Source organism: Stenella coeruleoalba, assembly GCF_951394435.1.
Source record: "Stenella coeruleoalba genome assembly, chromosome: 3".
In the NCBI taxonomy this organism is placed as follows: Eukaryota; Metazoa; Chordata; class Mammalia; order Artiodactyla; family Delphinidae; genus Stenella; species Stenella coeruleoalba.
This window is the reverse complement of record NC_137148.1, coordinates 36,325,180-36,397,268: the sequence shown is the minus strand read 5'-3', so window position 1 is coordinate 36,397,268 and position 72,089 is coordinate 36,325,180. Positions and strand designations below refer to the sequence as shown.

General features: G+C 35.2%; 1 long non-coding RNA gene across 1 annotated transcript; it reads right to left on the bottom strand.

Moving 5' to 3' along the window:
• Positions 1–24,453: 24,453 nt before the first annotated feature.
• Positions 24,454–38,908, bottom strand: LOC307184788. The gene is made up of 3 exons (XR_013827825.1): positions 38,831–38,908; positions 25,189–25,255; positions 24,454–24,494 (listed from the first exon to the last, which is right to left on the bottom strand). It is a non-coding gene; the product is annotated as an uncharacterized lncRNA (long non-coding RNA).
• Between the last annotated feature and the right edge of the window lie 33,181 nt (positions 38,909–72,089).

Genomic DNA, 72,089 nt, shown 5'->3' with positions numbered 1-72,089 from the left:
CCTCCTAGCCCTGCCTCATGGCACATGTGCCTATTAATTTAGACCTCTGTGTGCTTGTCAGACTCCTAACTCTGGCATAGCTTCCTCTGGTCACTGCTACTACTTAAACCATGGTGGCTGCAATGACAGGGAGCCAGATAGGAGATCCCTCATAAATCCTTCCCTTCTCCCAAGCTAGAAGCACAGACAAGAGATCAAAGTGCAGAGCAGATTGGTGGTAGATGGACAGCCTTCTGAAAAGAGTATTCCAACTAGAGGAGCACAGGACATTTGAATTGGTCCATACACCCAAATAGATTCAGTGAGTAAGATTTCTGGCAACCTGAGAGAGAGAGAGAGAGAGAGAGAGAGAGAGAGAAAGGGAGGGAGGGAGAGGGGGAGGGGGGAGAGAGAGGGAGGAAGACAGAGAAGAGAGAGGGAGGGAGAGTAGGCTAGTTCTGTGTATACATCTGTATGAGTATTTGTAGGGTAGTTTCCTTTTTTATCTTTTTTTTCTCATTGAAGTCTACATACAAATATTCCACAATGTACTTAGTGCTTTACTGAAGTTATAATTTCTCTCTTTAAAAAAATTAAAACAAGTCAAACTTTGGACAATTAAAATTGGTTGATAGAATTTCTGGAGTAAGGTAATTTTAATTATGCCACAGAACAATCCATTTTTTAAATCATTCTGTGGTAGTTCACATTTTATAACAGCTCCTCCATCCCTATACCTCTTTGTGTATTTAAAAAATTAGTTACTAAGCAAATTTTTATTAAGCACTTACTATGACTTTGTCAGGTCTTAGAAATAGAGCACAGAGCTATATGTAAAGAGGTGGATAGACCTAGAGTCTGTCATACAGAGTGAAGTAAGTCAGAAAGAGAAAGACAAATACCGTATGCTAACACATATATATGGAATTTGAGGGGAAAAAAATGTCATGAAGAACCTAAGGGTAAGACAGGAATAAAGACACAGACCTACTGGAAAACGGACTTGAGGATATGGGGAGGGGGAAGGGTGAGCTGTGACAAAGTGAGAGAGAGGCATGGACATATATACACTACCAAACGTAAGGTAGATAGCTAGTGGGAAGCAGCCGCATAGCACAGGGAGATCAGCTCGGTGCTTTGTGACCGCCTGGAGGGGTGGGATAGAGAGGGTGGGAGGGAGGGAGATGCAAGAGGGAAGAGATACGGGAACATATGTATACGTATAACTGATTCACTTTGTTATAAACCAGAAACTAACAGACCATTGTAAAGCAATTATACCCCAATGAAGATGTTAAAAAAAAAAAAATAGAGCACAGAAGAAAACAGGTGTCATCCCTGCCCTCACGTACTTAAACTTTTAGATGAAGCAATATGTCTTTCAAGAACACAGCATTACAGAGTTCTCTCTATTCACAAAATGGTATCCTGATATCTGAACAAGAAAAAAATGAAAACTGTTCAGCAAAGCCTATACTGTTATTAACTATATTCTAAAATTCCTTCTGGTATGGGTTGAATTATGTTCCACCAAAATTTGTATGCAACAGTCCTAAACCTCAGTACCTCAAAATGTGAGGTTATTGGGAAGTAGGGTCTTTACTGAGGTAATTAAGTTAAAATGAGGTTATTAAAGTGACTGTAAGCCAATGTGACAGGTGTCATATATTGGGGGATGCTTCTAAACGCCAAGGAATGTCAACGATTACCAGAAAACCACCAGAAACTAGGAAAGAAGCATGAAACATATTCTCTGACAGCCCTCAAAAGGAACCAACTCTGCTGACACCTTGATCTAAGATTTCCCGCCCACAGAACTAATAAAATTTCTCTTTTTAAGCCACCAAGTTTGTGGTACTTTGCTATAGCAAATTACTACATCTTCTGAAACCAAATATTTCTAGTCCTTCTTTAAAATTTGACAAATCATACATAGAAGGAATATGGTGGTAGACAAAATTCTAAGTGGGAGAAATTTTAATTAACAATTTTTAATGCTTTTACAAAAATAGAGACAACTGCTCAACTGAACCTCAATCTAATTATGCTAAGAATGTATATTCCCAAATTAAAGGGATTTATTTTTTATTCTAATGTAAAATAAAATGCAAGGAACACCCTACTGGGACATTTGGAACTGTAGTTCACAAATGTAATTATCATTTCATAATACACAAAAAAATTACAACAGAGAGGAGAGAAAATAGCATTCAATTCTGGTTAGGGCAGGGTCTTTAAACATACACCTAAACTCTAAGTATGCATGTCCAAAATCAAAAAAAGTAAGGAAAAACACTGTTCTTACTTAGTGTAAAAATTTAGCCATATTGTATTTCAGAAGGGTTTTGAGAAATCAGAATTTCTCTCTGTAACTTTGTCAAAAATGTCCAACAAAGTGACAGAAGTTAAATGACTCGAAAACATTTGTTTAAGTTGATAGAAGAACCACAATCTAAATTCTGTTGTAATCCATCATCTTCTATAATGCACTAGTGGAAAAATACCTAAAGACAAAATAAACAAGTTGAAAGTTGTTTTGAATCAAATGTTCCAAAAATATCCTTGAACCATCATTCTTGAATGGCTCCTCTTTCCCCAAAATCTTGTCATCCTTTGTATTTGGAAACTTTCCCATATTTTCCCATATTTATATTTATTTAGGGTGATTTAATGAAATAGAAAAATTACATAGACACAGGCTTTATGACTAAATATTTAAAGTAATCTGTCCTTTAAGATAGTTGTAGCTGAATTAGAATGCATCCTGTTAGTTTTATTTCTCCTATGACATAGTAAATAGCCATAATTTTCGCTCATCTATCCACTATTAGACAAAAATTTATTTTCCTATTTATATCTTCATATATTCTTCTAAATATTAGCAATTACATAGCATCAAGTAGTTTAGATGATTTTTCAATACTCATCTACACAATTTGGGGGTTTTTGTTGTTTTTTTGTTGTTCTTTTGTGGGGTTTTTTTTGTTTTTTTTAACGTCTTTATTGGAGTATAATTGCTTTACAAAGGTGTGTTAGCTTCTGCTGTATAACAAAGTGAATCAGCTATATGTATACATATATCCCCATATCTCCTCCCTCTTGCATCTCCCTCCCACCCCACAATTTGTTAATAGAAAAGTAGAATTCTAGACCCATGACCAAGGCAAAAAAAAGATTAATTTTTTATATATTTTAAATATAGCTCTGAACTGAATGTTCAAAATTCAGTTGTTGAAGCCCTAATCCCTAATGTGATGGTATTTGGGGGTGGGGACTTCAGGAAGTGATTCGGTCATGAGGATGGAGCCTTCATGAAGAGGATTAGTGCCCTTGTAAGAAGGGACACAAGTGAAAACAAATCTGTCATGTAAGGACACATGACAGATGGTTGTCTGCAAATACATGACAGATGGTTGTCTGCAAAACAGTCAGAGCTCTCACCAGACACCGAATCTGCCTGTATGGATCTTGGACTTCCCAGCCACTAGAACTATGAGACAATAAATGTTTGTTGTTTAAGCCACCCAATCTATGGTATTTTTGTTCTAATAGCCCAAATTGCCTAAGCAAATATTGTTTTTAAAAATATATAACCTGATAAGAGTACAATTTACAACATGAATTCCAACCTAATACAGTTGTCCCTCGGTATCCACAGGTTATTAGTTCCAGGATGGCCCTTATATACCAAAATCTGAGGATGCTCAAGTCGCTTATATGACAGGGCGTAGTATTTGCATATAAGCTACACATTTCCTTCCATACATGCTTCAAATCATCTCCAGATTACTTATAATATCTACTACAATGTAAATGCTATGTAAATAGTTGTTGGTGTGTAGCAATCAAGTTTTACTTTTTGGAATTTTCTAGAAATTTTTTTAAACATTTTCGATTCTCAGTTGGTGAATCTGCAGATGCAGAACCCAGAGATATGGAGCGCCAACTGTATTCATTTTCTGTTTAACATTAGAGCAGAGGTCACTACAGGGTGACAGAAGAGGTGCGAGTCTAAGATGAGGCAGTTTCTGTACAAGATTCAGTTGCTGTTTAATAACATAAGATCTGGCAAGCTAGGAATTCAAGTAGGAACCAGGAAGCCAGTGACTTCAACATAGCCAATAGAAGCCAGTAGATTAACAAGGAGAAGTAGCCGGAAATAGTAAAAATCAAAGCTGGCTATTCTCACAAGTCTAGAACACAAGCTTTTTCCATGAAACAGAGGTTCTTTGTTAGGTGATCCCTTTTACACTTCTTACATACAAAAAGTGTAGCCTCAGAAGCTAAACTTGGAGAAAGCATTTGCAGCTGGTCAAAGAATGACTGAAGGGAAAATAAAGGCCTGATTAGGTCTTGATCATTGAAATGGTAGAACAAAGGTATCTTAAAAGCAAGAGATGGTACAAAGAGAAATAAAAAGAAATAACATGGTCATGGTCTAGTTTCATCCATAATGGAGTAGCTATTATTGGACTTAACTTCTTGCTATAAACAAGTATAAAATCTAGACAAAACATATATAACAACTGTTTGCAGGCACTGGACAGCAGCCACTGCAGGGCTATGGTCCTTGAGAGAAAAGAGGCAAACAAAATAAACGTCACATAAACCCCAGATTTCTTCGTCGGGGCATTTTCCAAACCACAGCTGAGGGAAACAGAGCCTAAGTAAAGACAACAGTCTTGTTGGACAGAAGAAACAGAGTTCAGGGCAGCCAAGAAAACTGGAATGGAGTGGCTGAGTTCTGGAGAGAAAAAACTAAAGAGAAGGAGCCCTAATAATGTGTGTAGAATTTCCCCTCTTGCCCTTAGTTACCCTCTAAGATGCACTTATGGAAGGAAAAGCTTTGGAAACCCAAGCAAGATAGTCACTGGGATGCTGGCAATCAGAGCAAAGATTTCCAAGGCCATGGAGTTCAGGTACAAGAGTTAGAGACTGGAGCATTCAACTGAGATTCCAGATACGCCACTTTCTAGGATGTGGAGTAAAAATCTCCCCCTAGGTACAAGGGCCATGAGCAAAACTGAAACAGGCTTGCCCTTGCAAAGCTGAAAACTACCTTGGCAAAATAAAGGTGATCCAAAAGCAATTTTACTCCCTGCTACAACAAAATGTAGCATTTTTTAGAACATAATTCTGAGCATCTTGAACATACACACAATGTTAGTTATACAATCAAAAATTACTAAATGTTAAGAATTTTTAAAGTCTAATAATTGACAGATAAAATAGAATCAGAAAGTAGTTAACAGATGAAGAATGTAAAATAACTATGATTAATGTATTTGAGAGATGGACAAAACGGATAAGAGAAAACAGATGAAGAATGTAAAATAACTATGATTAATGTATTTGAGAGATGGACAAAACGGATAAGAGAATACAGATTTTTAATAGTGGATTTAAATCTATAAAAAAGTAAAATGGACATTCTGGAATTACAAAATATATTATCTGAACTTAAGAAAGCATTATATAGTCTTAACACCAAACTAGAAACAACAGAAAACTATATTAGTGAATTTGAAGACAAATCAATAGAAAAATATCTCAATGAAAGTGCAAAAAGAAAACCACACAAAAAGAAATTCAAGACTTAGGATGGAACCAAATTAAACTTCAACTAATGTCTGTTCTAGACAAATATGTTTTGGAAAATAATAAAAATAAGCCTTGAAAAGGTAAAAGGGATTCCAACCAACCCAGTAACATCCCACAACAAAGCCTGAAAATATCAGAGAAATACAAAGAAATCCAGCACCTAACATAAAATTCACGGGACATGTATTGTTCTTAGGTTCTTGTGTTCTGCATAAAGCATACTATTTGAAGGTAGGCTGTGATAAGTTAAAGTCACATACTGCAAATTCTTGAGTAAGCACCCAGAGTGAACCCTAACAAACCGAGAATGAACCCTACTGTAAAACTATGAACTCTGGATGATAATTATCCAGAGTATTAGTGTAACTAATCAGTATTAGTGGAGCTTCGTGAATTATAAGAATCTACCACTCTGGTAAGGGATGTTGATAATGGGGAGACTATGCATGTGTGGGTGCAGGAGATAAAGGAGTAATCTCTGTACCTTCAGCTCAATTTTTCTGTGAACCTAAAACTACTATAAAATATAAAGTCTGTTAAACACACAAGTGTACATGTGCACACATGGAAATGCACACACAAAGATGGCACAAATAAAAAGCAACTAGCAAGACAGCAGATTTAAACACAATCCTATCTATGGTAACCAAATTCTAAAAGTAAGCCCCTAAGAATCCATACCCTAATCCCTAGATTCCCTATGAATATGTCCATAGGTCACAGATTTCTTTTGTGACTATTCTATTCCATTACTGTAGTCAGAACTCTAACATTCTAGACGATATGTAAATGAATGGGCATGGCTGTGTTCCAATAAAACTTTACTTAACAAAATTAGACAGTAGGTTGGATTTGACCTGTAGGCTAGTTTGCCAACGCCTAACACAGAAAATCCTAAGGAACCTACAGAAAAGATTCTAAAGTTAATACGTGAATTTAGCAAGGTCACAGTATAAAAAGGTCAATCTACCAAAAGCCAATTGTATTTTTACGTATTAGCAGCAAACAACTGAAATTTTAAAATTATTGCCAATAGCATTAAAAATATGACATATTTAGGGATGCATTTTAACAAAGTATTTAATGTACAAAATCTGTACATTAAAAACCACAAAACGTTGCCAAGATAAACTAAAGAAGGCCTAAATAAACAGATGTATTGTGGTTTGGAAGACTGAATATCACTAATTATTTCAGTTCTTTCCTATTTGACCTATACCCTGTATATGCTGTGTTTTTTCCTATACAAACATACCTATGATGAAGTTTAAATTTATAGATTAAGCAAAGCAAGAGATTAATGATAATATAATAGAACAATTATAACAAATCACTGTAAGAAAAGTTATGTGAATGTAATCTGCCTCTCTCTCAAAATATATTATTGTGTTAGCCAACACACGGAAGCAACCTAAGTGTCCATCAACAGATGAAAGGAAAAATATGTGGTATATATATACCATGGAATATTACTCAGCCATAAAAAGAATGAAATATTGCCATTTGCAGCAACATGGGTGAACCTAGAAATTATCATACTAAGTGAAGTAAGTCCACCAGAAAGACGACTATAATATGATATCAGTTACATGTGGAATCTAGAAAATACAAATGAACTTATTTACAAAACAGAAACAGACTCATAGACAAAGAAAACAAACTTATAGTTACCAAAGGGGAAAGTGGGGGAGGAATGAATTAGGAGTATGGGATTAACAGATACACACCACTATATATAAAATAAACAACAAAGATTTACACTATAGCATAGGGAACTATATTCAATATCTTATAAAAACCTATAACAAAGAAGAATCAGGAAAAAATATTTATATGTGTATAACTGAATCACTTTGCTGATACCTGAAACTAATACAATATTGTAGATCAACTACACTTCAACACAAAATAAAAATATCTTATTTTAAAGCTGTAATGCCTTTTGCATCTGAACAAAAGCACTTATCACCCACTATAGCCATAACTTTTGCAGTTTGAGGTGAGACAGCAAAACTAGCACGAATTTCTTTTTTCCTTTTACACACCTTCAGGGATTGAAGATTCATTCTTACCATAGATCTTAGCAACATCGGCATACAATTTTTCTTCTTATGAAGTAGAGAACTTTCACCTTTTCACTTAAATAAAGCACTCTATGGCTTCTCTTTGGTGTATCTGAATTGCCAGCATCACTACTCTTGTGCTTTGGGGCCATTATTATATAAATTAAGGGTTCCTTGAACCCAAGCACTGCATGAGATACTGTGACAGAGGCCATCTCAGTTAATCAAAGAGACGATGTCTGTCCCAAGCAGGATGGAGGCAGGAAGGTGCAAGATTTCATCATGCCACTAACAATGGCGCACAATGTAAAACTTCTGAATTATTTCTGTAGTTTTCAATTCAATAGTTTTACAGACTGTGGCTGACCACAGGTAACTGAAACCAAAGAAAGCAAAACCATGGATAAGGAGGAACTACTATCTAAGAATTAATTTAATTACGTGTAAGACAGTTGGCTTAAACACGGCACACGGTAAGCATTCAATTGATAGTAGTTACATTACTTTTCCTGGAGGAGATTCCAGAAAACTTTTCAGGTGCAGACAGATTCTATATATAAAATTACTTTGATTTTAATGTTGGAATTAATGTTACAGTGTTAAAGTCAAAAGGATCTAGTATATTGATCTGATGGAAACTCAGTCACTTTAAATAAAGGGCATGGATAAACAAGTAATTCCTTAATGTTTCACCTGGAAATAATTCCTCAGTAACTATTCCAAGAACAGGAATAAGTAGTCCAAGATGAGGTTCTACATATAACCAAGAACATGTTATTTGATTTCATCACTGACCCCACTGGAAAAATTATTTTTCTCTCAAATGGGATTAGGCAGATTGTGGAGAAAGAGATACTTATTGGCTGATAGAGACTATCAGTACATGTAAGGATTTTTAAATGAATAACAGAGTCATAAAAATACATGGAAAATATTTTTTAAATTCCAAGAAACAGATCATTTTAACTCTACTACCATGCTTACAGTAATAACACTGAAATTAAAGAATTTCCTTTCCCACATTCTCCAGACTATTTTGTAACTTTGGTCCAAAAGCAAAGTTCAGTATTGGGGAAATATTTTTATAACAAACAAATTGAGTAAATTTTTTGGAACAGATGAAATGGACTTTAAAAGAAATTTTAAATAGAAAATCTGGAAAAAATAGAGAAAAGACCCCTTTGTATCTAAAATCATGGCTTCACCTTTCTAAAGAACAGAAAATTTCACATGTATATAATACTTAAACTAAGAAAATCAAAAAGATCTAGATGCAAAGGATATGATTTGAAAAATTTCTTCCTTAAAAGAACACTCATATTCACTTATGTTCAAGCCACCTTCTATTAAGGAAATTAGACAGCGATGAAAAAAAGGAAATACTGGGTTAAAGAATCTACTTTGTCTTCAGGTTGGTAAGAAAAAACATAGGACATAAATCTAAAATGGAAAGTTGTTAATCATTTTTATTCATTGATACAACCAATACATATTGATTATCTTTTGTGACATGAGGAGAAAAATAATTCCTGTCCTTAAGGAATTAGCAGTTCAAAAGGATACATGGACATTTACATGATGAACTATGATACATGGTGAAATGAAGTAAATGCCATGCTAGTAATACAAAGCCCTGCAGATGTTCAGAAAAGAGCAAATTAGGAGAACTGGGAAGGAAGCTGGGGACACTTACTGACTTTATTGATGTTACACATAGGGGATAGTGTTGGGACTGGAGCTTGAAGTATAGATGGGATACTGGTCAGTACAGATGACTGCAAAGGCATCCTAAGGAAAGGGAAAAGTTTATACAAATGTAGGGCAGTGTGGGGTTGTTCAGGATTCATTAAAGGAAACAATAGTTCAAGTTGCATGGGGATATAGAATCAATGAGGAGAAATCCTTTGGAAATAGAGCTGCAAAATTCAGGTCAAATGAGGAATTGTCCTGAAATAAGGCTACAGAGTTCACATTTCATTACATACAGGGAGGTAGTAAAGGTTTTTAAAGTAAGAACTGTATTGTTTTTTTTTTAATGCGGCACGAAGGTATGATTATGGGAATGACTGAAGGCTGGAGCATGGAGCTCTGAAGAGTCCAAATGAAATGTAATAAGTACTCAACCTCAGGTGGTACCCACAGGATAAGAAAGGAGTTGACACAAGTAGTCATAACTTGGGAGCATTCCTAACCTAAGTTTAAGGGGATAATAAAGAATTAAAAGCCTGAGTTTATTTTAACAAATTTTATTAAGAACTTTCTAAAATTTAGGTGTAAAAAGTTACTCCTAACATGAATCTAGCCTCTGAAGAGCCCCTGGTGACAATAATTATTATTATGCAAGGTGGTAAGTCCATTGATAGCAAGTAATGCTTGAGTATTAGAGAAATAAAGAAAAGCAGGGCTTCCCTTGTGGCGCAGTGGTTGAGAGTCCGCCTGCCGATGCAGAGGACACGGGTTTGTGCCCTGGTCCGGGAAGATCCCACATGCCGCGGAGCGGCTGGGCCCGTGATCCATGGCCACTGAGCCTACACGTCCGGAGCCTGTGCTCCGCAACGGGAGAGGCCCGCGTACAGCAAAAAAAAGAAAGAAAGAAAGAAAGAAAAGCAGCAAGAGCAGGTATGGGTGATAGTCAGATATTTCCCTGAAGGGAATAACAATTAAGCCAAGTTGTGTAAAGATTTAATAGGAGTCAGTCAGGCAAAAATCAATCAATCGAGAAAGGGCACATAATATCAGGTAGAAGGTAGGAATAAAGGATTGGGAGAATCAAGAAACAGTTCAAAATTGCATGGAGTTCCAATTCCTCCATATCCTCTCCAACACTCTTATTTTCTGTTTTAGAATAGTCATCCTAATGGGTGTGAAGAGATATGTCCTTGTGGTTGTAAATATATTTTTAAGCCTGCATGAAATGGATGATTTTCTGCAAAAAAAATATTATACCATTTATAATAACTGACACCAGAAAACACAGTAAATCTAAATAGACAAATTATCAATGGAAAAATACAGAAAACTTCAATGAACTAATTTCCACATGGTTTCATTGCGGTAGTCCATGAAGCATTTAAAAAGCCAGTAATTCCAAAGCCATTTAAACTTAGAGCACAAGAAAATAAGAAAAACATATTAGATTGTGAATAATAACTCTGTCAAAGCTCAAAAGATGCACACACACACAAAGCTACAGACTAATATCATATAAATATTGATGAAAAGTAAATTAAAAATAGGAAACAAAAACCTGCATACATTAAATAAAACACAGCCAAGGAGAATGTAAGGATGTTTCAATATTAGATATCAGGGAAAATTACATACTTATCATTATAGATTCTGGAAAAGCATTTGATATATCCAACATCATTAAATATTTTAGATATCAATAAAATAGGAATGGAAAGATTTTATACCTCAACCTCAAAACCAGCACCATATCTAATAGAGAAATAGTACGTTTTCCCACTAAAGGCAGAAATAAGAATGATATCCACTCTCATCATTGTTTGACTGAATTAAAGGAAAAACATCAAGTTAAAAAAAAAAGTCAGAAACAACTAAAAAGATTGCCATTGTGGATGACATTGGATAACTTGAAAACCTGAGAGATTCAGGCTTGAAAAACTGAAACTACTGTGGCTGAAAACTACCACAGGTGATATGGGCAATTAGTAAGATTGTATGGTACAAAACTAGTATATACACATAGTGTTTATATGAAAAAAGAAAAATGCAAGTTAAGGCATATTTATAATAGCAACAGAAAATAGCTTTAAAAAATTTAAGGAACATACAGATATCCATGAGGATACATTAAATTTCCTTGAAAACACAGGATACCTGAACAAGCATATAAAATGTCAAATTCTGCTAATTGATAAATCTAATGCAATTCAAATAAAAGCATCAACATTTTGTGTGGGGGAATAGACAAGCTGATTTTAAAGTTAATTTAAATTTTTAAAAAACACAGTGTCTGGAAAAATCATAAAAAGGAGAGTTAGGAGAGGGTAGTAGCTCTATCAGATTTAAGACATAAAATAATGTAAATAATTTAAAGTGCATGATCATAGACCCATGAATAGCAAATACATAAATGACATACAATTCAAAGTCCAGATCTACATCCAATTTTTTTCATAAGCTTCCCAGTTTTCTCAACATTATTAATACTTCATTTCCTCACTGAGTTCAGACACTATCACAAATAGTTACTCTCAAAAATTGTGGATAGGAGTGTAAATTTGTACATCTACAGGCAATATGTATTATATTATAATGTACATATCTTTTAAACCAGAAATTTTTCTTGTAAGAACATCTCACAGGTATACACAGAAAGAAAAAAATGATATGCAGATTATTTGCTGCTATATGTTTTGTGACAGCAAAAGTTTAGAAATAATCTAAATGTACAAAAATAAGAAACTGGTTAAATAAATTATATATTTATACAATGGAATAATAGGCATCCATAAGAATTAATAAGGGTGCTCTTATATGGAAAGATCTCCAAGATTTTTTTAAGCTTAATAAGAGTATAGAATCCTACCAATTTCACCTAAAAATGAGGGAGGGGAAAAGTGTGTGTATATGGTATATAACATACACAAAATATATCAAAGGAAATACAGTGGTTGCCTGTGGGAAGAGGAGAAATGGTTGAGGTTCAGGAGGAAGAGGTAAATGTTTTCTGAACTTTGTAGTCTGAATTTTGAATCCTATAAATATAATTACATAATTGGAAAATTAAATAATTTTGTTATAGAGAAAAAAAGCAAGCAAACAAAAACAACAAAACCCGTAAGAGGCCACTTGAAATTCTAAACTCTAGTCAATATAATCTAAAGGTATTTGGCAGAAGACTTTAAAGAACAACCACAATTTGAACATTTTATTATTTTCTAATATTTCTCAATTTCCAATTATTACCCAACAACATGTATTGAGCACTTGAGTTAATAATAAAACATCACAGACAAAAGCTTTCTAGTGAATTAAGTTGAATCTTAAAACTATTATCGTTCTTTCTGATGACAGTTTTTGTTTTTTGTTTTTTTAATCAAAGAGAGATGCTGATTTTTCTAGCTACCCAAAAGCTTACTTTGAAGTTTACTTGTACCTAGTACTGAATTAAGTTAGCAAAAATCAGCAAATACAGATTTTAACTTTTTCTACCCATTAAGACTTATCTCCTATAACCCCAAACATTGTTCAGTATAACTCTCTCACACCATCTCTGAATCCTTGTTCTTTCTCTTCCCTGAGAGCCTCCAGAAGTCAGATCAAGGAGCAATTAGGTATTGTGAGGTAACAGGCACTGAGCAAAGTCTTTTTTGTTTGTTTTTAATTCAAGAATTCTGCTTCCAAACTTAATGTAATGGAACTTTTTCCTAACCTTTGGTGTTCACCATTTCACATTTCATCATGATCTCATGAATTTTGTTGGTATAAAATTAATTCTTTAAATTAATTCTTTAAATTAAATTAATTCTTTAATTAATTCTTTAAATTTAGAAAACAATTATTGGTTGAGAAAACTATGAATTTCTTAATTCTAGTTCGTCCTTCTTAATTAACATGATGGCAAATACATATACATCTGCCTTCCATTTATCTTACAAAATTTAACGTAATGTTCTAAAACTTGAAAGACTCCATCATCACAAGGAACTAGGGATTAGCTAACAAATCTTTTGGTTTGAGGATTTTCCAAATGATAATTTACGTGGGCAAAAACAATTAAGTGAACCTGTTGGTTTTAAGCAGTTTTCACAGCCCAGTGCTGTGAAATAAAGTAGGATCTAGGGGGAAGAAAAGACTTCAAATAATGGCATGAAATTGGAGATGTTGCAAATCTCCTAAAATAGTTAATATCTGGTAGTTTACAAGATTTGGGTTTGTTTTTTAAGGTGGGGAAGTTCAAACATACTTTTTTCAAAAAGGCAGAAATAATATTTTGATGACTGTACCTGTTCTTTTTAAAACCAAACGAAACACACTTATTAGTAAAACAATTTGTCACTTATAAATCTAAAAGCCATTTCTTCAGACAGGACACACTAAAAAATATTCTTATTACCATCCTCAAATTCATCATCCTATTTTTCTTAAAAAATTGCTCATGTTGAAACTAAGTTTTAACTTAGTTTCCTCATCATTTTCTTTGAATAATAACACTAATACTGGATTAACACTCTAAATGCATGTTATCTAAATATTTTTTCTTCCAGTTTTACTGATATAATTGACAAACAGCACTGTATACTGTGTACAGCATAATGATTTGCTTTACATACATCATAGTGATTATCATATTAAGTTTAGTGAACATCAATGATCTCATAGATACAAAATTAAAGGAAATAGAAAAAATTGTTAAATAGTTATTTAATGAAACAGACAAGGAGAGAGTATGTATCTGTGATTCTCATGACATAGATGAACACTGATACTACTGAATTGTAGGGAAATTTTTCTAACAAATCTATAGCCAAGAACTGACCAACTAAAGATGAAAACAAATGAAAGTCAGCTAAAATGGTTACTAAGAAAATCCGACTTATGTATGCTCACTCTTGCATAGCCCATGCATCTCAGACCTCACCCACCAATAACTGGATAACAATGTATTATGTCATTTTTCTAACTTCATTGTTGTGACAGGAACTCCTACCAGAGTAATTGCTTTAAATTATTGCTTTCCACTGTCTTCCAGTTACCGAGGAGTATTCACCTGAAGTTGTTTTCCCCTGAGGAAATATTTAAGCTTATATCCTAAGGCCAAATAAAGTTTTACCTCCTTGGTCAACTTCAGACATCTGTGAACATTTTTATCCTAAAATTATATTCCCTGAAACCAAAATCTAAGAAGAGAATTTCACCTTTTAACTCAGGTTGTTTTCCTCCCTCTGCCTTCCCTACCTCTCATCTAGATTTCCCCATGAGCCCATCTGTAGGCTTAGGTCTAACCTTGTCTCAGGGCCATAATGAAAAGGACAGGGATAATATTACCACCTGTTGTCCAACATACCAGTCAGGCTAGGAATGAGGTCACATTTCACAGACTTGAACCGCTGGGGTCTCTTTATACCTGTTCACCAGACCCAGAGGAAATGTCATGGCCAAGGCTTACCTGGGCATATGTATGGGCCCAGAACAAGTGCTCTTCACTCACTCATTGTCCCATTGGACTTTGGCTTTCTTTTCTCTTCCACGGTGACCTCAGTTAGCATGCCTGTTACCCAGGTCCCCCTGCAAAACTGAACCCTTCACACTGTTTAAATCTTCTCTAGGGCTGGACCACCCTGGCAGACTTCCTACCATACAATGACTTCTGCCCATGGCCATCTTCCCATCCTATTTCTGGATGAAGACCACACCTTTAATTCTTTATGCTCAGCCTCCTAGTCCTAGACTTCCATGAACTTGCTAAGTGAGCCCCAAGGATATGCCTTGGGCTATGTGATTCCTCTGGATAGAACCTTGCTCTATAGCTGGGTTTGGTGAATTCTAGCGTTGAGTCATCCAGCTTTTATTTTTTTGCCCTCATGCCACAAAACTCAATAAGGGGAAAAAAAATGCATCCTCCATACAGAAAACCCCATGTATTTTGAGTTGTTAATACAAGTTGTCTCTAGTAAGATAGGATTTATGTGGACTTGAATACTCCTCTGTTCAATCATCTCTCAAGTTTTTTACTCAGGGGGAAAAAAAGGCATTAAAATAAAGACACCTGAATCCTTCATGAGTCCTACATCATCTATAATACCTACTGACACACATATTTAGTAATATTTTCCAAATCTTAATGTCTTTGCAAACCTAAGTTTGGATAGCTATATAAAGATGAATTTGGCTTAGAAGAGCTAATAAAAAAATCTGTGGCCATTTTTATAGACCCTACTTTCTTAGAACTGATCTTGTCTACCTTATAGAGATCTGGCAAAAGCCAAATTCAGCAGGGTGGAGAACAAAAACTGGGAAAGTTCTGGGAAACAGTGCTCAAATAGAATTTTTTTTTTTTTAAATCACTTCAGGAAAAAACAAAAGGGAGTAAAGGAATATGTTAGAATGAATACTTAACTGCCTTTCCTGTACTTTTCTTTAAAGTGATTACTTTCTAAGGTAGCCATTCTCTCTTCCCTAGTGCCTACCTTATCTTAGAGTATTAAAGGGGTGAAGTGCTGATTGATAACTTTTCCTAGTCAAATAATGCAGGCATTACAGCACACTATTAGGAAAATGTTACTAGTAATTCCTTCAATGTTGATAGAGGACAGATGGCCAGCATACATCCACACCCCAGCCTTGGAGCCCAGTGGGTAAATCAGATTTTGTAGTCTTGAAGCCTGACAGGATACTTTGAAGGTGGGGAAAGCAGTGCCTGAATCAGAAACACTAGCTGGGGGCTAATAGGAAGATGTAACCGAAGACGATGAAATCTACAAAGCTGCTCAAGGTTGAGTGCCTTATTAGCGGAGCTGGAGGTACTGCCCTCCAGTCACATCAAGCCACAAGCAGCCTGATAGAAATGCCAAAGAGCAGCCACAACCCACCAAAGAAAATAAATGGTATTACCAAGCAAAAGCCCATAAGGAGAAAACTGTCCCTCTCCTCCCACTCCACAAACACAAGCCAGGAAAGACGTAGGGCAGGTTACGGGGGCAAGGTTACACATTGTGAAAAAGCACAGGCACCCCAAGCCACTAGTGTAGCTTGCACTGAGCATGACTGTGGGACAGAGTGGAAGAGGAAGGAAGCTCTGAATCAGAAGAGTTCTCAATTCTTCAGGCCCTGAAATTAAGTCAAACTTTGTGGAATCAAAATGGGACATCATTAAAGGAGCCAACACATACCAGAAAATGCAGAGGGAGTTAAGAGACTACAATAGGTGTAGGAAAAAAAGTCTATGTTTATAATACCAGTGAGATGAGACGGCTCAAAATGGACATAATGATGTATGAAAAATAAATGTTACTATCTATCAGTTAAAATATGGTAAACATCTAAAATCTTTCTATCTTCTACATTTTTACATTCTTGAAGAGTTTCAGAAAGGAGAAAAACCCATCTATTCTAAAATACTGCTTACAGGAGTCTTCTTAATGCTTAATAACTATTGGTAGTGCACTTCATGAAGTTGAAAATCTTTTATAAATGGCAAATGCCTATATACTACTCCTAAGTCATAACAATTTTAGGTTCCCCACTCTAAAAGAGCAGGTCTTAGTCAACAACATGACTGCAGTTTCTGGTCTTTCATGCTAACCTAAATAAGCACAATGTAAAAGTCAAAATGTTTATGTGCTCCTTCCTTTTTGCAAATCTCTTTACTACTGAGCATGCACTTCGTACATACACCTTCAAAACGCCAACATCACTAAACATGTCAATAAACCTCCAAATAATTTCTAAACTTGACGCAACATAAAGCTAACACATCAGCAGAGATATTGATTAAATTGATTTTTCCCAAAAGGGACAGTATGTTGCAATGCCATGTATAAAAAGACATTGGTAATATCAAGTTAGGTGAGAATTGGGAGCTTGGAGGATAGGATAAGTGGACAGTAGCTAAGAATTCCTGTCTCCTAGCATTTGATGGAATAAACACATCTCAAGAGGGTTACAGTCATTTCAGGAACTAAAGTAATTTACACTTTGGGAGTGGGACAAAGTAAAAAGCACATGGGATATTTGGAAGATAGTAACAAAGAAAAACTGCCATTATAGATTAAATTTACAGACACAGATTTGCTAACACAACTGTCACTGTTTACCTAAAAATGGTTTTTGTCAATGATTGGTCAACATAAAGATGTGCTATCATCACTGCATAAAAATAAACAGACAGCAGAACCAGCACCCAGAATTACTTTGGAGGAAGGAAGAGGGAAGCCCTTGCCCCAGAAGAATAAAATGTTGCAACTTTCAATAGTGTCCTAAGCCAAATATTCACAAAAAGATCTCTTGCCAATAAAAAAATACTTTGCTAATTTGTTTCTTTTGTTGTGTTTTGCTTTGAATTTTAAAATTTCTTTTTTGTTTTGTTTTAAAGGGCAAACTCATAAATATTTACAGAGATCTTACTAAGCAGAAAAAGAGATTAGAGAAAGTTTTTGAATGAATGCAACATATTTCATGTAAATTGAATTATACAATTAATGTTATACTGAGGAGAAAGAAATTATAAATCACAATATAATCTGCTTCATAAGACAACATTTTAAATGATGGGAAAAGTTAAGATAAATCCAAAGTGTTTTATATTTGTTGTGGTTCAAGTTAAATTTAATAAACATATTGACACCTAAGACAGTAAGCAAAATTATGTACTAGTATTAAATGTCACCAAGTAAAAATATTAATAGTTAAGCCTTTATTTTAAAATTTTCAACATACGTCACACATACTACTAACCATGCAAAATTCTGTTTATTAGTGTCTTATAACCTTTGATTTTCTATTTTTTGTAGTAAAAGTTTATAAATTACCACTTCATAAATTAAAAGTTGAATCATTATTTGTGTTCTATTAGACAGTGATAATCTGTACAAAACTACATTTGTGTTTTATTGAAAAACAAAATGGTTTCAAAAAATACTTTCACTGTAGTCATTAACAACCTTCTTGGCAGCAACATCATCACAAATAAATTTGTTTGCGATAGTCTTATTCATTATTAAGTACTAAATAGGGAAAACAGCCTTAGCCGTTAGCCACCAATGGTGAAAAGCTATGGATTGTGTGATTCAAAGTTCAGCTATAAATTAGGCATCAGAAATACTCATACCACCCACATAAATTTTAGACATAACATGTTCATATAAAATATGTACCTCCTTGGTCTCTGGTTTAATGGTAAAATGACAACTCATGAAGTGCCTCACAGACCCTGGCAAGAAAAGCAAAATAGAAAAAGTATGAACAAAAAAAAGCCTCCACTATCTTCCCAAAATCCTGCATTTCCTCTTAATAAAAATGACAAGGAAATTATCCTATACCTATAAAAAAAAAAATCTATAGACCAGAGGTGTTTGAGTTATCTATGTTTAGTCCTTAAATTCTGGAAAAGTGTGGAAAGAGAAATTGATACCTAATAATCCATTTATTCAAATATTAATCGAGGGCTCTCTAGAAAATAAGTTACCATGACATTCATTATCTCTGAAAAGGGGGATGCAATGATAAAAAACATTTACATTTCTTCATATCCTAGAAGATTATGTGTTCCCACAAAAACGTCAGAAAAGAGCAATCTCCACAGTTGCTTTGAGAAATCCAGCATTAAGGTAATTGTTAGGATACTAAGAGCGTGATAGTTTTCCTTGATAAATAGAACACTCCCATAACAATGAAAGCTATGAATTCCCCAAAATCTCTCATAGTTTTTCCCCTTTCTCTAATGTCTAGTAGATAGAATTCCATAATTTAGATCACTCGCTTTAAGCACAGGAGGTAAATTATGTTTTATACACCTAACGGTCAATACTTATGGGATAGAATAACCAATTAAGGTACATTTTCAATAACATCATATCAAGGGTTACGTTAAGGTTAGGGTTAAAATTTAAATACCCGTATTTGTGATTTTTACACAAAGTCTAAACAGGTCAAAAAAGGTGTTTTTAAAAACAGAAGTTAAAAATGTATTTCTCTAGCAAGCTATCACTAGTTAATAACTTCCATCTTATCCTTTAAATTATGTTGAGTACTTAAATACATCTGCAACAGCTGAAATTATTTAATAATAATTAGAAAAAATTAATGAACATATAATGAGAATTCTAAAAGGCAGCATGATTATTTGGAAAAATACAAACTAGGAATTATTATTAATCCTAATTCTCCTATAGTTATTCGGTACAGTACTTAATCTTTTATTTTTCTTAACTGTGGGACAAAACTATACATATCAGCTTTTTTACTAGGGTTTCATGAAAAATAATTTTGTTCCCAATCATTTTAAAAGTAATTTAAAAGTGGGACAGTAATTGTTTTGACATGGATGACGTTTATTGAAAACAAAATGATCCAGTAGTTGCAATGACCTAATCCAATGCTGTAATAAATGCCCTTTGATAAGAAGTTCTAAAAATGCAGGTTCAAAGGTAGAAGTTATCACATACATGCACACACTATCGAGTTCCTTTAATATTCTCAATTCCCATTTCAAAATTCCCATCTGTATTTATGATTCTCAACTTGGTATCAAACTCTGCTTTTGGCTATGAAGTCATTATTTATTGTCTTAGAAAACATCCATGTACAAAGAGAAAAACAAAATGTTATAATTCGTATTTATTTTCATTCTTCTTTCTAATCACCGCCCAAATCCAGAATTGCTCCTTATTTCCTTGTACAGCCCTTTTCTGGTCACAAAGATGTCATTAATTCAAAGGTTCAAAAATCATCAGTTTTAATAAAAGAAACCCAAAAATCTAAATGCTAATTAGATTTCTTTTAGATGCTTATTTTTCCCTATAAAGAGGTCATAATTGCTTTAAAAGTAACTATGTCAGAAAATGAAAGTTGCAAAATTTAACATTCTGTGAAAGAAACTGTATATTAAATATAAATTAGTGTTAAAAAAGCTCTTCATTAAAAGTGGGGGAGGGGGGTAAAAGCTAGGGAGGCAAAATGTTCAGCAATGTCTGCTGAAAGAATGAATGGTCAGGAGGAAGTTCCCCTGCAGGCTCCTAGCTGGGATGGGAGAGAATTCCCATCGTCCTGCACTCTCTGGAGGGTCCCTGGTGAGATACCATGGAATATGACCAAACCCCCGCAATCATTACCTAGCAATTATGATTTCTCTCTGCAAAGCCAGAAGAGAAAAGAAAGTACTGTAATAAATACAGAGAATTACCCCAGCATTTAAGTGAGGAAAAGACAAAGCTGAGTAAAAAACACCACTATTTAAGAACATCCACATGGAGAATCTTCAGAAGTCACAAGTAAACCTAGGATTCTTGACTCATTAAGTTCCAAAGTTGGGGGAGAGAGACAGTTTTCTTTCAGCTATGAAATTCGAATAGGAAACAGTAGTTTAGTGTAGGGATAAAGTATCTAGTTGTACCTAAACTTGTGCACCTAAATATTGCTAGATTGTGCTAATATTTGTCAGTAATTATGCTTTTCCATTACTAAGTTGCTTTTACTGTTATAATTAGCAGAATTAGAATTCCTAGAGTTCAGGATGAAAGTGTGTCCCATAGAATGCTAGACCACCAAGACATCTTACGAGAGGCATGGAGATGTGCTACTCACACTCCTTTTCAAGAAGGAACACTTTATCCAGCACAAAAGGATACAGTTAGCTGCCAGTCTAAGGGAGTCAGCTCCTTCATGTCTGCCCCAGCTTTTGCACCCAGGTCATGTCCTTCTCAAGGTGGCATTAGACAAATTCTGAGCAAGACCATGGTAAAGGACCCATGGTAATATGCAATGCAAGACTCCTGTAAAACTAGCAATCTTTGCTTTAGGCTTCATTGGGCTGAGAGACTTGTCAAATTTGCATTGTAATCCTATTTGTCCCTGCCCAGTGCTATTTTCTCCCTTTTACTTTCAGAGCTATTAATCCCCAATAAACTTGTTACATCCCAAGTCCGGCTCAGCATCTGTTTCTCAGAGAATCCAAGTAACACAGTAGACAGTTAGTGGTCCAAGAAAGCAGTCAGTAAAATGAGGCTTTGGGACTAGATAACTTACTAATGGGATAGCAAACTTACTAACCGGATAGCAATAAGGGCCCAGCCCAGGTGATATGCATGGCACAGGTACGCCCATCTCGAAGCATTGGCCCAATGGCTAAAACTTGGAAAAGTGTACCTGTGGAGAAGATGTACTCTCTGAAGAAGAGCATTTTGGCCAGTGTGATATGATTCAGAGGTTTGAAAAGCATAGGGACAGAATGCACATAAAGTCAATGGAAGTGGCTAGTAGTTATTAAATTACATTGACTCCTGTAAGAGATTATGACAAGCTGAAGACAATTAACAAGCAACTGAAAGCAGAATGGGAAGGCCATAGGGCATCTTTAGCAGCTTACAAAGGCTTTATTCCCTTCTTTCCTGAAGTGGGAGGACAGGAAAAGCTAAAGGACCAAACTTGGGATTTAACAGCAAGAGCTACAGATAGAAAACAAACTTATGGTTACCAAAGAGGAAAGGTGATGGGGGAGGGATAAATTAGGAGTTTGGGATTAGCAGATACAAACAAGGTCCTACTATATACAGCACAGGGAACTATACCCAATATCCTATAATAAACCGATAAACCATAATATAAAAGAATATGAAAAAATATATATACACACATATACACATCTATACACACATATGTAACTGAATCACTTTGCTGTACACCAGACTAACACAACACTGTAAATCAACTATAATTCAACAACAAAAAACATTTTTAATAGTAAGTCTACCAGTTTGAAAGAAGATTGAATGCTCAGGTGAACTAGAACAGTTATGCCTAAATGAGGACCCTGATTGGGAAAACCTGGGACCCTGACACATGAAATGTGAGCAGCTGGGTGGAAGCTTGTGAAGATTTTATTTCCCTAGACTACTCTTAAGTCCAGAACCTGCAGTGGCAACCTAGCCCTCCCTATCAAGATTTAGCACTTCTCCAAAGTAAGAATAACCTGCAGAAGCCCCTGCCCTACTAACAGAGGATCTTTCCTCACCTCTTCTTACATCAAGTCCCCAATACATAGGATTAAGTGGCAGCAATAATCCAGTTTGGGCAAACTGGACCTGATAAGAGAGAAAAGGGGACTATTTCCAAAAAGACATGCAAGAATTAGCCAGCATGTACTAACAGGGACTGAAATAATAACTTTGACTGGGTTTTGAGGAGGTTTGACCAAGGAGGCTGGACAATAGGCCTGGATTCACTGAGTGTTAATTAATGTAACGCACTCTCTCAGGATACAGGTTTAATGCTCTGGAAAGGGCCCTAGGAAGTAGTGTAAATTAGCAGCAAGGGTGGTTTCCAGGAGCCTGGAGAAACTGATAACTCATGCTGAGCAAGGTTAAAATGCCTGAATTGCCATAGCAGATGGTATAGGAAAGGAATAAAAGGCTTAGGGAACCAGGCATATTGGCCACGTCTAATATTATATAAGGCCCGACAACCCACCTGAGGATTCTATGCCACAAGACCCAGAGGGCACACTATTCATCAAAGCCATCAGGAATACACCAATTAGAGGAGCACCATCATTACTAAGAAGTTTACAGTGGCTCTCCTCTACACATCAGAGTTGATAGGAGAGGCCACAACAGAATTTGGCTCGTTGATAGCAATGGAGATGATGGGGCTCATGCAATTAAGGCCAAGTGAGAGTACTTAACCACCAGAAGCTGGGGTTGAAATCAACATGACAAACGGCAAGGCCAAATGGCTATATATGAACTTTTCAACAAATGGTGTTGAAACAATTCAGTAACCATATGCAAAATAAAGAATATCAACTCTTACACTATAAACAAAAGCTGAGGGGCAAGGCTTGCTCCCCAATTCCCATGGGGCTAGCAGAGACTTTGTCAGATATACCTAACATTCCGAGAGTTCCCATTGCCCAATCCTATTTTTGCTCCTTTTCTTTCACAGGTATAAATACATCTTTTGTTCTCCTAACGTCATCTCAGGATCCACTTCCAATTTTTTTGATTTTTTTTTTAAAGCAAATGCCTATCTTTCAAAAAGTGCTACAAATGTTCCCAGTTCTGCATGTAAGGACTTTGGAAACCCTCCATCCTAACAACAAGTAAGAAGCTAAACAGACTGAAAAATCAACAACTCTTCTTAGATTCATAAAAGAGAGGAAGACACAGAGCAAACCAGCTGGCCCCAGTATTGGAGAGACAAGCAAATACGGGGAGTCACAACTTACCAGAGCAGAAATTCGTGAGCAGAAACCTCCACAGGAACAAAAATCCGAAATGTAATTCACGAGTTGCTGGAGGTTCCGTGTGGACAACTCTGAGAGTTAAGAACTTCAGGGAGACCCAGTCATAGGAAGGCAGCCATGATATTGTGAGAATCACCTCCAGACCGACCGCTTCTCCACAGAGAAAAATTCCCTGTGCTTCCAGCAGAAGAGAGAAAGAACCACTTCTGAGATGCGTGAGAGCACGCTGTTCTTCTAAATAAGGCCTGCGCACAGGGGAAACCAGTTAACCAGAGCCAGAATTAACCACAGCTGGGGTATTATCAGAGCCTAAACGACCTAAGAGAAGGGAAATACCTGACTCCAGCTTCCACTAGCCTTCTAAGTGGGAGAAGAAAAACGCCCACCACCACCCATTCTGCCATCCTGTCTCACCCAAGGGAGGAGAAAAAATCACTTGTAAATTTCACATTTCAGAGACATAGGCTCACTAAAAGACTGAGACCTAATCAGGTCTATAGAACACTTGCCCTCCTCTCAAACTCACTATCACGTTACTGAAGGCCTATTTACAGCAGTTCCTTTTACCTGACACATCCTGTCTGACTATCAAGAAAAATCACAAAGCATAGCGAAAGGCAAAATCACAACCTGAAGAGAGAGAGCAAGCGTCAGAACCAGACACAGCAGAGATGTTGGAATTTTATATTGCAAACTAGGGCAACAATTAAAGTTTAAAAAAGAAAAAAAGGTATAACTGATATGTAAGAAAGGAGAGAAAATGGAATCATTTAAAATGTTCAATTAAAACCACAAAAGACAGAAAAAGAATGCAAGGCCAAAATAGAACAAGGGGAACAAATAGAAAGTAGTAACAAACCTGGTAAATATTAATCCAACTATATCAATAATCATCTTACAGATCAATGGTCCAAATGCACCTGCTGAAAGACAGAGATTGTCAGAGTGGATAAAAAAACATGATTCCAACTATATGACATTCTGAAAAAGGCAAAACCATGGAAACAGTAAAAAGATCAGTGGTTTCTAGGAATTGTAGGGGAGAGATGAATAGGTAGAGCATAGAGGATTTTTAGAGCAGTGAAAAGTACTCTATATGGTACCATAATGATGGATACATATCATTATACATTTTTCCAAACCCATACAATATACAACCATATGTAAACCATAATGTAACCGTAATGTAAGCTATGGACTTTGGGTGTTTATAATGTGTCAATGCAGGTTCGTCAACTGTAACAAACGTACCACTCTGGTGGGGGAGGTTGATAATGGGAAACGCTGTGTATTTTTTGGGAACAGGGGGTATATGAGAAATCTCTGTACCTTTCCCTCAATTTTGCTGTGAGCATAAAACTGCTCTTAAAAAAATTGCCTTAATAAAAACAAATGCTAGAAACTCTGCATCTTGCATCCTATTCTTAAAATTACAAGATAAATTAACATATTAAAGTTGCTAAGAATTCTTCCAAAAAGAAATCTGATCAAATTTGTTTACTCCAGAGTTTCCTAAAATAATTTGACCATAATTTTCCTCCTAACATCCATAATATCTCACAGAAATAATGTTCTATAGAACACACTTTGGGAAATACTAACCAAGTGGCAGCTTACCTAATTCCAGATATGGTCTTTAAGAAAAAATAAACAATCTCTTAAAACTTGTCCTGAAGTTAAAAGCCTATAAAATAAAAGTATAACATGAAAATGAATTAGAAACTTATATAGTTAACTAATTCTAATTTATTGCATCCTTGAAAATGATGGGAAAAGTGTTGAGATCAAAATTTTCCAATTTTTTACAAGTATTTGCAACAGGAATTTTCAAAACTAGAACAGCTAACTATCTTAAACTCCTTCATGTTTTTGACTGAATTTACTTCTGGGTCATTCAAACAAATACCCTGAGGGGAGAAAGTTTGGTTTAAGTGAGAAAATGAAGAAGACTTTCTTGCTTATAGTTTAGTGAAGAAAAGAATGAGTGTCTAGAGCAGACTGGGGAAGTCAGAAGTCCTGCATTCCTTATCTAGAATTCTCAGATAAAAGAATAGCTGTCTGCCAATGCACACAGCTCAGCTGTGTAAGTGTTTACTCTTCTGCCCCTTCTTAGCATAAGCTCACTCAAAGAGGTAAATTAAGTCAAAGATGTAAAAAGGATACTGAAATTTAGGGACTAAAAACTAAGCTCATTTCCTCCTCTATCACCATGGCAAAATGAGGAAGGTGGAAAAGGAGTGGACATACTCTTCACAGCAGCAGAACAGGTATAGAACCACCCTCACCACACAAGCTTCCTCATTGGGTGTCACTACATTTATCTCTGTAAAATGGGAGCCTGACGTCTCTTTACTCTTCATCTTCAAAAGTCTTCCTAGTTTGTGCCTTTTCCAAGTGACCACAGCATGGGTGAAAATTCTAAACAACTTACATAGTAATTTTAAGTTTGAATAAGATGTAAACTTAAGATTACACAATTATAAGATGTGGATGGACCTAGAGACTGTCATACAGAGTGAAGTCATAAAAACAAATATCATATATTAACACATATATGTGGAACCCAGAAAAATGGTACAGATGAACTGGCTTGCAAGGCAGAAATACAGACACAGATGTAGAGAACAAATGTATGGACACCAAGGGGGAAGACGTTGGGGGTGGTGGGATGAATTGGGAGATTGGGATTGACATATATACACTAATATGCATAAAATAGATAACTAATAAGAACCTGCTGTATAAAAAATAAAATAAAATTCATAAAAAAAGGGAGAGAGAGAAAGTATCTGTGGCAGCATAAATACTGTATTTACATAAATGAAGTATGGATATTAATTGCACTGTTCTTTCAGCTTTTGTGTATGTTTGGAAATTTTAAAAATAAAAATTTGGAAAAAAGTGAAGAGCCATAAAGTAATAATAATGAAAAACAAAAGATTACACAATTATTGACAGGAAAGCAAAATGCATTTCTTCTATGGAAAGTCTGATGACACATGAACATATAGTAGGATGCATACTTCTAAGTGTCAGGGGTTTTATCAAGAACAAGAGAAAGCACAAATCCAGAGAAGTAATTAGAGGTCAACGTAAAGCCATTTTCAATTTTTGAAAAATAAGCTGTATTAAGCCTAAACATGAATTAATTTTAAAAGAAAAGAGACTCCAGCATAATTTGGGGGTCCAGGAAAACACTGAGCTTTATCCTAGTGTTTTGGGTTCAGCAAAATACATTTTGCCAAACATTTCCCCCCTTAATTCAGAAAAGGCACGCATATTTCAAAGGAAATTTAATCCATATGTTTCTGATTCATTTACACTTAATTCATCAAAATGCTGTTTTGTAAGAGTTATTTGGTGTCCAAGAAGTCTTATAAGACTCTTCTCTTTGAACCAGAAAGCCTTGCATTGCCAGAACTAAATGGAACTTTCTATGTAAAAAGAGTAGGACCTGTGTTCCTCTAGGAGGTTTGGCCCCAAAACTAGACTCTACTCCTACAGGGATGAGGTCAAGAGTAACAGGTAATGTTGAGAATTAGCAGGGTCCTTTAGTTAGATAAAGAGAAAACTGCCAAACAACACTCTCCAGTGAAACAAACTGATCATTCTGTTACTGAGAAGTAATTTTTGTTTTCATTTTTTATTATGGAAACCATTCCCAGGTTTCAACAAGAAAATGAAGGACTTTGGTCCTTCGCATGGAATGTTGTAATTAGTTATTAACCATGAATAAATATGTTATTTTATAAAACAATAGCAAAAGTGTATTTCCTCTGGTATTTCAAGTATTTTGTTATACAAATTGTGAGCTTCTGCAATGCCTTCATGTACTTCGCTACTTGTTTTGGACCTTGAGAATGCTTTCTGTTAATATAATTGATGTTCAAGTTTTTCCACTAACCAGTAGGCTTTTTCTCTTTGGGCATGTACTTGCTTAACTTTCAAGACTTCAGATACTGGTTCTTCTGTCTTCTTTTTTTTTTTTTTTTTTTTTTTTTTAATAAACATGCAAAGTCTCTACATTTAAAGCCATATTATCCTATGATGCATTTACTGTGCTTATTAACTTGATTGTGCATATATTATGGCAACAGCTCAAAACATCCTTTCCAATGATCCAAACATCATGATGCAGTTACAATGCTATCCCTTGATAGATATGGGAGAGCCCAGTCACTTGAATGACAATGAGACACAGGGATCTAAAACTACAGACCTCATCAGATTTAAAATGACTGTGAAAATTTCCTATGATTGAAACCATGAAATAGTTCAGTGAAAATAACTTGAGTAAAATATTAAGCAGTAACAAAAGTTACTGTTAATGATTTTAACAATTTAAACTAAAAAAAGTGTTTTGAAAAATGCACACTATAGACATATTATTTGATAGTATTGATTATGAACCTTCATATAATGACACTCTAGTGATATAATTTCTTTTAACTTTTTTTACTCTAAAATATTAGTGTTATATAACTTAAATAAATCTTAATTGTCATTGGAAAAAACTATCCCAATTATCATCACAAAAATTTTGCTGAGTACAACCTACAAACTAAAGACACAGGTTGATGAATACAGGAATTTATTGAAATCTTAGTATGCAAACAATATTTTTTTTAATCCTAAAGGGCGTGTAACTGTATAGTGCAAAGTATAAGATTTGGAGCTTACAGAACTGTCTTATTTCTTACTGGTAATTATAACATAAGAAAGAGACGTCTATAAACAGAATCTGGATCAAGTCCTAGCTCTACCATTTAGGAACTATGTTCCATTTTAAAAAATCATTTTTAAATGAGTCATCATTTTTAAAAATCTCTATGAGCCAGTTTCTTCATCCATAAAATGGGTAAAATAATATTCCTATCCCAAAGGGCAAAGAATTAAATAATATATATGTGTTAAAGTAATGCTAGCTGTTACAACAAATAAATGTCCAAATACATAATGACTCTAACATGAGAAAAATTTATTTCTCACACACATACAATCCCAAAAGGGTATTCCTGATTATCAGGGGGCTCTATTTCAAACAGGGGTATTGGAACCAAAGCTCTTTTCATCTTGTAACCATACCCTTTTCAACACATCACTTCTAACATTATCGTTCTTCTCTGCATCAAGCCAGCAGAAAAGGAAAGAGCACAGAGTATCACATGTGAGACGATTTTATGGAGTAGACCCGGAAGTGGGACACACCACTGTTATTCACAGTCCCTTGGCAAGAACTAACTCACATGGCCACACCTAATTACAAATGAGGGTGGAAATGTACTAGTTGGTTTGGCAGGAAGAAGAGGAAACAGGATGGGAGAAAACAGCCATTCTTTGCCGCATGTAAAATGCCTAGCACTCTTCTGTCTTGTAATAAGTATTCAATAAATGTCAGCTATCACCACTATTAATAAAGTTTCTCTTAAGTGAAGACATTTAGTTTGGGAAACAATAGCTTCATTGGCAGGGCAGGTGAATACATATTTGTCTATATATTTATTATACGGCTAAGAGAAGCTCATATATGTTCAAAATTAAAATACAATAGTAAAGTGTTTTATAGAAAAAGCTTAATACATCTAATGGCTGGATATACCAAATAGGGTTCTAAACAGAAGACTACTGTATATTCTTTAATAATACTATGTATATTCTTTAATAATACTATGGTAAAAAGAATCAAATGGGTTTTTCTCAGGCTTCGGATGTTCAAAGATCCAAGCTTAGCAGATGAGAAAAAAATCTTTACATAGTTGCATTTCAAAGAACATTACAGCAAACCTCAGACTGTTGTCTAAATTCCTTAGCTGCATTATCCTCCTGTAGTAAAGCACACAGCTTCCATGGTGTACAAGTCAAAAATAGTTTTTGTTGTATGCATAGGGTTCCCATTGCATTATTTTTTTCTATCATGGAATAAGGCCCATGCAGATGTAAAAATATCTTCACATATTTTTCTTCAAGTAAAGATCTGAAACTATACCTGTCTCTCAAGGGCAATGTGGAAAACCTTGTAAAAAGATCATTCCTTTAAAAAAAAAATCTAAAGAAAAAAGTTTTTTCAGGGTCTGTCTGGTTCTAATGGTGAAGCATTGCCAATCCAAGGGGCAGATTTCAGCAGCTTTAAAAAGAGTTAGTTAATTAAAATCACCCTTCCCTTAATTTGCTGCTTTTTCTGTCTCTTTAGTTGCCCCAACTTGTCCATTAGTATAATATTAAACAAATGAAAAGAAAAGGAAAAACGAAGCAAGGTTCTTTCTATGCATATTTCTAAGACCAGGCAGGGTATGTTCCAAAACCATGTCTACAAAGCCAAAATTGTTGTGAAAATAAAGCAGCTTTTTAGCTGATTGAAAATTACTTGAATTCGATGCTTGTTTTACATACCGAAAACTGCAGTTTAAAAAGTAATGGCAAAGCAGATGCTATTAAAACACAGCACTCTTTTCCACATAGAAGGCTTTGAGGGGCCTCTGAAATATACCCAAGGAAGCAGGTTGCCTCATAAATCTTCTGAGGCAATGTCTAACGAAGCCTCACATTATTTTCCCCCAGTAATTTGTTGACCTTGAGAAGTAAAGCTTTCCTGAATGTCCCCAACAACCCTGGCTTTCTGATCATGTGATCAGAGAAAGAAATACACTCTGGCTTTCATTAGTTTAAGGACATCTGCAAGTAGAACACAAAACAATCTCAGCTGCTGAACTTGTTCTCTCATCTGGAGGGAACAGTATTAGCGTCAACAATTGCAGTAGACGGCATGGCTAGAGCTAATGTAAACATTTCAGAAATCATAAGCTTAATATCGTCGTTCAGAAGTTGGACCAAGCTATGACTAAACTCTCCTGTACTCTAGACGTCAGGCTAGAGACTGACTTTGATATATCTCCAGAAAGGAAGTATATCCAAACTTGAACACTGGGAGAAAAGTAAATGCTCCTGGCATGGGAAATAGATGTGGCAATAGGTACGTTTGGTGGGTGGATAAATGCAGAAAGTGGAACAAAGGGTGGTAATGCCCTGCCTGTAGCGGGTGGCAGGCGTTCTGTGGGTCCCATTGTTACTAAAGTCAAGTCATAAAAGTAGATACTGTTTATTTCTGCGGTGGCAGTTCTTAGGCTTTAGCTCCTCCTCTGGCCACATTTTTTAAAATAGCTCCATGCCATTCCTATTATGTGCAGGCTTTCTTTAGACCCAGGGCAAGACAATGGAAAAACCAACCTAAAAAAAAACAAACAGAAACTAAATGCTTTGGGTTTTCTTTATAAACATGTCAGCCACAAGGTAGGTAATTGCCCTTCAAATAAAGAAATTATTTGCTGGGTCACTGTGCCCAAGTGAGAATTTTAACATCTATAAGATCATACATTATTTTTTTAATTTTTTGTAGAATCTAGTTTTATGCAGCTAAAGATACTTTTGAGCTTCATGTTTATTCCCAGGGCCAATTCCATGATTAAAAATAGAGTAAACTGAATGGCACTTACTCATCTGTATCTTCAATGGAATGCTTACCATCACTGGACTGAAACTAAATGATTAGGCTGTAACCCCTTCTATTTATAGATTTTCTAAGTTGTAAGAATAGGAATGCTTTCTGTTTTTTATAATTACATTTGGGCAACTCTGTACAATTGCGAAATTACTTTCTCATTGGCTCTGTCACTATTGCCCATAGCAACCTCAAGAGATGGACCAACAGAGAATTAGGACCCCTTATTTGGCAGATAAGGGAACAGGAAACAATAAGTGTCAGAGCTGGGACTTGAACCTAGGGTATCAGATACTAATCCCTGCATTCTTTCCACTACACCATGCTATTGCTATACAAATATAAGAAGCTGAATTATAATAATTACTGCTTTGACCTATGTAGCCTTCCCAGGGAGAGGGAGTGGCCAGAGCATGCCCAGAAAATGCATAAAAAACTGTTCACTTGGATCCTTCACACAATGGCCTTTTCTAGAAATCTGTGATCTTGGCCAAATAATATTAGGCACCTAGGATGTGTACTGTACATTATCTCCTCAAAACACTTGATAGTCCTAAAAGGTCAGTATCATTGTGTTCTTCATTTATACATGATAAAATGGAATCTGAAAAAAACTAAATAATTTGTTCAAGATCCTATTGCTAGGGAATGGCAGGGATGGCATTTGAACCTGAGTGTGTCTGAATCCAAAAACCCATGCTTTTGGCATCAGACTACACTGCCATAGCTCACAGTCAGCCAAAGACTACAGGTTTGCATTTAAAACTGGCTAAGTAAATAAGAAACTATTAGAATTTCTTTTATATATATATATATAAATAATATATATATATATATTCATATATATATATAATATATATATATATAATATATATATATATATATTCATCAGTTTTCCATTAGAGTTCTGAAAATGCTTATTCATTCAGTTCAGCAGTATAGTCAGTTACCAGAAACCTGTATTTGTCAGAGTCTTTTCCATGAATTCCTTGAAGATGAAACCCTTTTATAGGAACATTTTTGCAAAAGCATCAGAGTACACCCAGAACTGCCTGTAAATGACAAAAGACTTAAAAATGACCACGGTTAAAGATTTGATGAAAGTTCATAATAATGCAATTGACAAGGAAATTTAGTTATTTCTGAGATATACATTTTAAAGTAATAACTAGAATTATGACTTATAACATTATACCAGAACATATAAGATTTTTAAGAATTTCATGTAATGCCTGAAATATTTATATTAACATAGTTCCATACAAATAACCAAAAGATAGTATTAGGTTTTTTTTTTAATTTTATTTTATTTATTTATTTTAAACAGCATGTTCTTATTAGTCATCAATTTTATACACATCATGTCAATCTCAATCGCCCAATTCATCACACCACCATCCCCACCCCCCACAGCTTTCCCCGCCTTGGTGTCCATACGTCTGTTCTCTACATCTGTGTCTCAATTTCTGCCCTGCAAACCAGTTCATCTGTACCATTTTTCTAGGTTCCACATATATGCATTAATATACGATATTTGTTTTTCTCTTTCTGACTTACTTCACTCTGTATGACAGTCTCTAGATACAGCCACATCTCAACAAATGACCCAATTTCATTCCTTTTTATGGCTGAGTAATATTCCATTGTATATATGTACCACATCTTCTTTATCCATTCGTCTGTTGATGAGCATTTAGGTTGCTTCCATGACCTGGCTATTGTAAATAGTGCTGCAATGAATATTGGGGTGCATGTGTCTTTTTGAATTATGTTTTTCTCAGGGTATATGCCCAGTAGTGGGACTGCTGGATCATATGGTAATTCTATTTTCAGTTTTCTAAGGAACCTCCATACTGTTCTCCACAGTGGCTGTATCAATTTACATTCCCATCACCAGTGCAAGAGGGTTCCCTTTTCTCCACACCCTCTCCAGCATTTGTTGTTTGTAGATTTTCTGATGATGCCCATTCTAACTATTGTGAGGTGATACCTCATTGTAGTTTTGATTTGCATTTCTCTAATAATTAGTGATGTTGAGCAGCTTTTCATGTGCTTCTTGGCCATCTGTATGTCTTCTTTGGAGAAATGTATATTTAGGTCTTCTGCCCATTTTTCGGATACGGTTTTTTTTTTTTTTTAGTATTGAGCTGCATGAGCTGTTTATATATTTCGGAAATTAATCCTTTATCTGTTCATTCGTTTGCAAATATTTTCTCCCATTCTGAGGGTTGTCTTTTACTCTTCTTTATGGTTTCCTTTGCTGTGAAAAGCTTTGGAGTTTCATTAGGTCCCATTTGTTTATTTTTGCTTTTATTTCCATTACTCTAGGAGGTGGGTCAAAAAGGATCTTGCTGTGATTTATGTCAAAGAGTGTTCTTCCTATGTTTTCCTCTAAGAGTTTTATAGTGTCTGGTCTTACGTTTAGGTCTCTAATCCATTTTGAGTTTATTTTTGTGTAGTGGTGTCAAGAAGTGTTCTAATTTCTTACTTTTACATGCAGCTGTCCAGTTTTCCCAGCACCACTTATTGAAGAGACTGTCTTTTCTACATTGTATATCCTTGCCTCCCTTGTCATAGATTAGTTGACCATAGGTGTGTGGATTTATCTCTGGGCTTTCTATCTTGTTCCATTGATCTATGTTTCTGTTTTTGTGCCAGTACCATATTGTCTAGATTACTGTAGCTTTATAGTATAGTCTGAAGCCAGGGAGTCTGATTCCTCCAGCTCCATTTTTTTCCCTCAAGACTGCTTTGGTTATTCGGGGTCTTTGGTGTCTCCATACAAATTTTAAGATTTTTTGTCCTAGTTCCGTAAAAAATGCCATTGGTAATTTGATAGGGATTGCATTGAATCTGTAGATTGTTTTGGGTAGTAGAGTCATTTTTACAACATTGATTCTTCCAATCCAAGAACATGGTATATCTCTCCATCTGTTGGTATCATCTTTAATTTATTACATCAGTGTTTTATAGTTTTCTGCATACAGGTCTTTTGTCTCCCTAGGTAGGTTTATTCCTAGGTGTTTTATTCTTTTTAGTGCAATGGTAAATGGGAGTGTTTCCTTAATTTCTCTTTCAGATTTTTCATCATTAGTGTATAGGAATGCAAGAGATTTCTGTCCATTAATTTTGTGTCCTGCAACTTTACCAAATTCATTGATTAGCTGTAGTAGTTTTCTGGTGGCATCTTTAGGATTCTCTCTCTATGTATAGAGAGAGAATCTATACATAGATTCTGCAAACAGTGACAGTTTTACTTCTTCTGCAAACAGTGACAGTTTTACTTCTTCTATTCCAATTTGGATTCCTTTTATTTCTTTTTCTTCTCTGATTGCCATGGCTAGCACTTCCAAAACTATGTTGAATAATAGTGGCGAGAGTGGATATCCTTGTCTCGTTCCTTATCTTAGAGGAAATGCTTTCAGTTTTTCACCATTAAGAATGATGTTTGCTGTGGGTTTGTCATATATGGCCTTTATTATGTTGAGGTAGTTTCCCTCTATGCCCACTTTCTGAAGAGTTTTTATCATAAATCCCTGCTGAATTTTGTCAAAAGCTTTTTCTGCATCTATTGAGATGATCGTATGGTTTTTATTCTTCAATTTGTCAATATGGTGTATCACATTGATTGATTTGTGTATATTGAAAAATCCTTGCATCCCTGGGATAAATCCCACTTGGCCATGGTGTATGATGCTTTTAATGTGTTCTTTGATTCTGTTTGCTAGTATTTTGTTGAGGATTTTTGCATCTATATTCATCAGTGATATTGGTCTGTAATTTTCTTTTTTTGTAGTATCTTTGTCTGGTTTTGGTGTCAGGGTGGCCTCATAGAATGAGGTTGGGAGTGTTCCTTCCTCTGCAATTTTTTGGAAGACTTTGAGAAGGATGGGTGTTAGCTCTTCTCTAAATGTTTGATAGAATTCATCTGTGAAGACATCTGGTCCTGGACTTTTGTTTGTTGGAAGATTTTTAATCACAGTTTCAATTTCATTACTTGTGATTGGTCTGTTCATATTTTCTATTTCTTCCTGGTTCAGTCTTGGAAGGTTATATCTTTCTAAGAATTTGTCCATTTCTTCCAGGTTGTCCATTTTATTGTCATAGAGTTGCCTGTAGTACTCTCGTAGGATGCTTTGCATTTCTGTGGTGTCTGTTGTAACTTCTCCTTTTTCATTGCTAATTTTATTGATTTGAGTCCTCTCCCTCTTTTTCTTGATGAGTCTGGCTAAAGGTTTATCAATTTTGTTTATCTTCTCAAAGAACCAGGTTTTAGTTTTATTGATCTTTGCTATTGTTTTCTTTGTTTCTGTTTCATTTATTTCTGCTCTGATCCTTATGATTTCTTTCTTTCTAGTAACTTTGAATTTTGTTTGTTCGTCTTTCTCTAGTTCCTTTAAGTGTAAGGTTACACTGTTTGAGATTTTTCTTGTTTCTTGAGGTAGGCTTGTATAGCTATAAACTTCCCTCTTAGAACTGCTTTTGCTGCATCCCATAGGTTTTGGATTGTCATGTTTTCGTTGTCATTTATCCCTAGGTATTTTTTATTTCCTCTTTGATTTCTTCAGTGATCTCTTGGTTATTTAATAACCAAGCCCCCGTGTGTTTGTGTTTTTTACGTTTTTTTCCCTGTAATTCATGTCTAATCTCATAGCACTGTGATCAGAAAAGATGCTTGATACGACTTCAATTTTCTTAAATTTACTGAGGCTTGATTTGTGACCCAAGATGTGATCTATCCTGGAGAATGTTCCGTGCGCACTTGAGAAGAAAGCGTAGTCTGCTGTTTTTGGATGGAATGTCCTATAAATATCAATTAAATCTATCTGGTCTATTGTGTCATTTAAAGCTTGTGTTTCCTTATTTATTTTCATTTTGGATTATCTGTCCATTGGTGTAAGTGAGGTGTTAAAGTCCCCCACTATTATTGTGTTACTGTCGATTTCCTCTTTTATAGCTGTTAGCATTTGCCTTATGTATTGAGGTGCTCCTATGTTGGCTGCATATATATTTATAATTGTTATATCTTCTTTTTGGATTGATCCCTTGATCATTATGTAGTGTCCTTCCTTGTCTTTTGTAACATTCTTTATTTTAAAGTCTATTTTATCTGATATGAGTATAGCTACTCCAGATTTCTTTTGATTTCCATTTGCATGGAATATCTTTTTCCATCCCCTCACTTTCAGTCTGGATGTGTCCCTAGGTCTGAAGTGGGTCTCTTGTTTACAGCATATATATGGATCTTGTTTTTGTATCCATTCAGCAAGCCTCTGTTTTTTGGTTGGAGCATTTAATCCATTCACGTTTAGTGTAATTATTGATACGTATGTTCCTATTACCATTTTGTTAATTGTTTTGGATTTGTTTATGTAGGTCCTTTACTTCTCTTGTGTTTCCTACTTAGAGAAGTTCCTTTAGCATTTGTTGTAGAGCTGGTTTGGTGGTGCTGAATTCTTTTAGCTTTTGCTTGTCTGTAAAGCTTTTGATTTCTCCATCGAATCTGAATGAGATCCTTGCCAGATATAGTAATCTTGGTTGTAGGTTCTTCCCTTTCATCACTTTAAGTATATCACGCCACTCCCTTCTGGCTTGTAGAGTTTCTGCTGAGAAATCAGCTGTTAACCTTATGGGAGTTCCCTTGTATGTTATTTGTCATTTTTCCCTTGCTTCTTTTCATAATTTTTCTTTGTCTTTAATTTTTGCCAATTTGAGTACTATGTGTCTTGGTGTGTTTCTCCTTGGGTTTATTCTGTATGGGACTCTCTGCATTTCCTGGACTTGGGTGGCTATTTCCTTCCCTATGTTAGGGAAGTTTTTGACTATAATCTCCTCAAATATTTTCTCTGGTCCTTTCTCTCTCTTCTTCTTCTTCTGGTACCCCTACAATGCAAATGCTGTTGTGTTTAATATTGTCCCAGAGATCTCTTAGGCTGTCTTCATTTCTTTTCATTCTTTTTTCTTTATTCTGTTCCATAGCAGTGAATTCCACCATTGTGTCTTCCAGAATTTCCTGTACTTCTTTAGCACCTTTTTCAGCTCATTACCTTATCCTAGACTTTTTTGTCTCTCTGCACTTAGATCTACCATGAGATTTCAGCATAGCTTTTTCTTTGTCTTCAGTCTTATGAAGACTATATTCAACTAATATCAGCTGAACTAGTTCTCCATCTTGTATCAAGTGACTATTTAATTCTTCTTTTCATCAGTGTGAAAAGTCAACTGAGAAGTATATATTAAGTGCTTACTGTGGACCAAGAACTGTGCTACACATTGCAAAGTAAAAACAAACAAAAAAGACAGTAAACCACCTCCAAGGAGCTTACAGTCCAGCTAGAAATGCACGATTTCAAATGACAGCAGAAAACATTTATATGCTCAACTCAAGAACACTTAAAAAGTGTAAATGCTCAAATTAGATTAGGCATAAAAAGCAAGATTATTGGTTCACATTTACAAAAATTTTCTATAAATTCATCATAACTTGCAAACTTGACCTAAGAAGCAAAGTCTCTCTTAATGAAAATAGTTATCTATGTCACTATTCACTTTTTGTTATGAAGAATAAAACACAGGCTTAATTTTAATTCCATCAAAAATTTTCAACCTGTAACTATGGAGGTTGAAAATTTCACTATGAATATATAATGAAAAAGGAATGACTGTTTTCCTTTGTTTTTTTCTGAAAGGAGAATCTATCTTTTCCAGTTGAAATGCCCTAATATAGGTAGTAGCCTTTCTGTCATTTAGCTCTCATGGTTTTCAGCCTTGGTCCATTAGAGTCATTTGGAAATATTTTAAAAAGAAATCAGTGTCACCTTCCTTCCCCCTCAGCACCAGACCAATTCAGTCAGAAGCCTGGGAAGAGGAGTCTAGACAACAATATTTCTTAAATGCTCACCATGTGATTCTAATGTGCAATGAGAATTGAAAACCCATCTTCTGTCTAGTACCTACATTATACCACCTACTCTGTCAAGGAGTTAGCGGTACTCCCCAGTTAGTGACAAAAGGACAGAAAGTTAATTTTGGCTACTAGACAAGGACAAAACAAAAGAAATGATTAACAGAAGAATTCACACATACTTATTTTTATCCCCAAATGTGGCAGTGATTCTTAGTCATGGAACCCAACAACAATTTGCAATTTTATTGCAAGGGTCACTTCCTGACCATAAAATTCTAGAATATTTATATCTGTCCTCCATTCTTTGAGTTTTTGTTTGTGTTTCTTTTAGTTATTTTGTGCTCATGAAATTAGCCAGGGAATTATTTACCATTATTCATAGACTTCACAGAACATATGAATTGGAGGTTTAGACTACTACCTTCAGGCAGAAATAGTCAGAATTGAATATATGGCCAGTGGATAGGCTGTTCCATGCGCTGTTCTGAAGCAGAAGCCCAACCACTTGAAGTTGTTAAAGGACAGTTATTTGAAGGGACTTGTTAGTAAGCCACGTGAAATGACAGGACCTATAAAGTTGGCCATAAATGTCACTTGTAATTAAAGATAATGCATGCATGTTGGTTCATCTAAGAAAATATAGGACTGCATTAGAAGGAGAAAAGCAGCTTAGCTACTGTTTTATTCATAGGTTTTTAGTAACAAAAAAATTAGAGCATTTTGTGGAAGAAGGGAGTCATTTACATTGACTGCATTGGAGAAAAAAGTCTTAAAAGGTGGGAGCTGGTTACTTAAGGGTTTATTTTCTGCCAACCAAAAGGGATCAGATGGCTGCTGCCCATCTTTTCTTCACTTACCTTGACTCCTTAGCCACTGCTGACACATGAGGGAAATCTATGTCTTCAGAGTCAGTGACTTACTCTCAGTGGCCCAACTGGAGGAAAACAGAAATAAACAAACACAAAAACCTCTTATTTTGCAATACTAGCAAAGGAAACACTGACCTTCCACCTCCTACCTAATCTACCCCCAATTGCTTTTCTGACACCAAGCCTAGTAAAATGAAAAGGGTTTTCAAAAGAAGGAAAGAAACATCTGGACTTCAGATTCCCCTCCAAAGCAGAAACCAAGCCTATAAAGGTTACATGTTTCAACGAGCCACGCAAGTGTGAGAAAGTTCAACTGCTTATCCCACTTGACCTTGGCTTTAACACAGGATCACGTTGATCCTGATGGAGAGATTAAAACGCCAAGTTCAGAACTGCTCACCAAGCAAATTCACAAGGGGAGTTCTAATAGTTCTTTGGCACTCTTGCTTCATATGGAATTAGCAGGGACGATCCCAGGCCACAAATGTAGCAATATTTTAACTTAGTGTGCAAAATTTCAAAGATAAAGCCTAAGATTGGAAGCAGTACTGAACCTTTCAAACACTGCTTTCCTGGTAGGCTTTGTCAAGAAAATACAGCATGTGTAAGAGCTGTTGAAAGATTTCTTTATGGAAGGAAATAAAAAAGGAGGCCACTAGGGCCATGAGAGGTAAAGAATAAAGGTGGGGGCTGACAAACCCCAAAACATTTTCTTTCACATATTGCTACTCTAAGTTGCAAATTTATTCAGTGAAAACCACTTTCCTAGTACAGAAAAATGGCACATAAATAATCATGTCTTCCCAGTAAATACTAACACAGTTTTGAATAAGTCAAAAATATAAACTTCAAACCTAAAATTTTGAAAATCTGACAAAAGGATTGTCAACAAGAGAAGTTAACAACAAAGGTCTGTTGTGGTCCACTAGCCCATCTCTTAAACTGCTCTAATAGAAAGCACCTTGGACTAACAGGCTGGGAAACTGGGTTCCAGCCCCACCTCAGCCACCACCGAACTGCACCTCAGCTGAGCTTATGTGCTTTGGGCCTCAATTTCTTCATCAGTTAAATAAAAGAGCTGGAGTAGAGGAATTCTAGAACCAAAGTATTTATAGACGTATGGAAGCTGTGCAAACCTGCTCATGATTACCACACCTCCATTTTCACCTAGTTTTTTCAGACTAACCCAACTCATAGTGGTTTCTCCCTCTTCCCTCTACAGAATACTCATTAAACTCCCTCACTGATCTAATGCTTCACTTAGCTCAGTGTTATTCATTTGCTGTAATGTCTTCTCTCTCTCTGAGACTATAAATTCCCCTGAGACACAAAATAACTTGTTTTTAATTGCAACCCTTACTGAAGTTAAAAGAGTATTATGCACAAGGTGGATGTCTGTGTGTGTTTTTTGGATAAATGTATGAATGAGTGAATGTTTGGCACTTAGTAAGTATTGGGTTAATTGACCAGTTACTATTGTTATGGATGAATCACAAAAGTAAGCCAAGAGAAACACTGATTTCTAGAAAGCAGGATCTAGTTATTAGACCAAAAAGTTGCCCAGACTACATTTGTTAAGCAGTAGGAAAAATATTTCCACTTTAAAATCCCTATAATATCCCTGTTTTGACAGAATCACAAAAGTTATATATTTCATCTGAAAATCTTAAAGATATACAATGAAATAAATCAATTGACATAAAAAATATTTGTTGTTATATTTTTTTCATAAAAGTGGGAAGAAATTCTCTATCTTCCTCGTCCGCATTCATGTACTTATTTTCTAGTGTTTCTTGGGTCTTTGCTCTATTTTATTAATTAATATAGAAATGCTTAACTCTATAATTGTTCCACCATTTAAAATGATGTAAGTAATCACATTTTTCTGTTTCTATTAAAACTTAATTCAGCACAGCTAGTGTAAATTTATTGGCCATCTTTGTGAAAAATATCCACTGTGTTTACTCATTCCCTACCACATATATACTAAAGAAAAACTCTCAAGGGCATTGGATACAAGAATTAATATATTTATGGATTTTACCAATATTATTGGCTCCTGTGGCCAGACATTTTCAATGTTTATCATACCAGAAAAGTGCTTACATCATAAGATTCAACTGGAGAAATAGTTAACAACTTACAAGCAAAAGGAGAAAATAAGAGGCTCTGACATTATGAGTCTTGCAACATCACCAACAAGAGTCCTCTTCTACTAGCATATGGAAAGTTTTCTTATTTGCTAATTAAACTCTACCACCCCTCTGCTCTTTACTACATAAACACCAATTTTATCCTACACATAACCTCAATTAGTTTTTCCTATGCTAATAGCTAAGGAGACTAGACACACATTTTTCCCTCTTGGATTTTGGTTATCAGCTCACATTTGAAAGGAACGTACATGGAGAAAAATCATAGCTAGATGGACAAGATTAATCCGTAGGAGAAAGAAGTCACAAGACAATGAAGGACTACAAATTAGGTAAGCAAGCATATGACAGCCTTGTTCTGTGTACTGGATCTTCAGCCAGTGTCTGGGATTTAAATAAACAAAAATTTTCTTCACACGTAGTCTTCAGTTCCCTGTTAAAGTTTACTATCGCAAAATTTCACTGAGGCCAAAATGTATTTTAAAATATTTGTTCATCTCATCTAATCACAACAAAATCATTGGGAAACCCCAAACCAGTTAAGTCTATTATAGCTTGGTGCATCGAAATCATACACATGCACAAACACACACACACGTTAACACAATGTTTTTTAAAAATCCACTTCATCATCAGCGCTTTGTTTTAGAAAGATTATCCCTTTTCCCATATCCCTACCTTAAAAGGGCAATTTCAATTCCAAGTGCCCCAGATAAACAGGAACACTGAACTGATAAAGGCAGTCAGAAACAAATCAAAGCCAACAAGAATAATGATTGTCACACACCTGCCCTTCTCATCCTGTAATGATTGAGTTCAGCCTGTACCACCACCACCTTGTGGTGTTTGCCAGCTGAGGCTCACAGTACTCAAGTTGTAAGCCTGGAACTCTAAGCAAACCAATAAGGAAAAGTGGATTGGAAAGCCAAGTCACACCTGTGATGTATCTTCTGGTCTTGAGTATGAGAAATGTTGATCAGAGTAACTCAGAGTCACTAAAACAGCAGAACTGTTAGGCATGTTTATCAGATTGGCCAAAGCTTGATATGACATAAACAGCATGTTCTGCTATTCAATGAACCCACTGGTGTAAATACCACTCAAGCAGCCCATGAACTCCAGTGGAGATCTGCTTATTTTGCACGTAACAGAAGAAGATTTTTCTGACATTTTTGCTCTGAACTGCACAGAAAAAAATTAACCACTGATTGGATCTGATACAAAAAGAAAAGAAAGTAGTTGCTTGATGCCAAAACTTTATCTCTGAAAAATCAGTTATTTTAAATTTTTTTAGTGACCATCAGATGGAATCCTTTCTACAAGATTATACTTGGTTGTTCTCCTAAAAAGTATACAGTTAACTCATTATTCATTTAAAAGATGCAGCTCAAGAATAATTTTAAGCAACAACATAATAATTAAGAATAATTAAACCTCAGGTAGGTTAAAAGTTTCACAGAAAATAAAAATTATTTACAAAGAATAGACCTTTGTTTTTCAAATGAAATTATGTAGCACTTTCTCGGAAATTAAGTGAAATCCTTAACAAAAATGAAGTAGACAGCTAAGAGAAATGAGCTCTCTTAAACATTGGTACTGGGAGTATAAAATACAGCTTTTCTGTAGAGCAATTTAGCAATAGTTATCAAAAGCCTTAAACATGTTTAAAACCTTTACAATGATTCCACCTCTAGGAATATCTCCTAATAAGTAAACTGAGATGCAGTAGAGTTATATACAGTAGTATTCATTGTGGAGTTAATACTGGAAATAACCTTGATGTCCAAAAATAAGAAATTTGTTAAATAAATATACTATGTCCAATGTGATAGAATACTGCTTAGTAGTTTAAAATGATGTCATAGAAAAACATTTAACAGCATTAGAAAATGGTCTTGATATTTCATTAAATGAAAAATTAGGTTATAAAAAAGTAAGTATGATACAATCACAATTTTTAATTTCTGTAAATGTATAGGAAAAGGGCTCGGCATATATCCTGTAGATCAGTACTGCCCAGTAGAAGTATGGTGCAAGCCACATATGTGATTTTTAATTTTCTAATATCCACATTAAAAAGTAAAAAGAAATAGGTTAAATTAATTTTCATAATATACTTTAACCCAAAATATTCAAAGTATTTCAGTACTATGTAATCAGTGTAAAAAACTATTAATGGGCTTTTATTTCATACTAAGTCTTTGAAATTTAATGTATATTTTACATTTAGAGCACTTCTCATTTCAGATTAGCCACATTCCAAGCGCTCAATACCCACGCGTAGCTAGCAACTACAGTATTGGGCAGTATACCTCAAGAATATAGGATCTCGGTGATTTCTGTTTCTGTCTTTACACTTTTCTATACATTCTACTTTTATAATCAGAAAAAGAAATCAGTATTTTTTTAACATCTTTATTGGAGTATAATTGTTTTACAGTGGTGTGTTAGTTTCTGCTTTATAACAAAGTGAATCAGCTATACATATACATATATCCCCATATCTCCTCCCTCTTACATCTCCCTCCCACCCTCCTTATGCCACCCTTCTATGTGGTCACAAAACACTGAGCTGATCTCCATGTGCTATGCGGCTCCTTCCCACTAGCTAGCTATTTTACATTTGGTAGTATATGTAAGTCCATGCCACTATCTCACTTCATCCCAGCTTACCCTTCCCCCTCCCCACGTACTCAAGTCCATTCTCTACGTCTGCATCTTTATTCCTGTCCTTTCCCTACGTTCTTCAGAACCTTTTTTTTTTTTTTTAGATTCCATATATATGTGTTAGCATACAGTATTTGTTTTTCTCTTTCTGACTTACTTCACTCTGTATGACAGACTCTAGGTCCAGCCACCTCACTACAAATAACTCAATTTCATTTCTTTTTATGGCTGAGTAATATTCCATTGTATATATGTGCCATATCTTCTTTATCCATTCATCTGGCAATGGACACTTAGGTTGCTTCCATGTCCTGGCTATTGTAAATAGAGCTGCAATGAACATTGTGGTACAATGACTCTTTTTGAAGTATGGTTTTCTCAGGGTATATGCCCAGTAGTGGGATTGTTGGGTCCTATGGTAGTTCTATTTTTAGCTTTTTAAGGAACCTCCATACTGTTCTCCATGGTGGCTGTATCAATTTACATTCCCACCAACAGTGCAAGAGAGTTCCCTTATCTCCACACTCTCTCCAGCATTTATTGTTTGTAGATTTTAGGATGATGGCCATTCTGACCGGTGTGAGGTGATACCTCATTGTACTTTTGATTTGCATTTCTCTAATGATTAATGATGAGCATTCTTTCATGTGTTTGTTGGCAATCTAACTTCTTTGGAGAAATGTCTATTTAGGTCTTCTGCCCATTGTTGGATTGGATTGTTTGTTTTTTTGATATTGAGCTGCATGAGCTGCTTGTAAATTTTGGAGATTAATCCTTTGTCAGTTGCTTCATTTGCAAATATTTTCTCCTATTCTGAGGGTTGTCTTTTCATCTTGTTTATGGTTTTCTTTGCTGTGCAAAAGCTTTTAAGTTTCATTAGGTCCCATTTCTTTATTTTTGTTTTTATTTCCATTTCTCTCAGAGGTGGGTCAAAAAGGATCTTGCTGTGATTTATGTCATAGAGTGTTCTGCCTATGTTTTCCTCTAAAAGTTTTACAGTGTCTGGCCTTACATTTAGGTCTTTAATCCATTTTGAGTTTATTTTTCTGTATGGTGTTAGGGAGTGTTCTAATTTCATTCTTTTACATGCAGCTGTCCAGTTTTCCCAGCAACACTTATTGAAGAGACTGTCTTTTCTCTATTGTATATTCTTGCCTCCTTTATCAAAAATAAGGTGACCATATGTGCGTGGGTTTATCTCTGGGTATTCTATCCTTTTCCATTGATCTATATTTCTGTTTTTGTGCCAGTAGCATACTGTCTTGATTACTGTAGCTTTGTACTATAGTCTGAAGTCCAGGAGCCTGATTCCTCCAGCTCTGTTTTTCTTCTTCACGATTGCTTTGGCTATTCGGGGTCTTCTGTGTTGCCATACAAATTGTGAAATTTTTTGTTCTAGTTCTGTGAAAAATGCCATTAGTAGTTTGATAGGGATTGCATTGAATCTGTAGATTGTTTTGGGTAGTAGAGTCATTTTCACAATGTTGATTCTTCCAACCCAAGAACATGGTATATCTCTCCATCTGTTTGTATCATCTTTAATTTCTTTCATCAATGTCTTATAGTTTTCTGCATACAGGTGTTTTGTCTCCTTAGGTAGGTTTATTCCTAGGTATTTTATTCTTTTTGGTTGCAGTGGTAAATGGGAGTGTTTCCTTGATTTTCACGTTTTTCATCATTAGTGTATAGGAATGCAAGGGATTTCTGTGCATTAATTTTGTATCCTGCTACTTTACCAAAATCATTGATTAGCTCTAGTAGTTTTCTGGTAGCATCTTTTGGATTCTCTATGTACAGTATCATGTCATCTGCAAACAGTGACAGTTTTACTTCTTCTTTTCCAATTTGGATTCCTTTTATTTCTTTTTCTTCTCTGATTTCTGTGGCTAAAACTTCCACAACTGTGTTGAATAATAGTGGTGAGAGTGGGCAATCTTGTCTTGTTCTTGATCTTAGAGGAAATGGTTTCAGTTTTTCATCATTGAGAATGATATTGCCTGTGGGTTTGTCATATATGGCCTTTATTATGTTCTGACTTTTCAAGGAGGCTATCTGCGGGACTGGCTTCTGTCTCACCTTTCTCAGAGCACTAGCATCCAGCATATTCTAAATAACTTGAAGCTTTTGAGAACAAAGAAGACCTGGGTGGAGTACTACTGCTCCAGACAACCCACGGTATATTAGACATACACCAAAAGGAACAAGAGATTGCAAGTCCCTGAAAAAAATGGCAAATATCTCTAATTAGGTATCTACATGTACAAGTCTAGAAAAAAATGGCAAATATTTCTAATTAGGTATCTACATGTACAAGTCTAGAAAAGACACAACAACAGAAAATGTTTGAAAGGTCCCAAAATGCCTAGCCAGGCTGGTTGGTTGTGGTCTTTCCCTGATAAAAGGCAGTTCATAAAGACTAGGAAAGGAGGCTTTATTTAAATTCAGGAATACAAACACAGAATTACATGGAACATGAAAAACCAGGGGGAAATGCCAATCAAACGTACAAAATAAATATCCAGAAACTGGCCCAAAAGAAATGGAGGTATATGAATTTCTTAACAAAGAATTTTAAATAACCATCATAGATGTTAAATGAGCTCAAGAAAATGATGCATGAACAAAATTAGAATTTCAACAAAGAGATAGAAAATGTAAAAAAGAATCAAGGAGCTGAAGAATTCAATAAATGAACTGACAATTTCACTAGGGAGATAGAGTATCAAACTGGATCAAACAGAAGAAAGAATCAGTGAATTCAAAGACAAGTCATCTGAAATTATCCAGTCAGAGGAGCAAAAAGAGAAAAGAATGAAAAGGAATAAAGAAAGTCTAAGGGTCTTATGAGACACTATCAAGAGGATGAATATATACATTATGGGGGCCCCAGAAGGAAAAAAAGAGAAATAGAAAAGAGGCAGAGAGCTTATTGAAAGAAACAGTGGTTGAAAACATCCCAAATCTGGGGAAGATAATGGGCACAACAGACTCAAATACAAGGAGTTCAAATAAGCCTACACTAAGATACCCTAGCATCACACTGTCAGAAGTCAGAAACAAAGAAAGAATTTTGAAAGAAGTAACATAACAGCAACTAATCATCTCCGGGGTGGGGGGTGGGGAATCCAATAACACTATAAACAGATTTCTCAGCAGAAGGCTTAGAGACCAGAAGGAGTGGGATGATATACTCAAAGTGCTAAAAGAAAAAACTGCCAACCAAAAATAACCTATCCTGCAAAACTGTTCATTAAAATGAATGAAAGATAAAGACTTTCTCAGATAAATGAAAGCTGAGGGAGTTAATGACCACCAGATCTGCCTTATAGGAAATGCTAAAGGTAGTCCTTCAAGTTGAAACAAAGAGATGGTAAACAACATGAAAGTATATGAAAGTATAAAGCCCACTGGTAAAGGTAAATATTTATAGACACACACAGACTACTCTAATACTGCAGTGATGGTGTGTAAATCACTTTTAATTCTGGTATATTATTATAACTACAAAAACGTGTTAGTAGATACACAACATGAAAATATGTAGCTTGTGACACAAATAATATAAAGGAGGAGTGGTAAAAGTGTAGGGGTTACATATGCAATTGAATTTAAGTTGTTAACAGCTTAAATACACTGTAGTACCTATAAGATGTTTTATATAAGCCCCATGGTAACCAAAAAGAAAACACCTACAGATGATACACAAAAGAAAATGAGAATGGAATCAAAGTATATCACCACAAAAAATCAGCAAAACACAAAGACAGCAAGAGATGAAAAGAAACAAAAGAGCTACAGCGAACACAAAGCAATTAAGAAATTTGCAATATTCCCTATCAGTAATTACTTTAAAGGTAAATTATTAATCTCTCCAATCAAAAGACACAGGTAACTGAATCGATCAAAAAAAAAAGATCAAAAATATGCTGCTTGCAAGGGACTAAAGTAAACAGATGGAAAAAGATATTCCATGCAAGTATTAACCAAAGAGAGCAGGGCTGGTCATACTTACATCAAACAAAATAGACTTAGGTCAAAAACTGTCACAAGAGATAAAGGACATTATATGATAAAAAGTGTTGATTCACCAGGAAAATAGAACAATTATATAGAAACACTCAACAACAGACAGCCTAAATATATGAAGCAAACATTGACATAACTCAAAGGAGAAAAAGACAAAAACACAATAATAGTAGAAGATTTCAAATTATACTTTAACTAATGAATAGAACATCCAGTCAAAAGATCAATAAGAAAATAGAAGACCTGAACACCACTATAGCTCAAATGGACCTAACAGATATATATATAACATTCCACCCCCAGAAGGAGAATATACATTCTTTTCAAGTGTATGCAGAACAATTTCCAGGATACATCACATGTTAGGTCACAAAACAAGTCTTAATAAATTTAAGAAGATTGAAATCATATGAAGTATCTTTTCTGATCACAATAGAATGAAACTAGAAATTAATAGCAGAAAGAAATGTGGAAAATTCACAAATATGTAGAAATTAAACAACATAAGCTTGAATAACCAGTTAGTCAAAGAAGAAACCAAAAGGAAAATTAGAAAATATCTTGAGAAAAATGAAAACAAAAATACAACATACCAAAACTTATGGGACAGTAATAAGAGGCAAGTTTACAGCAATAAATTCCCATAGTTAAAAAAGAAGCAAGTTCTCAAATAATCAGCCTAACTTTACACCTCAAGGAGGAAGATAAAGAACAAAATTAGCCCAAAGTTAGCAGAAGGAAGGCAATAACAGATTAAAGCAGAAATAAAAAGACTAGAAATTAGGGGGAAAAAGAAAAACACTAACAAAACTAAAAGTTGGATTTTTTAAAAGATTAACAAAACTGACAAAACCTTAGCTAGACTAAGAAAAAAGAGAGAAGATTCAAATAAATGAATTCAGAAATGAAAGAAGAGACATAACAACTGATGCCACAGAAATAAAAGGGATTATAAAAGACTACTATGAACAACTATATGCCAACAAACTGGATAACCTAAAAGAAATGGATACATTCCTAGAAACATACAACCTACCAAAACTAAATTGTTAAGAATATAAAGTCTGAATAGACCTATAATTAGTATGGGGATTTAATCAGTAATCATAAAATTCCCAACAAAGAAAAGCCCAGGATCAGATGGTTTCATTAGTATACTCTACCAAACATTCAAAAAAGGATTAATGCCAATCTTCAAACTTTTGCCAAAAAATATATAGGAAGGAACAGTCCCAAACTCATTTTATGAGGTCAGCATTACCCTGTATGAAAGCCAAAGACACTATAAGAAAAGAACTGGGGACTTCCCTGGTGGCACAGTGGTTAAGAATCCACCTGTCAATGCAGAGGACTCGGGTTCAAGCCCTGGTGCAGGAAGATCCTGCATGCCATGGAGCAACTAAGCCCATGAGCCACAACTACTGAGCCCATGTGGCACAACTACTGAAGCTCACATGCCTGGAGCCCATGCTCCACAACAAGAGAAGCCACCGCAATGAGAAGCCTGTGCACCACAATGAAAAATAGCCCCCGCTTGCCACAACTAGAGAAAACACACGCACAGCAACAAAGAACCAACGCAGCCAAAAATAAATAAATAAATAAGTAAATTTATTTAAAAAAAAAAACTGCTCACAATACCCCTGATGAACACAGATGCAAAAATCATTAACAAAATACTAGCAAACTGATCTCAATAGCACATTAAAAGGATTATAAACCCTGATCAAGTGGGATTTATCCCTGGGAGGCAAGGATGGTTCAACATACACAAATCAATCAATTTAATGAACCACATTAACAGAACAATGGATAAAAATTATATAATCATCTCAACAGATGCAGAAAAAGCATTTGAAAAAATTCAACACCCTTTCATAACAAAAATGCTCAGCAAACTAGGAATAAAAGAAAATTACCTCAACATAACAAAGGCTATATATGAAATGCCCACAGCTAACATCATACTCAATAGTGAAAAGCTAAATGCTTTTCCTCTAATATCAGGAATAAGGCCATTTCTATTCAATATAGTACTTAATATACTAGCCAAAGCAATTAGGCAAGAAGAGGAAATAAAGCCATCCAAATCAGAAAGGAAGAAGTAAAGTTATTTCTGTTCAAAGACGTCATAATTTTGTATGTAGAAAACTCTAAAGACTCCACACCAAAAACAAAAACAAAAACCACTGTTAGAACTAATAAAGGAATTCAGCAAAGTTTTAGGATACAAAATCAACATACCAAAATGAGTTGTATTTTTATACACTAATAAAAAATGATCTATAAAGGAAATCAAGAAAATAACCTCATTTACAACAGCATCAAAAAAATAACATACATAGGAATAAAGTTAATAAGGAAGCAAAGGACTTGCACACTGAAAACTAAAAGAACACTACTGAAAGAAATTAAAGAAGATGTAAATAAATGGAAAGTCATCCTGTGTTCATGGTTGGAAGATTTTACATTGTCAAAATGTTCACATTACCTAAAGTAATTTACAGATTCAATACAATCCCTATCAAAATCCCAACAGCATCTTTTCCAGAAATTAAAAACATCAGAGAATTCACATGGAACCACATGGAAAAGCAAAGCTGAGAATATCACACTTCCTTATTTCAAAACATATTTCAAAGCTACAATAATTAAAACAGTATTATACTGGCATAGAGACAGACATATAGACCAATGGAACACTATAAAGAGCTCAGAAATACACCTATGCATATTCAGTCAACTGATCTTCAACAAGGGTGTCAAGAATTCACAACGGAGAAAAGATAATCTCTTCAATAAATGGTTTTGAGAAAACTGGGTATCCCCATGCAAAGCAATGTAATTGAACCCTTGTCTTATACCATACGCAAAAAGCAGTTCAAAAATTTAAATGTAAGACTATAAAATGAAACTATAAAACTCCTAGATGAAAACATAGGGGAAAATCTTCACAACACTGATCTTGATAATGATTTCTTGGATATGACACCAAAAGCACAGTCGACAAAAGCAAAAATAGACAAGTGCAACTGCATCAAACTAAAAAGCTTCTGCATAGCAAGAGAAACAATCAACAGAGTAAAAATGCAATCTTCAGAACGGGAGAAAATATTTGCAAACCATATATCTGATAAAGGGTTAATATCCAAAATATATAAGGAACTCCTACAACTCAATAGCAGAAAAACAAATGACCCAATTAAAACTGAGCAAAAGACTTGAATAAACATTTCTTCAAATGCGTATTTGAAGGATGCCTATTAGTTAAGTTAGGATGCCTATTAGTTAAACACATGCACACAGAGAGAGAAAATAACAAGTGTTGGTGAGGATTTGGAGAAACTGGAATCCTTGTGCTGTTGGTGGACACGTAAAACGGTGCAGTCTCTATGGAAAATAATATGGAGTTTCCTTGAAAAATTAAAAAGAGAACTATCATATGATCCAACAATCCCACTTCTGGGTATTTATACAAAAGAATTGAAATTAGGACCTCAAAGACATATGTGTTTAACCATGTTCACTGCAGCACTATTCACATTGTAGCACTATTCACAACCACCTAGATGGCCATCGACATATGAATGGATAAAGAAAATGTGGTATATACATACAAGGGAATATGTACGTATATGATGGCAATATGGAATTCAGCCATACAAGGTAGGAAATCCTGTCATACGCTACAACATAGATGAATCTTGAGGACATTACGCTAAATAAAATAAGCCAGTCATAGAAGTATAACACTGCATAATTCTTCTTATTTGAGGTATCTAAAATAGTCAAACTCATGGAAGCTAAGAGTAGAATGGTCTCTGCCAGAGGCTAAGGGGAGGGGGAAAAGAGGAGTTGCTGTTCAATGGGTATAAAGTTTCAGTCATGCAAGATAAGAAATTTTTAGAGATCTGCTATATAACATTATGCTTATAGTTAACGATGCTGTAATGTACACTTAAAAATTTCTTAAGAGGGTAAATCTCATATTATGTGTTTTTTACCACAATTTTGAAAAATTATATAATCAACTTTCTCAAATCTGGTGTTGAATGATATCTGTTATCTTGAAATCTGGGGGCATTTTCTTAGAACTTCTTATGTCAGAGAAAATCAAGACATTCCTCAGAACTTCTTATTCATAAGGGTGACTCAATCCGCACTCTTTATTGATTGATGAATGCCCTTTATTTCTCTCTTAATATAGTTGAATATTAAGAATCTTCATAGGGACTTCCCTGGTGGTGCAGTGGTTAAGAATCTGCCTGCCAATGCAGGGGACATGGGTTCGAGCCCTGTTCCGGGAAGATCCCACATGTCACGGAGCAATTAAGCCTGTGTGCCACAACTACTGGAGCTCGCGTGCCTAGAACCCGTGCTCCGCAACAAGAGAAGTCACCACGATGAGAAGCCTGCGCAACGCAAGGAAGAGTAGTCCCCGCTCACCACAACTAGAGAAACTGCACACGCAGCAACAAAGTACACAACGCATCCAAAACTAACTAACTAAATAAATTTATTTAAAAAAACACAAGAATCTTCATAATCTTCATTCTCCTAAATCGCTTCCCTTCAACTTTGGTACCACCTTGATTTTTTTTTTTTTTGTACGATACAGACTGCCATAAGAGTCCCTTCTATCTGGATCTGATATGACATGTTGTCAAAGAGCTCATTGCTTTAGCAGGTGAAGAAACATTCTCAACAGTCATTCATTTGAATGCCTTTATAGTGTGTAATCTTTTGGTAGATCTTTCAAAGAAACATATTCTCATGGTGACATACCACTCACAGTGTTATTTCAGATCGCTTTGTCCAAGTCTTTATCCTCCAGGATGTTCACAAAATGTTTTCTCTACGTCTTAGAAATCTGCTCTTGATTCAGTTCTTCCATCCCATACACCTAAGAACTTGGTACATCAAGCAGTGGTCAATCTCATATTCAGTGTCACATATAGACTGCTTTCCCACTCCATTATAAAACAGTAACACCCAATTTTTTAAAGGCCATACTGAAAAGCCTTTAAACAGCCTTTCTTTCTCACGTGTAAGCTAAAGATGGTGTTAATTCAAATTGATTTGGGCATATTTCCTAAACACAAAAAGACCACTTCAATTTTATTCTGCAATTCTATGAATTCTGATGATATTTCTGCACATTTCAGCATCACTGCCAGCATGTGAGGTAATATCCCCCATGATGATTAGCTTATCAGATGCTGGGAATGCTACAGTGGGTTTTTCCAATTCTACTAGAATCTTTCCCTCCCATCAGTAGTTGTTATGGTCATGTGGTAAAATTAAACCACAGTGATGTCTGTGCCCCTTCACTCAATTTATAAAGAACAGAGATTTCCACTCTGCCCATGCTCATAAAAGTTAAGTACTTTTTTTTCTTGGAAATCCAGATGAAATCTCATGAGCAACCTACCATCACAGATAGCTTAAACTGGATAAAATTCCTGCATAAAAATTCAGTGCTCAAAAGAATAACCCTCCTCAAAATGAAACAAACTGGCACTCCCTCCTCTTTACTTCAATCAGTATATTTTCACTTTCTGCTTTGCATCTCTATATTAGAGTGCACTTTCATAGACTTTAGGTAATGTTCAAAATCTTTTCTAATAGGTTCTCCAGGTTTGGTATTAAGAAAAACTTACACTTCATAAATATCCATTCACTTAGTCTTCCATCTTTTTCTTAATTTCACATTCTTGGTATCTTTGTTGATATAGCATCTATATATCAAATTTATTGAAATTTTTCACATTTAATTTCTTAATTATATGTCTTTTTTTTTTGTTTGGTGATATATTCTGCTACTTGGAATTTTTTTAATTAAATAAATTTAATTTTCAAGCCTTTAAGAAATATTAGTATTCTGATAACTTGTACATGGGCATGTTATATAACGATATCCTCCTGGTATTTATACAAGGGTGCATGAAACCAGAATTAAAATTTCATGTTATAATTATAGAAATCTAGTAGCATCCTGTTATACTGAGAATTCCTCTGTGACTTTATGCATTGGGTACCATTGCTCTTACACACTTTCTCAATTTTAGGGACAACTTTAAGTCTTGCACTAATAGTAGAGTGTCAATCAACCAACACCTCTACCAAAAAGTAGTGAAAATTAAAGTTTTATATCCTTAAAAATCAGATAACATTGCATTTTCTAGATATGGAGACACAGAGTGTCCAAAGGCAGTGAAACTACTCCCACCACCATGTTTACTGGCTTTTTCTGCTTATTTCCATTAAAATAAAGACCTCTTATTACAAGGAATGCATTAATATAAAAATTAAAGTATAATATTAAAATCAACAAAGACTGTGAAACAACTGAAGTAGTTGAAAGTTCTCATAGGAGAAGCGAATGACACACACGCTAGGTCACTAAGCAGTCTGATCTTCCAAATCCCTCAAGAAACACTGAAGCTATCCAGGGAATGCTTAGAAAAAGAGAAGACTTATGGTAGAGGTTAAATACCTTCATCCAGCAAAGACAGAAAACTCAGGCTAGGCTTTCAAGGTAAATAGGTGGATCTTTCAGGGAGTAATTTAAGAAGTTTCATAGTGCTCACAACAGTGACATCAATAGTCAGGCAGTAGGGTAAGGGGGAGTGGTGGGAACAATAATACTATACCAATTCTATCTGAAAAAATGTCCCCAATTACCTAGTTTGAGATTTGCCATTCTTGAAAAGACAAGGAATATAAAGCAGCAAGGCACAGCCATTTTTTTTTCCCAGAGTACCACCCAAATTCACAAAGTTTCAGACCACATAGGCCTAAGTCATCAGGCCCTTTTGTCCTTGGTCTTAATTTTTTTATTTGTTGTTGGTCTTATTCAGCTCCTGCAAAATATAGAACTGATTCTGTAATCCCTCTAGCAGTCCTCCAATAAATTGGGATGACTTCAGGATGCCTTGACCTAACTGGGAAGCTGAAATGTCTTACAACCAATCCAAATACACAGAATCTTCCCAACGAAGGGTAAACTAATATCAGACACTAAAGTCAAGTCAATGATTGACTGGAGCTAATGAATGAAGCTAGTGAAAACCATATCAGTCATACACTAGTCTCAGATTGTTTATTCATGCTATTAGCATTGCATTATTGTCCCCTGTATTTATAGTATTGTACAACATATAATGTTCCATACAGCACACTGATATTGCGTATTCAGTTACTATCCTTCCAGTGCCTGACGTCCTATACACCACAGCATTCCATGTTCAGCCTCCAACAACCTTGAATCCCTCCCATCTTGAATACCATCCAGGAGTTTTAGTCATTAAAAGCACTAATCAAAAGGCAAACACATTCATAAGTAACATCATCTCAAAGAACCCACAAATAGCATTTGTCAAAGCCCAAAAGAATAATATCTAAGAAAACAATGTTTTCACTTATTTCACTTTCTAATAATGGATAATATTTATGCTGCTAATAACTGGAGATTGCCAATGGCATTTAAAGTATTCTGAGGGTGATTAAAAAAGTATCTAAAATTATTTTGATTCATAACCCTACCTATGTTCTCCTGTTTCTAAATGTGGAAAGTAGCAACAATAAGGACTGATAAGAGAGGGGAAATGTAGAGGATTCAAGTAAGGTTAAAATAAACTTAATAGGGAAATCCCTGGCAGTCCAGGGGTTAAGACTTGATGTTTTCACTGCCGTGGCCCAGGTTCAATCCCTGTTCAGGGAACTAAGATCCCACAAGCCACTCAGACAATAAATAAATAAATAAACGTAATAGTTTTTAAGTATGGATGCTTTTGTTTTGAACTATCTTTTGCTATCTAATCAGACACAAAATAAAACATTGGACAAAATTATCTAACTAGTTTACACCAAATGGATGGAATAGTCGGGACCCTGAATACAGAACATGGCTTTGGTGTGCAAATTGCCAATCAATAAATGGAATAAGCCCTGTAAGTGGGATTCACTGAAACTACATATGTTGTATAGAACTTCTAAGGTGTGCATTGTCTAATACAATAGCCACTGACAACAAATGAGTATCGAATACTTGGAATGTGACTGGTTCAACTGAGAAAGTAAGTTTTTCATTTAATTTTAATTAATCTAAATTAAATTTTAATTGATAATTTAACTATTAGAAACCTTTCAAGTATGTTTGAAACAATGTTGGCACATGAATCTACTTTTGCAAGTATTGATTTTATGAAATACAAGTTTATCTTAAGTATTTCTAATGAAAATTTGTCATTCTGATTGTGATGTGATCTGAATGTAAAATATTCACTAAAATTTGATGACTTCATACAAAAAAAAGAATGTAAAATATATCAATAATTTTCATGTTAATTACATGTCAAAATTATAGCATATTAGTTTAAATTTATTGTTAAAATAATTTCATTTGTTTCTTTTCATTTTTTATGCGATTACTAGGAATTTTTAAATTACATTTGTGGCTCACATTATATGTCTGTTGAATAATGCAGATTTAGAGCATAATAATATTACTGCAATGGAGGCATTCCCCTTCGTGTTTAGCACAGCATCATGCTCATAATTGACTCTCAGTGAATACATGTTGTCTAAATAAAAATTGTCCATGTATTAGGGCAAATGTTTCTTGTTATACTTTCCAAAAAAAATAATTTAAAAATGAGTTTCTTTTTTACCAGAAGGATTGTTTTGGAGACAGTTCAGGCAATGAGAGAAATGAAAACATTTTATTCCTCCTCTTTCTCAGAGAACCCACAATTATTTGACAGAGGTCAAATCAAATAATCACATTTTTAGCAAGTCCCCTCAGTGCTCCCAAGCATCTACTCGATTAAGCACCCCTTCTAGTTGGTGTTTTTCCCACCAAACTCATCATGGCTGCATCAAAATTATCAAAGTTCCAAGGAACTCTCTTATAACTCTAAGAAGCTATAGAGAAATAATAGATAAATGAGGCTAAAAGCATAGTTGCTTGCATTACATAAAATTAGTTGAGTCCTGGTTTTCCCAAACATAGACAATGAAAAAGTTATTTAACCTCTATAATCCTCACCCACAAATGAGGATTGATAATAGTAACCACCAGTTAGGATTGATTTGTTTTAAAACAAAAAATATACATTAAATAGTTTAGTGCTTGAAACATATTAGGAACTCAACATATGGTGGTTGGATGATGCTGACGATTAATTATCATTATTGTTATTACTACAACTATACTACCTCTTTCCAGCAATTTCAGGAAATTCGAACATCTTCTTAAGTAATCTTTATTTTGGTGGTTCCCAGCTTTTCCAGGAAAAAAAGTATCTTTTAGCTTTAATTTCTTAGTTTTCCTGCATGGAATTATCAATCACTCTGCTGGCACTGTAGGACCATAAACATAAGGAGAAATAAAATTGTATTACACAATCTAATGGGTTTCAGGAATAAGCACTAATATTTCATCTTTTTCTAAGAAAGCTGAGAGAACCACGGTAGGTATTTTTAGATACCCTATGCTGACAAAAATTGACTGTAGCTAGATAGGATAACGCCATATGCACTTGTTTCAATCATGATCAGGTCATTTAAAGTCCAAGGGTTACCATAACTAAGGATGTCACATGATTATTTTATATTTAAAGCAACTAGGCAGCTCATAAACCAAGGCTGCCTTACTACTTACCCACTGTAGACACAGTGCCTAAGACCCACAACACTTTTTAGGGCCCCACAAAAATGTTTTAATTTCTTTTAAAATCAGAAGAAAAAAAAATAAACTTTTAGGTTAAAGAAAATTTTGCTATATAATATTAATTTATTCATCTTTAGACCAACACAGTCATAAAATATAATTTTTAATATTTTATGGAGGAAGGGGCCCACAAAGGCAAAGGTTCTCAGTCATAATATAGCCCTGCCAGGTAACCAGAAGTAAACAAGATGAGACTTAGTGATGCAACACCACTCTGCACATTAGGAATCACAGGTAGACGGGTTGCATAGGCCTTTACTGCCAGCAGAGCAACATGAAAGAACAATATGTTTACATGATGGGCAGATGGCCATAGGAGTAATCATTGAGTGAATGGGGAGCTAATACTACAAAGGAGTGTTTTGACAGGTCTATATCTGGCTGTAAGCCATCCATAAGCCTTCAAATTCACCAACAGGCCACACACATCACAGAGAAGCTGGCCCCTAGTATCTTGGCATCATTTTCAGCCTTAGAATTGCCCTATTTTACCCTAGGCATCTTGACCTCACCTGATACCTCAGGCTTGGGACTGTATAATTAGACTTCCTTGTTATGGCTTTGCCTCTATCTTCAGCCTGCTGAATGATGAACATTGCTATGTCCTAGGCTATGACTTTTGCATGTCTGCTTCACAAAGGTTCTCCCTCTCGCCGTGCTACCTCACACCATCCTAGGGCCATTCTGCCCACTCTGCTCCTCAGATTCCTTCACCAAACTTTTATGCCCTCCAAAGCCTTCAAGAAAGTAAATTTATACAGTATGTCCTATCACCCAGGAGCCAGACAGATATGATTTGGGGTTTCTAATTCAGCTAGATGGCCTTCAACCTTAATGTCTTTGGTACACAGTTTACTCAGCTGTAACATGGAGATAACGGGCAGCACTCCTAATTGACTCACCCATGTTCCTTGCAAGTGGGAAGCAGGCAGCATGTTTAATAAATGGTACCTTTTTCACTTCTGCTTCATATATACAGATATTTGATTACCTATTACGTACATATATTGTTCTACATACTAAAGATACACAGGTGATCAAAATAGAGTTCTCGCCTTCAGAAAACATATACTAATGTATGGAGACAGACAACAAACAAATAAATCAGTAAACAGCATGTCAGATAATCAGAAGATGACACTTGTTACAAAGAAAGATAAAATGAAGAGATAATGACTGGGGTGTGTATAATTCTATTATATAAGAAGTTTAAAGAAGGTGACATTTGAACAGATTCCTAAAGAGTTAATTGAAAGCCATATACATATCCAAGGAAAGAACCTTCCAGAATGAAGGAGTGATAAGTAGAAAAACACTGAAGAAGGTACATGTTTGTCATGTTTGAAGAACAGCAAAAGCTGGAGAAGTCACTTTTTTAAGCCCAAATGCTGGTAGTGAAGATTACTGTACTTTCAGCCACCACTGTTCTATCCATGAGCAATAATACACAGTTGACCCTTGAACAACACAGGTTTGAACTGTGCAGGTCCACTTATACATTTTTCAAAACTAAATACTATGGTAAAACATTATCCATGTTGGTTGAATTGAAAGATATGGAACTGTGGGTTCGGGGGGCCAATTATAAAGTTATACTAGGATGTTCCATTGCGAAGGGTCAGCACCCCAACCCCCATGTCTTTCAAAGGTCAACTGTAGTTCATTCCCCACTTGGAATGGGAAGCAGGAGAGAGACTGATCATGATGCAAGATTGGGAAGCTCTGTGGTCAGGTCTGGCAGTGCGTTTTCAATTTCAACTCAACAAACATTTCTTAAATACATGCAACACTCTATTAGCCTCTAAAAGAGGATAAAGTTATAGAAGGTCACTGATACCAAAGACTTCATTTTGTCTGAAAAGCTGTGTATATTCAGAACTTCCTAAACACCACTTTACATGTAACTAAAAAACCCCTTCAAAGAAAAATAAAATTATTTTTGGACTTTCCACCATTTTGGTTCAGCTATCCCACACCACTTCTCCCTAATTAGTGCAGATAATTGAAAGTTAACTTTATTTTCAAAGCAGAGAAGAACTAATTGGTCCACCAGCTGGGAAATGGAGTGTTTGCAGATTGTAATCTTAATGGTCACTTTAAGACCAGAAGGGACCCAAAAATGTCATTTAATCCATCTCTCTTCCTGCAAGCAGGATACATCTCTACTTTGCCCAGGCAGACAGGGCTCATTGCTTCGCATCCATCTCAATTAATGTGCTTCACCAAGTTTCATGCCAAACTATATGTGTCCATCTCTTAACAGGGTCATTACACTGCATGGTAATTTTGCATATTTGAAATTTTTCATCTCTACTCATTTAAAAAACATACTCATATTAACATAGTAATTAACATATAATCATAGTAATAACTGCAAAAGAACTCTTCCAAATGACGATATTTACTATCTGTTTTTTTTGAGTAAGTAGAAATTTTTAAGGGCAAGTGGTTGTTATTGTCTTAGGCTTTGTAGAACTGGTCACACATTTTTATTTTTGGATTAAAAACTATAAGAAGGCAGTAAGTCCCTTTCCTGTTATTAAGGCTAAGCAAAGCAAACATTATTTTAACCTTTCTTGTGTTTCTGGCTCACAGTTACTCCACCATTTTACTGGACTTACTCTTGCATTGCCCAGTGTTGAGCGTTTGTACTTTTTTTTCTCCTACATCTGTTTTTCCTCAAACTTTTAAGTTTCTGCACTTCTGTTTAACTTTCATTTTCCTCTGTGACTTTTTTCTCTGCTCCATTGTTTTTGTTGACCTATATCAGCTTGCAGTATCTTCACATTTTTGTTTTTACTCATTTTTTAAAATATATGCCATATATATATATATATATATATATATATATATATATATATATATATATATATATATATATATATATCTTGTTTTCCTTTTCCTCTTTTAGTTTCCATCACTTTTTAAATTCCTACTTTCTCTCCTGCCCTGGTAAATGCAAGTCTCATGCCACTTTGAAATACAACTATAGTCCTATCACTTTTCCATGATGTGATCAAGCCTTGGGCTCTCTGTCAGTTTGTTAAATAATCAAGTAAATTGGGCAGAAGAAGCAGAAGAGACAACATTCAAGTCTAGGATCTCACGTTAGCTACTGAATTACAAAGTTAAGAAGTACTGAAATCATACAACTGCACACTTTCATTCTACCTTTTATCTATAGCATCTAGGGAGAAAAAAAGGGTTAGTACCAATATCACTTATCAAAATGAGAGAAAATTTTACTTCCATTTAAAAAACTATTTTATGATGTTTAGGTAACATTTTTATAACTATTGATTTAGAAAAAATATGAACTTTGGGATGTAATTCAGATTTGCAATATACTGGCCAGTCTTAGCAGTGGCCCAATGGATCAAACAGATCAATTTGCCCCTAGGAGCACAAGCAGAACCCAGCCCAACTCATCTCTTCTCCTACCTTATTAGTATTTCTTATTTGACATGCCTCTGAATTAATAACTGACCCAGCTACACACCGCCTTTCACCATATATTTCATCATCTCAGCTCCCTAAATGAAATTTATAGTGTCTCATTAACTAGAAAAGCTTAAGTTGATAATAATAATTTTTTTAATTTTCTACTTTTAAGGTTACAACTTTTAAGGTTACTTTCCATTTAATATATTATAATATTTCCATTACAATATTACAAAATATTGGCTATATTCCTCATGTTGTACAATACATCCTTGGGTCTATCTTACACCCAATAATAGTATGTACCTCCAATTCCCCCAAGCCTATGTTGCCCCTCTCCCTCCCACTGGTAACCACTAGTTTGTCCTCTGTATCTATGAGTATGTTTCTGTTTTGTCATACTCACTAGTTTGTTGTATTTTTTAGATTCCACATATAACTGATATCATACAGTATTTGCCTTTCTCTGTCCGACTCATTTCAATTAGCATAATGCCCTCCAAGTCCATCCTGCAAATTTCACAATTTCATTTTTTATGGCTGAGTAGTATTCCATTGTATACATACCACATCTTCTTTATCCATTCATCTGTTGACAGACACTTAGGTTGTTTCCATGTCTTGGCAGTTGTAAATAATGCTGCTATGAACATTTGAGGTGCATGTATCTTTTGAATTACTGTTTTTGGTTTTTTCAGATATATACCCAGGATTGGAATTGCTGGGTCATATTGTAGTTCTATTCTCAGTTTTTTCAGAAACTGCCATACTGTTTTCCACAGTGGCTGCACCAATTTACATTTCCCCTCACAGTGTACAAGGGTTCCTTTTTCTCCACATCCTCACCAACACTTGTTATTTGTAGACTTTTTGATGATAGCTATTCTGACAGGCGTGAGGTGATATCTCATTGTGGTTTTGATTTGCATTTCTCTGATGATTAGTGATGTTGAATATCTTTTCATGTGCCTTTTGGCCATCTGTATGTGTTCTTTGGAAAAATGTCTATTCAAGTCTTCTGTCCATTTTTTTAATTGGTATTTTTTTGGGTTTTTTGATGTTGAGTTATACGAGCTGTTTATGTATTTTGGATATTAACCTCTTATCAGTCATATCATTTGCAAATATTTTCTCCCATTCAGTATGTTGTCTTTTTGTTTTGTGGGTGGCTTCCTTTGCTGTGCAAAAACTTTTAAGTTTAATTAGGTCCCATTTGCTTATATTTGCTTTTATTTCCTTTACTTTAAGAGACACATCCAAAAAACTGTTGCTTCGATTTATGTCAGAGTATTCTGCCTATGTTGTCCTCTAGGAGTGTTAAAAGTATCTGGTCTTACATTTAGCTCTTTAATCCATTTTGAGTTTATTTTTGTATATGATGTTAGAGAATGTTCTAAGTTCATCCTATTACATGTAGCTGTCCAGTTTTCCCAGCACCACTTTTTGAAGAGACTGTCTTCCTCCCTCATATATTCTTGCCTCCATTGTCATAGATTAATTGACCATAAATGTGTGGGTTTATTTCGGGGCTCTCTGTCCTGTTCCATTGATCTATGTGCCTGGTTTTGTGCCAGTACCACACTGTTTTGATTACTGTAGCTTTGTAGTATGGTCTGAAGTCAGGGAGTGTGATTCCTCCAGCTCTGTTCTTCTTTCTCAAGATTATTTTAGCTATTCAGGGTCTTCTGTGTTTCCATACAAATTTTTAAATTATTTGCTCTAGTTCTGTGAAAAATGTCATTGGTATTTTGATAGGAACTGCATTGAATCTGTAGATTGCCTTAAGTAGTATTTTAACAATATCAATTCCTCCAATCCAAGAATATGGTATATCTTTCCATCTATTTGTGTTGTCTTCAATTTCTTTCATCAGTGTCTTACTATTTTCAGAGTACAGGTCTTTTGCCTCCTGAGGTAAGTTTATTCCTAGGTATTTTTTTTTAATGTTATGGTAAACGGGATTGTTTCCTTAATTTCTCTTTCTGATATTTCATTGTTAGTGTGTAGAAATGCAACACATTTCTATATATTAATTTCATATCCTGCAACTTTACTAAATTCATTGATGAGCTCTAGTAGTTTTCTGGTAGTGTCTTTAGGATTTTCTGCATATAGTATCATGTCAGTTGCAAAGAGTGACAGTTTTACCTCTTCTTTTCCAATTTGGATTCCTTTTATTTCTTTTTCTTCTCTGATTACTGTGGCTAGGACTTCCAAAACTATTGATATGTTGAATAAAAGTGACAAGAGTAGACATCCTTGTTTTGTTCGTGATCTTAGAGGGAATACTTTCAGCTTTACACCATTGAGTATGACGTTAGCTGTGGGTTTGTCATGTATGACCTTTATTGTGTTGAGTTAAGTTCCCTCTATGCCCACTTTCTGGAGAGTTTTTTTCATAAATGGATGTTGAATTTTATTAAAAGCGTTTTCTGCATCTACTGAGATGATCATATGGTTTTTATTCTTCAGTGTGTTACTGTGGTGTAATACATTGATTGATTTGCAAATTTTGAATCTTGCAACCCTGGAATCAATCCCACTTGATCATGGTTATGATCCTTTTAATGTAGTGTCAGATTCAATTTGCTAATATTTCGCTGAGGATTTTTGCATCTATGTTCATCAGTGATATTGGCCTATAATTTTCTTTTTTGTGTGATATCTTTGTCTGATTTTGATATCAGGATGATGGTGACCTCGTAGAATGAGTTCAGTAGTGTTCTTTCCTCTGCAATTTTTCGGAAGAGTTTCAGAAGAATAGGTGTTATCTCTTCTTTGAATGTTTGGTAGAATTCACCAGTGAAGGCATATAGTCCTGGACTTTTGTTTGTTGGGAGTTTTTAAATTATTGATTCAAATTCAGTACTGGTCTGTTAACATTTTCTATTTCTTCCTGGTTCAGTCTTGGGAGATAGTACCTTTCTAAGAATTTGTCCATTTCTTCTAGGTTATCCATTTTATTGGCCTATAGTTGCTTGCAGTAGTCTCATATGATCATTTGTTTTTCTGTGGTGTTAGTTGTAACTCCTCCTTCTTCATTTCTGATTTTACTGATTTGAGCCCTCTCTCTTTTTTTTCTCTTGTTAAGTCTGGCTAAAGGTTTATCTTTTTTTTTTTTTTTTTTAAGAACCAGCTTTTAGTTTCATTGATCTTTTCTATTGTTTTTTAGTCTCTTTTTCACTGATTTCTGCTCTGATCTTTACGATTTCTTTCCCTCTACTAACTTTGGGCTTTCCTTGTTCTTATTTCTCTAGTTCCTTTAGGTGTAAAGTTAGGTTATTTATTTGAGATTTTTCTTGTTTTCTGAGGTAAGGTTGTATTGCTATAAACGTCCCTCTTAAAACTGTTTTTGCTGCATCCCATAGGTTTTGGATCATCATGTTTTTGTTTTCATTTGTCTATAGGTATTTTTTTATTTCCTCTTTGACTTCCTCAGTGATCCATTTGTTGTTTAGTAGCTAATTACCTGACTTTGAAGTAGGGAGATTATTCTGTATTTTCCACGTGGGCTCAATATGATCACAAGGTCTTGGAAGGAGACAGGAAGAAGGAAGAGGAGTCAGAGTCATTCAATGTGAGAAGGACTCATCCTGTCATTGCTGGCTCTGAAGAGGGAGAAAGGGACCAGCCTCAAGTCAAGAAATGTGGGGCAGCCTCTAGAAGCTGGAAAAGGCAAGGAAACAGATTCTCCCCTAGGGCCTCCAGAAGGAATACAGCCCTGCTGACACACAGTGAAACCCATTTCAGACTTCAGAATTTTGAGATGATTATCTTCTTATGGCAAAAATTATATTTAAAAATCTTACATTTAAAAATATTTTGATTATCATCTAGATATTACATTGTCTAAATAGCTTCATCATGTAAGGAAATGTTATCATAAGCATTAAAATTTCTAAATAATTAAAGCATTAAACATTTGAAATAATTACTATAGATGTACATTTCATTCTAAAATAGCCCTGATATTCTCTTCTCTAATTTACTCTTATATTCTTTTTGATGGGACTGTTTTAATCCTAAACACGATATTGGAATTTCTGAAATATCAGACTGGTTTCCACACAACAGAACTTTTAAAGTTAAGCCAGTAATATTTGGATTATGTGAATGAAGTTTTAAAATCATGCTAGGTAAAGTCTCTGACAAAACTACTATTTGAATGTTGAAATTTTTTGGAACTCTATAGCTATTTTTCTACTTTTCTCCTCTAGTCAGAAACATTTATATCTTCTATGTGTGTGATATTAGACAAGCTACTTAGCTCCTGCACCTCAGTGTGTAAGACAAGATTATTTATGATTCTATAATACTATGACTTTAAAATGTGCATAGGGGCTTCCCTGGTGGCGCAGTGGTTGAGAGTCCGCCTGCCGATGCAGGGGACGCGGGTTCGTGCCCTGGTCCGGGAAGATCCCGCATGCCGCGGAGTGGCTGGGCCCTTGGGCCATGGCCGCTGAGCCTGCGCGTCCGGAGCCTGTGCTCCGCAACGGGAGAGGCCACAACAGTGAGAGGCCCGCATACCAAAAAAAAAGAAAAAAAAAAAATGTGCATAGAAGTTTGGTAAGAATGGTGAGGACTAGAAAAGCATTACAAACATTTCCTATCCACAGACAAGCTTAAAATGTTAAGCTTGTTAACATCAAGCTTTAGTTTAACAAGCTTAAGTTTGTTAAAATCCAACTTAAAATTACAGCTATCAAAATTTAATTACCAATATCAATCAGACAGTCATTAGGAAATGCTCAACTTCATTTCCACACATACCATAGAGATGCATGACTCCCCTAAAATACCATCCCTTAAATTCTTCCTATTGTCTCAACTGCTACCCCAGGATTTTTCAAGTGTTTAACGTTACTGATAAAATAAAAACTGAAGAGACTTAGACCTGTCATTTAGAAGGTTAAGGATCCTAGGGAAAAAAGAATGAAATCTCTAGAGATTTCTGGCAGAGAAAATGCCAACAACAATTCATCCACAACTTTTCATCTTTCCATTGCATCTTCTCTGAAGTCTTCAGCCTTCCCAGAACTTCAGCCATAAGCTATGAGGAGAAGCACTATCTGTGGGTACAGCTGGGAATATCCACACTTTCAATGACCAGAGACCAAATATTCATCTTAACAGTTTTCATAAATCCTATGACACCTTTCTGATTTATCTTGAAAACTGTCAAGCTTAGCTGAAGATATACCAGCATTGACCATCACTTACTAACCTCTTGAATAGCTTCTCAATAGAAACATAGAGTCTCCTTTAAAAAATATTAGAGTTATATTTGAACTTCTGATTCTCCTTTCAAAGCTGTTCCATGTATTACAGATTCGTGTTATCTTAGTATAGTACATGATTTTCTTTCCTTGAAAAAATCAAAATGCTGTCCCTTGGCAGACCATCTTATTGTGTAAACTTGCCACTGAGCTATTTTGCATCTCATTACGCAGTCTGATTTGCCAATAGGTAATCACAGTCATCATTGACTTAACTCCATTCTCACAGCATTGTAACAGCAAAACAAGGAGTCTAATGGCATCACTTATACGGAATTCATTACAATAGAAGTGGATATCACATTGTTACACTCCTTTATTCACATGTATGCATTTATTCCTCCAGGCTTTCACGCCTGAAATAAATTTACTGGAATCCCAGCCTCTACTATATGTTAAGCCTACAATTCAAGAACAGCCGGGCCAAGGACACAGTGTTCCATCTTTACAATCAAATACAGATTTCCCATTAAAAGGAAAATTCTCTATTTCAAAAGATTTAATAGTATGGTCCTTTAAAAATAATTCCAGATGGCTAAATATTAGGATTGCAAATATCCTACTATAATAAATATTTTTGCTTTATTGTATTTTGTAGAAAATTTCAGACACTAGAGGTTTACCTCTTAATGTTTTCTTTTAAGAGATAGGTTGAGTTTAGGAGTTATACTGCATTTTCTTATATTATTTATTTCAGCTACATTTGTACCTATTCAAGACGATCTCACTCTTATTGACACATTTTCTGTGACTGATTATGCAAAACATGTTGATATTTTCCTACACTGTTTTGCTACTTTTTGTATCAACTTGGCCATCTTTTCTCACTTGCAACCCTGCCCTCTTTTCTTTGAAGTCTCTGTCTATTTAAATTAAAAATAAACCTCATTGAGCCTAATGGCTTATTATGTCATGAGGAAAAAAATCCAGATACAACAGTGATTAAGAACATAACCTTTAACTGAAATGAATATTTCCAAAATAAACAACACTGAGCAAATATTTCCCAATAGCCTATAGAGAGCTCATGTATAACACAGCAACAATGTTTTTATTGCTCCCACATCTTATTTCATAGGAAATATCTCCAAACAGTGCTCAAATACCATATTAACATACAGTTTTCTATGACATTCAAGTAACTGAATAATGAGTTGAAATCCTTGGCCCCAGCTTCTACAGATTGAATTCACGTGACTATAAGTCAGATTACTTGCCACTAGATGGCTCTGTTTTTAGTCACTCTGAGATAATATATGCCCTATAATTAGAAATCTACAGTGCTAGCATAGGCATTGATGGCTAAAATTCCGGGGCGGGGGGGCGGGGAAGGGAGTACACAAACTATGTAATGCAATAAATTTTTAGATTTCATTTAAGGTATTATTTTGGAATTATACTTCTGAAGTAGCTAAATGTCTGTAATACATATATAGAAATGATACAAGAAAAAAATAGGAAAAATATTCTATATACATCTTAATATGATTTCTGTCACTGAAATGCATAAATTCTTCATCTCATGTAAGTTAAGCCTGCTGGTATCCACCTTATTTTAAAATTAATTTTAAAGTGTGGCTAGTACATTCCCTTAAATGGCTTGGCTGTCCGTGGTACGTGCCTCTGTGTAGCCCCCTAGGCTTTTTGGTGTGTCTTCCACCAGTCACTGTGTTTCTTCCAAAGGCCTATGGAGTCTGATTCACCAGGGCTCATTCTCCTTTTTTCCTACCATAATATGAACTGTTAAATTTTTCTGCTTAAGCTAGAAAAACATGAATATCAGTCAGTCAAATTGCTAATAGCAATTGCTGGCAGAATAAGTGATGGAAGATTTCATTTGGAATGCCATTTCCTAAACTACCTGCTCAACTGAAAATAGTGACAAAGTGAGAACTGTAACTCTCTTCCTCTAGCACTGTCTTCTATAATTTGAAAAGTAAATAGTAATCTAAAACTGTGTCCTAGATATTTGCACTTTATGAGGAGTGGCTCCAGAATATTGACATGTTCAAGCCGTACTAATGAATTATTATGTCTAAGACTCTGGGCATCCTGAAAATACCATTATTAGGACCACATTGTAAAAATGTAAACACTCCTTCCACAAAATCCCTACGGTTGTACAGTTACACAACTACCATGGCTCTTGGTCTAATTTTATAATTTTATATAGGGACAAACTGACAGGTCCCTCAGATGGGCGTCATTTACTACCCCTGTCCTCTTTCATGCTACCTGGATTTCTCCCAGGTTCTGGGGAGATATTCTGACCCTGAATTACATCACCACATGGTTTGCAGTAAAATCTGGAACTTAAGTAGCCTGCTTAGTAGTTTTCCTTCTTTGGGATGTAGCCTTGTTCTTCTCACTGCCAGCTGACTGTGCAAAGAGTGTGTGCGACTGTAAATAGCAGGACAACAGCACAGGTCGGCCACAGAACACAAGACAGCTGACTCCTCAGGCAGGAAAGGACTACACAGTTGTTTAATTGACTTTTGTGTAGTTTTTCGGTGGGAGTTTTTTGGGGCATTCATTCAAAATGACTACTTAGTCCAACTTAACATATAAAATTTCCAGTTATACCCATACCCCCAAAAAAGTTTTTTTCAATGGTTTGTCATAAGTGAATGAAATATGTTTCCATCTCATTCAAGTTTCTATAGGAAAAACACCTAAAAATACAAAATTGTTTTCTTCCATCCTGCTAGTTGAAAAGCACATTTCCCCAGGGGTGGGTATTTTTTAAATAAGACAGGAGAGTGAAAGTAGGAAAAAGGATTGGCAGTTGTCCTCCCGTGTTCAGATCTAGCTCTGGAATCCTTGACAGTAACCAAAGAGTGTTTGAAACATTCTGAAAAATGGTATCCGGTGAGTTCTACATGAGATAAACTATCTCCCTAAGTAAGGGTCAACATTTTTTCATTCTACTGAAAAGAATCTCTAAGTGTATTTCTAAATACTTTAAATTAGCAAGTATTTTTGAATGCTTGTTACAAAGATTCCAAGCTCTGAGAATGATACAAATATATGTATATGTATATGTATACGTGTGTATATATACTAACACCCATGTATATGTATATGTATATATTATAGTCACTGGATTCATGAGACTCTCACAATTTTGTTAAGGAAACAAGATTTATAAATATATGAAACTATTAAAAGCACAACAAAGAAGTTCTTAATATATATATATAATAAGTAACATTCAGGGTAATTTACAGCCACCTTCCCATCCTCATCACCAGTTGTCCTGATTCTGCATCAAAAGATCCAGGGACCTGACTGGCCAAGAAAAGACTCTCTTAGGTAGATAGGGAGGGGGACCTGTAGGATAGGACAGCACAGTCATGTTAATGAATATTGTCCCATTTCCTGGTGCACAATTGTATAAGAAAGAGAGAACCAAAGGGTTTCATTGCATATAATATATTGTGGCCATTTGAGCTTCAAGTCCTTAATGAAGTAACACAGAAAAAAAATTTTAAGGGTATGGAATAGAAAGGAAACTAAGGAAATCAAAGCAGAGGTTAGAGTTATTCAAAAATGACAGTTATTAGATAGTAACAAGTACCAATTATTGAGGAGTGTGCACTTACTAGGTCCTTTAGGTAGGTCATGCCTAATCCTTATAGCAACTTTTAGAGTTTGCAATTCTTTACTTATATTTAACTGATGAAGAAACCAAAGCTTCAAGGGTTTAAGTAATCTTTCTGAAGTTTCACAGCTAGGGAAAGTGGATAAACTGGGATTCAAGTCAGATGCACCTGAAAAACCCACAGTTTTTCAACTCTGCCAAGTTTCTCCAAACCCACTCCATGTGGGCCTTGAATCCATGAGATGCACGCACATGTCAAGTGCAACAGGTATCACAGTAAGAGATGCAGTGTAGCAAACCTTCAGCAAGCGTGTATCAGATCCCTGTTAGGGCCAGGCACTGTGCTCAATGCTACATGTACAAGAGTGAAGAGGCAGATGCCATCCCTGCCTATATAGTGGGGAGTCTTGAAAATGTGATCTGGAGCAGATGCAAGATAAGAGGGACTCGCATCATCTCACAATCAGAGATGCTTTCCTACAAGATGTCAAAAGCAGCACTAGAAGGTTAAGTTATATAAACTATTCCCAAAGAGCAAAAGGTGCAATAGAAGAATATAGCAGAATGTAATAATAATAATGACAACAATCAAAATTTACTGAGTGATTACTAGGTGCCAAGTACTCTTTTACACATTTAACATATGTTAATTCATTTAATGTAAAAAAGATGAGAGCCATTTGTAGGCTAAGAGCAGGAAGCTGTATGGCATCAAAACTGATTATCTCTTCAGGCCATTTTTAACCTCAATAAACTGCATGGCTTGGTCTCAATCTACTTCAATACCTACATGTCATCTCTGCCAAAATCATCATTTGGCAGACAATTTTCAGTATTGAGACAAATAGCAAAAAAGAAAACTCCGCTCAACAGCCAATTCATTTGCTTGGGGGAGCATATTTTGCAGCCCTTTGAGAAGTTACCTCTTCCAAACCTCAACCTATTCTTGTTGGCATGGAGTTGTCCTTATGAATGGTTATTTCTCCAGTCCAAGTCTGTGCCAGGTAGCATGGACCCTCTACTAGGTAATAACTTATATAAGTCTCTTTAATATTCAAAATAAAATATTAACTTTTCTGCATTTATGCCTCATATCTAAACTATATGTCTTGCTTTGCAATCAAGAACATAGAACTTCTATACTTCAAGATCCTTCAGTGGCCCTAGACTCAAATTGACTGCTAATAAAGGACCACATCAGATAACTTAATAGAAAAACGTACAAGATTTGAACAGACACTTAACAAAAGATAACATCCAAATGGCTTACAAACGTATAAAAAGACATTCAACTTTATTAGTCACCAGGGAAATAGAAACTAAAATCACCATAAGATACTACTTTATACCTACCAAAAGGGCTAAAGACTGTCAGTACCAAGGGTTTGCAAGGACGAGAAGCAAATGGAACTTTTATACACTGCAGGCAGTAATGGAAATTGAAAAACTCCTTGGCAGTATGTATTAAAACTGAAGGTATTATATGCTATATTAAAGCAATTCCACTCTTAAATATATACCCAACAAAAATGTATACATGTATCACAAGAAGACACCTACAGAAATGTTCATAACAGCACTACTCATAATAGCCAAAAACCGGAAACTACCCACCCATAGGTCCAATAACAGTAAAATGCACCAATGAATTCTGTTTTATTCATATAATGGAAAACTACACAGCAATGACAATTAATGATCTACAACTACACTCAAAAACATGGATGAATCTCACAAACATAATATTGAGAGGAAGATGTCAGACACAGAGGTTACATACTTCCTGATTCCTTTTATAGAAAGTTCACACAGGAAAAACTAATATATACCATTAGAATTCAGAAGAGTGATTATTTTGAGAAGGAGGACCATGAATGCAAGGGGGCACAATAGGAACTGTGGGGGTCTACTGGTTAATATTCTGGTTTTTGATGGTCTTGGGGCTGATTACCTGGTGTGTTCACTTTGTAATAATTCACTGAGCTTATTAATGCTTATGATTTGTGCATACATATTTTTCCATATATAGATTACATTTTATTAAAACTTTATCAAACAAGCAGGAGGTAGGGAGAGATGTAGGAATATGATGTATGGATATGATGAATATTTCTCTGTCCTCAGCAAAATTTCTGCTAATATCAATGCCTCTAAATAACTTCATGTAGTAAATTTCTCTTAGACTATGTCATCAGAAAAAATATTTGTCTCTCATAAATACCTTTACATTTCATTTATTAGGAAGTTCAGAGCTGACATGGAACACCTCAATGCAGTAAAAATTTTCAGCATTTCTAACTCTCAAATTCAATATTTATATTACATCCTTTAACCCATTTTTTTTACACCT